Source organism: Orbicella faveolata, unplaced genomic scaffold (genome assembly GCF_042242905.1).
Source record: "Orbicella faveolata isolate gen_17 unplaced genomic scaffold, um_ofav_v1 contig_34, whole genome shotgun sequence".
NCBI lineage: Eukaryota > Metazoa > Cnidaria > Anthozoa > Scleractinia > Merulinidae > Orbicella > Orbicella faveolata.
Window position 1 is genome coordinate 8,850,001 of NW_028301563.1, and position 60,000 is coordinate 8,910,000.

The 60,000-nt window shown below is 39.2% G+C and overlaps 6 protein-coding genes, 2 non-coding genes and 1 pseudogene across 10 annotated transcripts in view; 6 read left to right on the top strand and 3 right to left on the bottom strand.

Annotated features, from left to right (window-relative positions):
* Nucleotides 1-5,779: 5,779 nt before the first annotated feature.
* On the top strand, nt 5,780-5,866 carry Trnal-uag (transfer RNA leucine (anticodon UAG)). Its single transcript has one exon. It is a non-coding gene; the product is annotated as a tRNA-Leu (tRNA).
* Nucleotides 5,867-7,448: 1,582 nt separating this feature from the next.
* On the top strand, nt 7,449-11,379 carry LOC149104619 (uncharacterized; annotated as a pseudogene).
* A 667-nt stretch (nt 11,380-12,046) lies between these two features.
* On the top strand, nt 12,047-14,889 carry LOC149104620 (uncharacterized). The gene is made up of 5 exons (XM_089270912.1): nt 12,047-12,272; nt 12,406-12,865; nt 13,461-13,587; nt 14,087-14,307; nt 14,743-14,889. The coding sequence occupies exons 1-5, from the start codon at nt 12,265-12,267 to the stop codon at nt 14,887-14,889; spliced, it is 963 nt and encodes a 320-aa protein (XP_089127038.1). The 5' UTR covers nt 12,047-12,264.
* LOC149104621 (uncharacterized) lies at nt 14,743-19,526 on the top strand. 3 transcript variants are annotated; one of them, XM_089270851.1, is made up of 10 exons: nt 14,743-14,792; nt 15,347-15,511; nt 15,822-15,863; nt 16,387-16,498; nt 16,626-16,709; nt 17,006-17,186; nt 17,492-17,581; nt 17,899-18,097; nt 18,435-18,622; nt 19,056-19,526. In XM_089270851.1, the coding sequence occupies exons 2-10, from the start codon at nt 15,450-15,452 to the stop codon at nt 19,244-19,246; spliced, it is 1,149 nt and encodes a 382-aa protein (XP_089126977.1). In that variant the 5' UTR covers nt 14,743-14,792; nt 15,347-15,449; the 3' UTR covers nt 19,247-19,526. The 3 variants fall into 3 exon arrangements, with proteins under 3 accessions (XP_089126977.1, XP_089126974.1, XP_089126976.1); XM_089270848.1 differs by lacking the exons at nt 14,743-14,792; nt 15,822-15,863 and adding exons at nt 14,898-15,005; nt 15,864-16,000; XM_089270850.1 differs by lacking the exons at nt 14,743-14,792; nt 15,822-15,863 and adding exons at nt 14,967-15,031; nt 15,864-16,000.
* Nucleotides 19,527-25,070: 5,544 nt separating this feature from the next.
* On the bottom strand, nt 25,071-28,448 carry LOC110069532 (uncharacterized). The gene is made up of 9 exons (XM_089271318.1): nt 27,549-28,448; nt 27,193-27,359; nt 26,960-27,110; nt 26,645-26,848; nt 26,264-26,462; nt 26,093-26,147; nt 25,760-25,885; nt 25,487-25,597; nt 25,071-25,209 (listed from the first exon to the last, which is right to left on the bottom strand). The coding sequence occupies exons 2-9, from the start codon at nt 27,343-27,345 to the stop codon at nt 25,078-25,080; spliced, it is 1,131 nt and encodes a 376-aa protein (XP_089127444.1). The 5' UTR covers nt 27,346-27,359; nt 27,549-28,448; the 3' UTR covers nt 25,071-25,077.
* A 6,092-nt stretch (nt 28,449-34,540) lies between these two features.
* On the bottom strand, nt 34,541-39,830 carry LOC149104622 (uncharacterized). Its single transcript, XM_089271319.1, has 3 exons — nt 39,760-39,830; nt 37,980-39,411; nt 34,541-34,642 (listed from the first exon to the last, which is right to left on the bottom strand). The coding sequence occupies exons 1-3, from the start codon at nt 39,828-39,830 to the stop codon at nt 34,541-34,543; spliced, it is 1,605 nt and encodes a 534-aa protein (XP_089127445.1).
* A 1,990-nt stretch (nt 39,831-41,820) lies between these two features.
* On the top strand, nt 41,821-41,902 carry Trnal-uag (transfer RNA leucine (anticodon UAG)). The gene has a single exon. It is a non-coding gene; the product is annotated as a tRNA-Leu (tRNA).
* Nucleotides 41,903-43,322: 1,420 nt separating this feature from the next.
* Nucleotides 43,323-44,644, top strand: LOC149104624 (uncharacterized). The gene has a single exon (XM_089270920.1). The coding sequence runs from the start codon at nt 43,564-43,566 to the stop codon at nt 44,521-44,523; it is 960 nt and encodes a 319-aa protein (XP_089127046.1). The 5' UTR covers nt 43,323-43,563; the 3' UTR covers nt 44,524-44,644.
* Nucleotides 44,645-58,893: 14,249 nt separating this feature from the next.
* LOC149104625 (uncharacterized) overlaps nt 58,894-60,000 on the bottom strand; it is a 26,460-nt gene continuing 25,353 nt past the window's right edge. Inside the window, exon 16 of the mRNA XM_089270810.1 lies at nt 58,894-60,000. This exon is cut by the window's right edge and continues 325 nt beyond it. Coding sequence (XP_089126936.1) covers nt 59,964-60,000 — 37 coding nt within the window. The 3' untranslated portion in view covers nt 58,894-59,963.

Below are 60,000 nucleotides of genomic sequence, written 5' to 3' on the forward strand. Positions count from 1 at the left end.
TATAAATTCGCAGACAGAGATAAAAATGATACCAGGTGTGCAACATTGAGCGCATGCACACTTTAAGCGATATTTGATGACAATTGATGACACCTAAATAAACTAATTATCTGTGTGAACGGTACTTAAATATTCCGTGACGCTTACACAACATATTTTTTATTTAAAAGCATGCCCGCTGAATACCCCCACACTCCGCCCGGGCGTTAATTTTTCCCGTTTGGCGTGTGCACGGTGAATGTCACGTGATGGTGCAATTCAACCTCAAACTCGAAACAAAAGGCCGGCCCTTTGAAGTTTGCCGGGTTTCACAACCAGTCCCCTCCACTAACTATGAGAAAACCTGCAAGATTTCGAAACTATGTCTTACTGGAGTATTTCAGTCACAGCTGAGTTCTTCAAAAGATCTCGGCAATACTTTCATCCTTTTCCAGGCTTCGTTGCTGCTAAATTTAGCTTAGTGCTTTATTCAACTCCTACGGACAACGTTTTGGAATTCATTGCTATGATCTCGAAAGGGGACATACACCGATTGCAAACATGGTGACGATAGCACCAAAGCGGAGCTTTTTGGTAGCAACCATTGCTAAGGGCTGGCCAGTTCTGTTTTCCTAGGAATTTTGTAGCTTTTGCACTTCGCAATCGGATGCAAAAATCGAAAGCTGGTTTAAGGAGATATGTCGTCGAAATATTCCTAAGTAGATATTTGGGGAGCTGTAAAGGTCAGTATTTTTACTAAATCAGCGTTTGCATTTTCATTGTTATGCATTGTTATGCAGATTTGAGCGTTGAAAACGCAACACAATGGCGACGTATTTTATTGAAATGCATTTTTAGCTTCTACTGTACGTTGTCTGTTTTCAACGTGAGCATGGACAGACCTGTGGAAAAGATGCATGTAAACGAACTTAAAGAACTTCTTCGCAGCAAGAATGTGAGCCTCAAAGAATTAACAGTGAAGGCACAACTAGACTGTTTAAGATTTCATGTAAGCTTTCGTTGAATAAATTTTGAAACCATTTTAATAAGCCTACGTTTAATAAGCCTACATTTTAATAAGCCGACTATTCCATGCCTGCAAAGAGTTTGGCTTGACTATCAGCATCAAAAAGACCAACATCATGGCCCAGGACACAGACTCCACTCCTGTCATCACCATCGACAGCACAACCCTTGAAGTGGTGGACTCTTTCACCTACCTGGGCTCCACAATGACAAGCTCCCTCTCCCTTGATACAGAAATCAGCACCAGGATTGCCAAGGCCGCTGCAGTTATGGCCAAGCTCGGCAAGCGCGTCTGGGAGAACAGTCAGTTGACGGTAAATACCAAGCTCCGTGTCTACCAAGCCTGTGTCCTCAGCACTCTTCTGTATAGCATCGAGTGCTGGACATCCCACGCCGGGCAAGAGAAGCGGCTCAACAGCTTCCATCTCCGCTGTCTCCGACGCCTCCTGCACATCAAGTGGCAGGACAGAGTAACCAATGCTGAGGTTCTTGAGCGAGCTGGCATTCCGAGCGTGTTCATGCTGCTCTTGCAAAGGCGTCTCCGCTGGCTCGGGCATGTGCGTCGCATGGACAACATGGCCGCACCCCAAAAGACATGCTCTATGGAGAGTTACGCGAGGGATCCCGCCCTGTTGGCCGGCCAAAGCTCCGCTTCAAGGATGTTTGCAAGCGAGACATGAGGAAAGCAGAGATTGATCCAAACACACGGGAAGAAGTAGCTGACGTCAGAGTGGCCTGGCGACATGCAGTATCTTCAGGAGTCGGGAGGGCTGAGAATACCAGAAATGGCCAGCAGGCCTTGAAAAGAACCAGAAAGAAGTCCAGGGCGGCCTCAATTGCAGCACCATCCTCCTTCGTCTGCGTTATTTGCAACAGAGACTGCCACTCCAGAGTGGGACTCTATAGCCACTCGAGACGATGCTCGGCATCGACATAGCGCTACACCATCGTCTCCCGAGACGAACGGCTGCCGACGACGACGTTCGTTTCATTATTTCCTTGTATTTGATGTATTGTTGTAAGTTAATATAATATTAGTATTAGAATTTTAGGTTTAGGATCTTAGACATTTTATTAGAATTATTGTACCTGATTTTTTTTACGGTGTATCAATAATGATTATTAAAGATCAAAAGAGAAAGAAAGATGACAATTTTAAGATAGGCGTCCTCTATTCCTAGAGCGAAAGAAGTATTTCCAAACACTTCACCCGCAGCGACGACAGGCGTTCAGCAAAATGAAAATGGCGATCAAGGGAAAGCAGCCTCTTCTGTTCAAACTAAAAAGAGTAATTCAGAAATTGTTAGAGAGAAAGAAGAAAAACTCCGGTTCTGTCCCCAAGAGATAGATATGGACAAAATTTTGGACGACTTTCACCTATGCACGTAGAATTCTATTGTGAAGTATGTTAGAAACTCTGTTAAAAACATTCAACATTCCCCTGACTACTTGGTGATGAAACCGTTTGACCGTGGTGTGAATTTTTTTTTTATTGAAGGATATATTCCTCCACAATGTTTTAGTCGAGCACCACAAGGGAAGCAAGACCTTTTGCTTCAGAGGCCTTTGCTATCGAAGTCTGCCGAAAAATGAATCCCCGCGTAACATTAGGTTAGCAATTTCCACTAAACAACCCTATATGTCCCTGCATCATCTTGCACCTGTGTACCTGGATCTCTAGGGTTTTTATAATCATGCTGTGGGCCTAATGTATCTTGTTTCTCATTACTACATGACAAAAACGAAATCTATTCCTGACTAGTAGAATTCTACTAATATACTAATGCAAATGCTGCAATCTGATTGGTTGAGCTACTCGTATACTATGGCCATTAGAGTGCGGTGGCTGTCGGTCGTCCACGAAATGCGACGTTTTTATCGTTTTTCCGAATTTTTGGCAGAAAGTTTAGATGTAAATGGATCATTAAATTCCTGAGAAGACTAAAAGAAGGATAATAAGAGTTTCTTGACCTTAAAATCATGAAATTATTGAGTTAACGGGTGCGCGCCCGTAAACACCTGCAAATTTACCAAGGACATTTCAACACCTGCGATTTTGTTATAGTGTGAAGTTCAATAATGCGTACAAAAATAATTGGAAACCGTTATTTGCGTTAACTTCAGTTAGAATTCTACTAAAACAATTAGATTATTCGCTCTCGGTTTCTATGAGGCGATAGTTGATGAGGCCTTCGGCCTCATCAACTATCACCTCTTTCGAGCTCATAATCTAATTATTAATTATTTGGTTTGCACCTCCCTTCCCCAGCAGTGGCACAAGCCTAGAGGAAGAAGCATCTCATCAGAACCATTGATGAACATGGTTTTTAAGAAACCCAAATTAGCACTTCAGTACAAACGTCACCTGGCATTTCTTGTTCATTGTATCGTGCAATTAAGACAGCCCCAAAGATTGAAAGTTTCAAAGCCAATTTGCAAAAGTTGAGCAAGAATTGTGGGCGCAGTTCGTACATGAATGCTGAGGGTGAAAAAGTACCCACCAGGGTTAGGCCTGCACCCTTGGGAGGATATTTCAGCTATCAAATGGCACCCACTGAAGGAAACTTCAAAGTTGCATGCAATGTTGACTTTTCCAAGCAACGTAACAGTGACAGTGTTCCCATAACAATTTATCCATCTTTACCAGTATCTTATTTTTCCCCCTGTTCATTGTCACATAGTGCCATTCAGAACATCAGTAATTTTATGCTTCCTTGAAAATAAGTGAACAGGAGGATGCTGTTACACTCGGTATGAAACACAAACACAACGCAACAATAGCCGATGGTGGAGTGAAAGCAGATCCAGATCGACAGTTTCAACATTTGGAGAAATTTTAAATCGAAAATCTATCAGTAATTCTTTTGTTAAGGGGCTTGTTAGGGACATGAATACCTCTGGAAACCTAAGAAATTTGCCAGAGCCCTTGTTAAACGGTATTGAACATGAATGTAAAGCCCACCTGATGAGACAAAGGACACCCAATAGGAAATTGCTGAAATTAAATGCCCCTGCAAACACCGAAATGTCATACCCAAGACAGCATGTGCTGGTGATAGTCAATTTAATCTGCAGCTGAATGATGGCTTCCCAGTTTTAAAGACAAACCACAAATTCTATAATCAGGTTTAACGGCAAATGGGAATAACAGAGGCAAGGTGGTGCGACTTTGTTACCTACACATTTCAAGGGATGGTCATTAAACGTATTCACTGTAATGCAGACTTTGTTACCACTATGTTGGTAAAATTAGAACAGTTTTTCTTTAAGCACTTTGCTAAATATTTCAAGGCACTACCAGTGCCAGTTGAAGTGTGTGCTGTCCCAACAACTGGCACAGTCACTGTTATGGCAACATTAGCAAGCGGTATCAGTGGATGACAAATTATTTCTGCTTACTAAAGTAAAGTTTTAAAAGGACACCTCCCTGATATTTAGTGATACAAACCACCTACTAATTATTACAAACAGTCCACATTTGAGTCAGACTACCAGCTAAAAACAGTGGAATAGCTTGATCAAAAATGTAGAAGTTTTTCACCTTGTTTATGGCACTTTCTACATGAATTCACTCTGATGCTATTTCTTGAGTGGTAATGACTTTTAAAAGGGTCTGTTGACTTCGCAAACCAAGAAACGAGGGGATGTTTAGGCCGCCAACACCAATAGGTTCAAAGAGGTCTTTACATATTTTATGGCTCTTGTACTGGGCAAAACTAAAGAGGATGGGCTCTAACACTTGATCTCTGTTCCATCAATAATGACCCTTGTTTTGGGGTATTCGTCCTTGAATGACTGGGGCATTGCCTTGTCTATTTTCTGTCTGTCCGACCAAATGTTGAGGTAGCCCAATTTTAAGTACGAAAAATTGACCCAGGAAATGCAGATCCTGTTTGTTGTGGAAACATGCACTCTGAATCTGTGGGCCAAATCAAGTTCAAATAACGCAAGCCTCATTCTGACAGGGACCATAAAGACGTCATCCAGGGTACTGAGTTTTCGATGCCCTGGCACCAATCCACATCACTCGATACTGAAAATTCTAAATCTTCTGTAGTGCTGTTAGCATAAACAATGTTCTCACCATTCTCACCTGGGTTTAAAACAACTTTTAGCAACTAGAAGGGTTTTACAATTTGGAAATCCCGTGTAAAAATTGATGTCCGAATCAGAGTCTTTAATCTTGTCATTCCAAACAGGCTGTTGAGAAGCTCGTCGACGTTCTTCAAAGGATGCTTAATTTCTAGCGGTAGAGACTTTATTTGTTTTTCTAGCTTTGCAATATATATATTAATGTGCGCGCAAATCGCTGATTTCGTCCGAAGCGGAGGATCGCTGTTTTCGCTCACGCTACGGAAGATTGGCATCTCAACTGCTGAAGAGGGATGTTGCGACCGCTTACGTGACGCCTTCCTTTTGGGAGATGCTGCATCATCTATTAAATATCGGCCACCTTTCAAACTTTTACAAGAAACAGTTGGCTTAAAATGTAACGAACAGATCTTAGTTCGTTCTGGGGAGATACATCCCGCCAAATTTTTATAAGCCAAGCCTAAAACGAAAATAGGATGAATGAACAACGACAGCAAGAAACAAAACAAAACAAAACAAAACAAAACAAAACAAAACAAAACAAAACAAAACAAAACAAAACAAAACAAAACAAAACAAAACAAAACAAAACAAAACAAAACAAAACAAAAACCAGTTAATTACTAGAAAACGAGGGCGAGTAGTATTATTATTAAATAATATCACAACTGTAAGAAGAGCTGGTAGCGTGGCCGAGTGGTCTAAGGCGCTGGTTTTAGGCACCAGTCATTTCGATGGCGTGGGTTCGAATCCCACCGCTGGCACACCATTATCTTTTGTGAAAAGTCACTAGCCAAACTTATCTCCAAAAATCTAATAAACCTGTAGAAATATTGTCGTAATATACACAATGGTGCCTTTAAAAACTTTAGCACTATAGAAGGAAATTTTTCTCCCTACTCATTGTCTCGTAATTATGCTGCAATACATTTTGCACCGAAAGCTACCCATTGAAACACCCCTTTAGATGCACACGTCTAGCAACGCTTTAGTTACAGGAAGCATTACATAAAGTCAAGAGAAAAAGTTCAAAAGTAAAACAAAAGTAAAAATACGAAGTGCAATCAAGGTTCACTCTATGGGTAAACAATTATTACTGCAACGAAAACCTTGGGAAATACTCAAAGAATTTTTCGAAGCCGTTTAAGGCAGCGTCTCGCGCAATTTGTCTTGCGATTGGGCAACAAACTTCCCTAGCGTATAACAAATCTTTATAAGATCTTTGTATTATTTTAATAAGCAAAAACCATTAAATCCTACTTTTGTATACAGGCATACAGTAAACTGCTGTTTATAAAGCCCTCCGGGTTTTGGCCCATCTACCAACAAAATGACCAAAAAATACATCCGGTTATAAGCCGCCACCCCCCCCCCCCCCCCCCCCTCCGGACATAACTCCCCTCTAGCTTTCCTTGTTTTGAATTTCTTTTTATTATGATGTTTTAAAGCTTAATTACCATTAAATGAAAAACATGTTTCCATCAACATGTACAGCTATAGCTCATTTCGAAACCGTTTTTTTTTTTTTTTTAAATTCGGTTGTAGCCCCCTCGGACATAAGCCCCTCCGTTTATCAGCTCATCTAAAAGCCCTTACGAAGTTGTAGAAGCCCTGGGCTTGTAAGCGGCAAGTGGTGGATCCAGATCTTGAGGTAAGGGGGGGGGGGGGGTGGGGAGGGGGGTTGCTTGCTCTGCCGACTTTTCTTCTCTCTGCGATTTTTTCTTTTTACATCCAAAGTAAAGAGGGGGGGGGGGAGGCCTCCCCTAGATCAGTTTACGGTACTTAAAGATGCAATAAAATAATAAATAATTCATGATTAAATGTATCAGAGGATAGAGTGAGAGAAAGTGTCTTGAAACTTTGAACGCGATGTTGCCAGTAAGTCTTCATGTGTTTGGTTTCTATCTTTCTATCCTTTGAAATGGCCATGGCTATAGAAACTACATTTTAAATTGTGGTGTTTGGTTTTACACTGGGTGAACTTGTAATCTCGCTAATTAGGCAACTGAAAAGTGGACAATTATTTCCGGCTAGATAGTCTCATTATACGGGGATAATCTTGTAAAACAAGCTAACACAGCGTCTAGATTATTCAGGGCACTACTTAGTTTGGAAATATGTTTCAATAATTTCAAACAGTGGCTCTGCTGCTTAACATACCAATCTTTATTTCATGGCAGGTGTTATTTTTATAGTATTGCTAACTCGTTAAATTTTGCGGTTTAATTTAATTGCGCGAAAAGTAAATACAGGAAAACAAAGCTCTTTCTTTGTTTGATTAGTAGTGACGGGAAGAGGATATAAAATGAAAATATGACGGAAATTCAGAACTTTTCTAGAACCTTGTGTTTGCTCCCATCCAAAGACGAACAACGATATTACACCGTGGTATTATTCTGTTTCAGTAACAAAAGATTCTCCTTCCTTTTAGCTTTGCAATGGAGAGAGTCTTTGAGAAATCACTGTGTCTTGGAACTGGAATACCTTTTGCGCTGCTGTCAATAGTCATTTCTGTTCCTAATGCAATTGTGTTGACCGCGTTGTACAGAAATCCTCTTCGCTGCTTCAGGAAAACGTTCTCGGTAGTTTTGGTGTTCATGCCAGCGGTTGATCTGTATGTTGGAATCGTGGTTTGCTCCTCAGAAGCAATAACTCGATTTTTGTGCGCTTTTGGTGATAAAAAAATCACACAAGAAGGCGACATTGCTAGAATATTGGGTTACATTAGAGTTAACAGTTCTATTCTGTTGGTGCATGACGGCGATGTCAGTGGATCGCTTCGTGGCTGTTGTGTTTCCTCATTTCTATCTTCTCAAAGCAAAACCAAGGAAACTTGCTTTATGCAACACAAGCATAGTGTTTTTTTCATCGATTTTTGCCTCAATCCAACTGACTGGAATTCCAATTGATGTTTACCTTCTAATAGATATACATTTGCACACGACATTTCCTCTTGTGACGACCATTTTAGCCTACATGGGGATATTCTTCGTTTTAAGAAAACGCTCCCGAGCTGATTTTCAAAGGCAAACATCCCTTACCAAACCAAACACTATTTTAAATGTATTTAAATACTATTTTTAAAAACTGTTTTTAACCTATTTTATGAAATAGATTAAAAACAGGGCGAAAAGTGTATTTTTAACGTAGTTTTCGACTGCTTTTAATGGTGTTTAAACCTGTTTAAAACACTATTGAAACAAAATTTGAAATGTATTTTGGAAAGCTTTTAAAAATATAGTTAAAATTCCAAAACTCGAAATCCTTTGCTAAGTTTAAAAATATAATTAAAATAGTCTGTAACTACTTTAAAAATCTCTCGAGGAACACAGCATTCGGAATAAAAACAGGACACAAATCGTTTTAAAAACAGCTTTTAATCTGCAAGACTATTTTTGAACTAGTTTAAATGACAATTTTAAAAGTATTTTGTACAAAATAGGTTTAAAATAGGTGCAAAATTATATTTTTAACATATTTTTCGACTGATTTTAAAGGTGTTAAAACCTGTTTAAAACACTATTGAAATCCACTGTCTCAAAATATATTTCAATAGTACTTTAAACAGTTTAAAAATTACAGTGGATCATATATGAAAAAATATGTCAAATACAATATAAATATATAAAAATAGCTTTAAAATAGTCCAGAAATGGCATTCAGTAATATAGTATAAAACAGCATAAAAATAGCACAAAACAGTATGAAAATACAGTAAAAATAGTATTAAAATAGTTCAAAAATAGTGTCAAAACAGCATAACAATAGTGCCAAAAAAACTTAAACTTACATGTAACTATGCTCTAGCTGTGAACAACACATGACATGCTAGAAGTCAGTGTAGGGCAAACTCAAGCTTGATGGGGGTGCTTGGCTCTTCTTCTTTCTTTACTTGTATAATCAATGTATGTAGCTCTACACTTACTGTATCTGTATATGAAAAGCTGTAATAACAGTTGAGCCTGCGATAATATTTTGTTTGTCTACTGCACATGTATAAAAGGCTAAAAGTTACTTAAGTTCTAAAAACTAAAACATTTTTGAGTGTACGGTCATCATCAGTGGTGCATATTTTCTTTGTTAAGAAGAATTGCAAACAATGTAAAGGAGTCAAAGGAACATGCATGTATCAATACCAATTGAGAACTTGAGGCTAAGGGTCCATTACTTAGTATAAAACATCTTCTACATTGTATATCACTCATTTTAAGGCTAAATACAGGTTATTTACTTGTACTGGTATGCTATGTCTGCAGGGCTGTCATTAAGGGTTGTAAGCCGTAACACCTGTTATGGCTGAGTATGCTTGATTTTCCCTTGATGCTGCAGGTGAAATTCCCTGTTGTTTAGAGAAATCACCCAAAGTAACAAATTTGCTATGGGTGTGGAGAATAAGGCTACAGGTGACTAAAAAATTAATGACAACCCTGGTCTGTACATGGGAACTATATACATTGTAAATGTACATGCAGTACATGCATCAATCACTTCTAATCAAGGGAACCCTTTGGCCAATTTAGAGGGTACAACTTATTGTGTGACTTTTGTAAATTTAGTAGGTGATGATCATGTTGTGCAAAGGTTTTGTTCATCTTTCATCACTGAGCAATGTCTGAGGCTGCAACTAAACCCTGCATCATTTATGTGGTCCATGTTACAGTTGCAAGCAAGTTGTAGGTTTGATTTTGAGTCATGGACTTGTTTTATGTACATGTACAAGTGCATGTAGCAATTAAAGCTGTACCATCTTATTGGGCCTACAGATATTCAGACTATGAGTAGTCCCGGCCTCTTTCGCTTAGTCTATTGTGTGTGATGCAAATGAAAACAGTGAGAAAAAAAAATGTTGATTTTCTTTTGTGTCATGCATGAAACATAGACTAAGGGCCTCTTTATATGAGCCCGGTAACTGGCCAAGTGCTGTGTTGCAAAAGCGAAGCTATTTTGCCTAAAAAGTTTCATCCTGGTTACCCGGGCTGGAGCATTCATATGGGAAAATTTTCATCCTGGTCACTGAGATCTCAGTAACCCGGCCAGCCTGGCTTCTCATACATATATGAACACATCAAAATTTTTACGAAGGAAAGAGTGGCGAGGTGAGATCTCAGAAAATGAGCCAGGCTGGTTGACCGGGCTCATATGAAGAGGCCCTAAGCCAAAGAGGGAATACTCGTAGTCTTAGCAAGCAGGGCAGGGAAAAACCCACATCCCATTGCCTGGGGCAAGTAAATTTTGCTCTTGGGCAAGTGAAAATGGAAGTTTGGAGGTCTGGTCAGGTGGGCAAGTGAAATTAGCCTCGGAACATATAATCTTGTGAATGATAATTTCCAATCAAAGCCTATTTCAAAACTTAAGACTGCAAGATGAGCAAAACAGTGCGTTGAAAGCATGGATTAATTTAAAATCCAAGCATACTTTGTATCTGACACAACAATTGTGTCACTGTTGGTAGTTTCTTTCACCTAGTTTCATAGTGCCAGTAAACTCATTTTGTTATAGTCTATCACTGAATATAGACAGCAACTAGTAAATGATGTAGTTGATAGGGCATGAACCCTACGTGCCCATTGGGCATTAGTAATATTTTAGTGGAACCAACTGAAAACTAAAATAAAATGGCCCACTGGGCAGCTAGATTTCATTTTTTTTTTCCTGCCCTGGCAAGATGAAGCTTAAAAAATGAAAACCACTTGCAGTAAGTTATAGGGAACCCAAGCTGTCACAAGTCAAGGTCATGTGCAATTTGAGGTAAAGTTTTACAAATACTAAAGTATTCCATCATGAAAGATATAATTAATGCATACCATATTCCCCTTGAAATAAACTTTGTAGCCGCAGTGTACATGTATGTAATATATGATCGATAATATTATTATTTACAAGTTAACAAAAATTATCTCATCAAGTTGTAAGGTTCATTCATTTCCAACAAGAAACAACTGTACTTTCACTGATGTGGCATGACTGTAGTAGCTACATATAGCTTCCTTTCTAACCCTAAATTTAGTTATTTCCTCCTTTACAAATTTACCAACGATTGCAGAATTGCAGCAATAACTTTGTAACCGGAAGGCAGTTGAAAGACCCCTATCAGACTCACAGAGACTTTGGCCCTAACAGGGTAGCACCACTCTCCATCTCCTGTTTCTCAAAGCTGAAAATAAAAACAAAATTAATTACTGCATTGTTTAGTTATTGCAGGGTTTAATATTTTTGCCTCCATGTATGTTTTGTTACCATGTTAAGTCTATAAAGTTGCCTTTCCACTTGAAGAAAAACAAACTGTTTGATTCAACTTCCACAGCTCGCACTCTAATTTCCCTACGAAAAGATCGATCAGTTTATGCCATGTCAAGATAGTAAAATGATCACAATGGATGAGTAATTTACGGCTGCACAAAAATGGCATACACAGTTGCAAACATGTAACTGCCATATAACTGATCATACATGTATATAAAACAGTACCTAATTATGTAGACTGGACAAAGAACAATTCAAAATTCAGATCTATGTTTCATAGGCAATCATCTTATTCGATAAAACAGCTGATGTGGTTACAGATATGTTACACGTATTTACATTTGCATGCATCTTTTCGAATGAAAGACACACCAAGACAGAAAATGGTCGGCTTACCTCCATTTCCTTGAGACATTACCAAGTTGAAGTCTATTAGAAAGACAAATCATGGTCGCTGCACCCACGAGTCATATGATTCGGTTCGGTCCCTTAACTTTTCGTCCAGTAAAAGGTAAAAAACAAACAAATGAACTGTTGCACTGGTTTTAAACGACTGGAACGAAACCTCCGATTTACAGAGCAATTTTGAAATGGAAACAAGTCACGTGGTCACTCATATGATCTTTCATGCAATCACAGCTGACCAAAATGCTCGCATCAGAGTATTGTTTCAACACCCGGTTCACTCGATACACACTGGGTATCACCCGTAAAAATGATACCCAAATTACCGGGCAGCAGCCGCTGTAGTACGTACTATAGTACGGTATATATGATATGAAGTCGAGCATAATGGCGGCTTGACCGGAGGTGCACATACAGGAGAAATTTGGACAGCTACAGAGCTTTTTTCAGTTAAAAAGAGCGTATTCGGGATTTATACTGGGAATTTTTCCTATTTACGTGAACACGAAAGCAAAGGTCATGGGCCGGTTAGTGTTTTTTTTTTTTGGTAAACTTAAATGTGATGTAGCGATTCGTTTTGTTTTGAAATTCAGCTAATCCTTTACCTGAGGTTTCTCTTTCTTATGCTTATGACTACCTTCCTTTATTTTAATTCCTCAGCCGAAGGAAACGTTTTAGGGCAGAAGTGAACGTGAGGTATCACCAAGAAGATGGTGTCCAAACTAACAGGTTGGAGCGGCTGAACGCTGTTGGCGAGACGAATGGTATAGGGTTTAGTGGTAATGCTGATGCCGATGAGCCGGGCCATGAAATTGATTTAAATGCTGCAGCACCGGACATGGAACAATCAGATGAAAGTGATGGAGCAGAGACGTCCACCACCAATCACTACCAGAGGCTGCAAAGAGCAGAGAATGCTTGGTCAAAGCTACGAGAGGGTGTTTTGGCAACAACATTTGAAAACCAAGCGTCTTTATTTGATGAGAGGTGCCACTTCTGTGAATCAGAAGCTGGTGTCTGTCGTTGTCTTGACTGTGGACCTTCAGTCAGCTTTTGCAAGTCTTGTGCTGTTTCAAGGCACACCAAATATAACATTTTTCATCACGTTGAAATTTTAACTGTAAGTCTTCTCTCCGGTTTATACTTTGTAGTTGTAAGTTTTGAAAAGTAGAAGTAAGCGTGATACAGTACGTTCAAACCTTGCCCTTAATTTTACAAAGACATTTGGTTACTCTTGCCTTTCTTCTATTTGTGTTTTCTTCGTTATGTAAAAGCTTGGTCTTTTAAGGCATCTGCAGTCCACCCTGTTTTATTGACTATCAGTGACTCAGCCTCAACCCACAAATATAGGTTCACCTAATTTTGTAGTTTGTGTGTAGTTCATTGTTTGTCATTCATGAGATTATTAGCATGTGTAAGACCCACCAAGTCAGCTTAGAGATCTTTCCAAGATATGAAGGCCAACTATTTAAAGTTGTGTTCCATAAACAAAGTGGGGTCTCCTGTTTTCGTAGGAGATCATGGCCTGCTGACAATTTTTATAAGCACATGCATTGAAATGGCTGATTTCTTTATTCAACACACCTGTTGCATTGTAGGCTGTTGATGTGTGGTGCAATCATATTAGTTTATTCAGTTGTATTACAGATTTATAGTTATGTTGAATGATCTAAATTGTATTTTTAATGTTTCAATTAAATATGTGTTTTGTTTAGGACTTAAAGATCTATGTCCCCTTAGCAATGGAGCGAATCTTGGTACTTGGCAACCATCATTGTTCTAGTACATCTACTACTGGTAGCTCTGTCCTTTTCCGTGAAGTAACTGTTGTAGACTCTCGAGGTTAGATATGTCAGCTAGCTTACTATGGTGCCGTGGAGTGTCTAATCTTATGTAGACAGCAATTTAATGTTACATGTCAGTCTTCATAAGTACATATAATTTTTATCTTGAAGTCCCAATTTATAAAAAAAAGAGAAAAGGATGTGTCTGCCACAGGGCATACAGTAATGTTAAGATCCTGATATATGCTTCTTCGTAAGTACATTTAATTTTGATCTTTCAGCCCCAGTTTGAGAAAATGAGGATGTGTGTACTAAAGAGCGAACAGTAATGTTAAGATTCTTCTAGAGGCAAATTGATATTAATAGTAGTTGTAAATCTTGTTTGTGGGAGAGGCAACAAACAGTGAGTTGGTATATTGTTAATTTTAGGATTCTGTTCTGTAAGAACATGCCTTGCTGGTGTGTATATTCATTGACAGTGCACATTTTCTGTAGACAGTTCTTCATATGTATACATGTATAAATCATGTAATCTATCCATATTTATATTTATGTAGGCTATCAAACAAAAGTGAAGGTGCAGTTTTGTAACTGTGAACCCGATTTTCTGCGGCTGTTACGTTTCAATCTTTGGGGTGCAACACCAACAAAGCCTGAGTTGGCATTCACTCTAGATTTGATGAAGCTACTACACACCCTGAATCTTGAGTGTCAAGTAGCTGTTAAAGACTTCTGTGCTGCCCTTGAGATCCTGACAGATGATGTTATCGTCTTTTCAGTGAGGACCACCTTTGATTCATATTCTTTCTTGTAATATTATTCTTTATTTTCTGCATCTATTTCTTTATGCTTCCATGTTTTAAGAGCAAAGTAGGCTGTTTGTGCCTTAAACAATCTTGCTTGTTTTTGAAGTACAACAGTGCTCGTTGCTTATTTCTCACAGTATATATAATGATGATACCACATCATTTGTAGGTATTTCTGTTATATTTTTGGAACCCTCCTGTATTTTGATATATCCCACCATTAGTTTTTACCTTAGGAATACTTACCTCAAAACACTATGGGTATGAAATTTAGGTTTAAGATATAACCAACAAGTTGCGGCTTGTACATTACTTTAGATATGCATGTGTGCCTTTTCAGACAATTTTTTTCCAAGGATTGCGATGGCTGTCTGTTTACATTGTACCTATAACTGGTTTGTTTTTAGAACCAAAGAAAGCTATATCCAGTGGTCATAGACAGTCTTGAAGAATTTAGGTTTGTTCTATTTTTATGTCTCCTTACACCTTACTTATTATTGAACTACATTTGTAGTACTAGTTACTATTTATTTGTATTAAGTGTTGAGCTCTGAACAGTACAATGTTGCTGTTTTTTTGCATGTTATATTGTCATAAACTATCCACTCTTAAGTTCACAGTTAGTGCTTGTAATGCTGTTGAAACTATAGTGTGTCCTGCATGTCCCAAGGTATGGAGAATGGTGAGGTCAATATTGTAAGTACAGTGAATGTCTTAAGTGACAATCTGACATCCTTTGATTGAAACAGAAGGAGATGGGAATGGCTGATATTGCCTGAGATTGTATGTTGATGACCTTTGAACACTATACCTTTAGTTCACTGTTGGGACTTCTAGTTAGCTTTGAATCTCTAGCCTGTTTGAAATTGTTTTGCTGAATGCTCATGAAGTATATCATTATGGGCCATGTTTGGAGACTTCCCTAGCTAGTTGTATAGACAATCTAGGTCTACCTAGAAAGAGATTGCTCAGTTGCCTAATCACTCTGTGTTAATTAATACACCTTTGCAGACTCAGGGTACCCTTCTTGAATCCATGGATGCCTTGTTTATTGGCCGAAAAAAGTCAGCAGGCAGAAGTGTGAGAAATCCTCTCTTTGGAACTGTTTTGTTTGATGATGACACAGAGGTGGAAGAGTTTGTTCAGCAACATCCAACAACCAGTAGAGCAAATGGGGTGTGTGGAAACCTGTTTTCTCCAGCAGAACTATTTGAGACATTAACTGACTGAAACTATGTTGATACAGGGCTGTTAAAATTACATTAGAAAAATGATCTGGTAGTGGGAAAGTGCAATGAAGGGTGGGGAAAGGCAGGTATTTACCTAAGATTATTACATTAATTGTATATTGTCTTAACTACAGCAGCGGGAATCGCCCAGCTGCATTGTGAATATCTCTTATTATTATTGCTATTAGTCAATTTAGATTGACTATTTAAACCTTAAAAATGACAATGATATTTTTTGTTGTTTCTCCTGTACTTAGACTCACAGAATTGGATCATTTTTTGTTTCATTTAATTATAAGGTGTGTGGTGACTTTCTTGCTGGTGATGCACTACGTTCAAAATCTCGATATTTTGCCCTCAGTGAAACTGCCATATTTGGGCGGGCCTGTCGTCATGAGTTTCCCAAAAAATTTGTCAATATGAAACATGGTGAAAGGTAACATTTGTTTATGGTGTACTCCTTTACTGAATTGTCACTGTCAGAATTGCTTTGATTAATTTATTGATAATTTCTTTATTTCCTACCTTCCTTCCTTCCTTTCTTTCTTTAATTCTTTCTCTCTTTCTCTCTCTCTCTTGTTATGTAATTTTGGTTAAAGGATATAACAACATCAACAACAACAACAACATCCTCTTTATTACCCTTTTTTCATTAATTAATTAATACAGAAATATATAAAATATTGCTAAAAATTAGGGTTCTGGCAACCCGAAATAACCACTAGGTTAAAAATGCCGGGTTGCCAGTTTACAAATTGGTTAGTCAATGCTTTAATTTTGTGTCTAATTTTTAATTCTATGTTTTAATTTTGTTTCTAATAGGCTTGCATACCCAGTTTGGATGTTGCAGAATCTGCTTGAGGAAATTGGTGATCAGTCCACAGATGTATGCATGCTTTATGATATTGCTTGTCACCTGGAAACTCATTTACAGGTTCTGTTATCATTTTTTCATTTACTGTTTTCATGAAAGGTCATGTAGATCTTATAACAAAGTCTTTTAAGCACCAGTTAAGCAATGAAGTTTTTAATTTTGCTTTGATGCAATATTACCACTGTAGGCCCAAGGACAGCATCACATCCTACAGTCTGTCAAGTTTGCCATTCCCATTTTCCATAGCTATGGACACAAAGCAAAATGTCAGGTTTGCTTAAATTATTCAGTTGACATCTGCTCATGTGTGTACATGCGTGTTTTTGTTTGTTTGCCACACTGTATATCATGTTTTCTGTCAGAAAATTTGTCACAAAATTTCTTGGTGATTATTATTGAAATGTCCACTTATTTGAAACTAACTGTATGTCAAAAAAGTAGTATTTTAAAAAAGATGAGCATGTATGGCCACCCTGTGTTATGGGGTCAATGTTTGTGTTACTGGGATTGAACAGCATTTGTACTGTGTATTTAGTTCTGTTTTGGTGAATTGTACTGATTTCCTAGATCAAATACAGTCCCAGGAGAGTTCCTGGCTTTGGTCTCACAGATGGTGAAGTCATGGACAGACTTTGGTCTTTTTTACAGAGATTTGGAAAAATGACCAAGGAAATGAGGCCAAACCACCGGGTGGATGTTCTATCTGATGCTCTTTTCTTTTATGCCAAAAAAAGATCAGCAAGTTTAGGTTAGCTGAATGAACTTTTCATTCGTGCAATGTCAGTAGCAGCTTAATTAAGAAATTGTTGTTTAGGAAGGATTTCTTTGCATGGTTCCTGTGAACTTCTTTTTTACAAAAATATATGCCTCTTTGTTGTATGCGTTACAAGCAAATTTTGCCCCCTCTAGTCTTCTCCTTTTCCTTTTGAAACCCTTGGATGGCAAGAAAATGCTGAAATTCTCATTTAAAGAATAGTTGTTTAAGAACCATCAGCTTTAACTAATATTTTATTTTTAAGGGAATTTTATTTTCATTCCATTTGTTTCCCCCAGGGAAACTTTTGTGTGTTCGCATGAAGAAAGCACATTTGGTAATTAAAGATGCAGAGGAAGAATTGTCAAAATTGCAGGATAGCCTTAAAGGTCAGATTGTTTTGCTTCCTCCTGATAATGTTGACTGCTGAATTCATCTGTGCCTGTTGCAGTTGGAGTCATGTACCTAACAGATTCATTTCAGTCTTTTGAGAATTATGTCACTTTTCCTTTCAGAAACAGGCGATTTTTTTTTTCTGTATTCCATTTCCTTTCCTTTTGCAATGTCCATGCAAATTAGACATATTTATATTATAACTACAGTATGTTCACAAGAAAATATCAACATGGTTTTATACATGTAAGCTGTCGAAAAGGTTTGAATTGCTTTACACTGGTACTAATATTATAAAATATTCATTTTGCAGTACCGGTTCGAAGGGAAGATGTTGCTGAATGGGCAAAGCAGGAAGCAGAATGGACAGGAGGATTACATAACCCAGTTGAAGAACCCTGTTGGAGACATGGCTATGTAATCTACCTTAAAATGTTCTATGAAATCCGCTCAAAATGGGAACAAGCATCTGACCCTGATAAACTTCAGCAACTTTATGGACAGTTGACCAAGTATGTATTTTTTGGGGGATTTAGCCTATAATTTTTAATGCTTGTTTGCTTGCTTTTAGTAGTAAATGCATTTTTTGGCTATATTTTGGTATGTAACATTGTTGCTGCATCATTTAATCAAAAGTGCTTTGTTAGGGTTGGGCCTCTTCAGAGTGTTTGATAGAGAAAAAGCCTATCATGCCACATACATTACGTGACTTTTTACCCTCGGGCACAGATTCTTTTTCAAATCTCCTCTATTCCTTTGTCGAAATCACTTTATACCGTGTAGCACAATTTTCAGCAGCATTGGATGAGAATAAATGTGTGTATAAAATATTTTGTTGGATTTTATTAGATTAGAAGGAGTTTTGTCAGATTTGGAGCACAGAAATGGCATTACTCAGCGTTGGACTACTGCTTGTGAAGAATATCGGATGGCTCGAGATGCTGCCTATGACCGAAGCAAAAGGGTTGCTTTAGTGAAACTGCATACAAAGGTTGTAGAACGGTGGTTCTTGTTGTGCTTGAAGGCGAAATATGCTGGCAAGTATTTTACCCAAATTTATGTATTTAAAAAGCCGGAGCGATTTGAGAGTCATGAAAACTGGTATCCGGTGTGATTGTTTGTGTGCAGGGAGATACGTGAAGTAAGAGCGGACCTGCCTCTTTTGCTAATCTCGAGAAGTTCCTGTGAAACGTATGTTAAACTCACAAACTTTAATTATCAACATGTATTTTCAGGGCCGTAATGAAAACCGCCGTTGGCGAGGGGGTTCCCTGGTTAAAAATTGCTGTTACTATTATTGTTATGATTGTTATCATTATTATCATTATTATTATTACTATTATTATTATTATTATTATTATTATTACTGTTATTGTTATTGTTATTGTTATTGTTGTTGTTGTTGTTGTTATTATTATTATTATTAAAGTCTTTAACTTTTAATTGTGCTACTCTGTTTACTTCTCTTAGATGGTCATGCTCTTGCCAAACGGCTCTCCAAACAAATTTCGCAAGCAACGAAGGCCATGGTAACTTCTCTCAATGAATTCAACAGACTTGAGTGCAGCAGTGATTGGCCACTGCCTCGCTCGTTCGTGGTCGATGAAGTTAAAAATCCGGAAACAGAAGGTTTTTTTTGGAACCGACAGACATCCCTTTAAAGAACAACTTTGAAACGGAAGAGGATGAACGAACTTTTCTTAGCCTTCCGGAAAGTGCTGATGGACAAGCCAGTGACAGTGACAGTGATGATGACACGGAATATGAAACTGAAGCCACTGATGATGCTGATAGTGGTTTCAACAGTTTGACCTAATTAATACAATTTGTAATGTTTGGATTTCTTGTACGAGGAATTTATCATGTTACAAATTTTGCGTTAAATTTATGATTCCACGATCACTGTACAATTAAAGTGCATTTTGTCCACCCTCCAAAGAAGTCTTTTATTGTGAAATGAACTATGCCGTTCCAGACGGTTGAGTGACATGGGAACGAATTAGTCAGAAATTAATATTCTGACGACACGTTGGAGAGATTGGCGCAGCATGATGGGTTAACCGGGAGTATTTAAGTGCCCATTAACCGATTTATGCGCGCGCTCGCGCGCGTTATTAAGGAGGGGAAATTTCACTTTCGGTTACTTACGTCAGCCTGAGCGCGGAAAATAAAAACAACTCAATAACTTGCAAATTCGCTTACATTTTGGATGTTTTCCTTTGTTTTTCACAAAATGCAAAGTAAAAAAAGTACAAGCAAAGACAAAATAAGAGAAAGACAGAAAAACAAGAGCAATAGAAAGAGAAAAACTAGCTCCGGTTGTCTTTGTTTGATCTTACCAAAGTGCACTAGTAATGTAAATAGCGCACGCGCTGATAGAGTAACTTCCAGTATATTTCGGGCGCACTTCCGGTTTCTTTAAGTGTTAAAGGAAACGCGGTTTTTCATTAAATCCAGCCTTTTTTGACGGATTTCGATTAAAGCCAACGGTGGAAACATAGCTATGTATTCCTTTTTCGAAATCATGCTATTTTCAGAAAATTGAGAATTTTTTAATATTTTGAAATTCTCTAAAAAATCTGACCTTCCAGAAATCAAACAAAATCTATGCATAACGATATGAGGATTTAAATTAAAATATTAAATCAACGACAAAAAAATCCCGATAAAGTAATTTGCCCTGGGAACCTTGGCGTTTTTCCAGTATTAGTCACATGACCATGGGCGTGGCCTGATGACGCCATCACTAGTGTTGCTGAGCATGAAAAACGTAACACACATAAACTAACTAAAAGTGATGAGGTTATACGAGAATAAATTTTTCTTAGCAACGGCTCGAAAAGATCGGTTAATGAACCCTTGAGGTCTCCGCGGGAAACTACTTTATTCTAGGTCGCTTAGTGCCTTGGTTAACCTTGTTAGTGAATTGTTTTTTCTGAGAATTTTCAACTTCGATTGAACTTCTCTAGCTGCATTGTGTTGTTAGCCTTTTATTGTATTTCGTTTTAACGGACTTTTGTGAAGTTTTGTCGCTTGATTAGTTGTACCCTTTCCTCGGGGTATTGTGCTGCTGCATTAGACGAGGAATACGTTTCCAATTTCCTTTTTGCCAAATCTGCAGGGTGGGTTTTTTAGTGGTTGTTCGTATCTGGCGTAGTATACACGTTACTCTTGCTGTATATACGTGAGGACGCTCTGTCGCTATCAGGACTTTCGTGCATCAGAAGACTGACTGACATGTCTGAAATAAACTTTTCACATTGAATGTCTCGTGTGAGTGTAGTCAGCATGAAACATTTTGGTGCTTAAGCAGGTGCTCACAGTTTCTTTTATTCCTTTCAAATGCCATGCTTGCCAAATGGTGGTGACGTGTTATCGTCATATTTATTTATTTATTTATTAAGCTTCGGCCTACTATTACACATAAAGAAAAAAAACAAAAAACAAAAAACAAAAAAACAAAAAACAAAATGGCCAGGGGAGCCGCTACAGCTTAGCCAATTACAGCGGCCCCCGGCGATTTTTTGGGAATTCGAGTAAGGAAGTTAAGGCGCTTATTTGTCTTTAATTTTATCTTTATCTTTTTTTCATTTAACATTATGTCAACCGGTTTTGTTCACTTCCCTGTTGGAACTTATAACGGAGATGTGAAAAGCTAAAATATTTGAAAAACAAATGTAGCTCGTAGATATCCTCTAGATGGGGGACATTAACCATTGACAGCTTTTAGTCTCTTTCCTCACCTCCCTCTCTTTCTTTCCTTTCCTATGTTTGTTATCACCTTGGAGAGTACACAGTGTTTCCCTTCCCGCCGCCTCAAGCCCCACCCCTTCCACACACATCCCCCGAAAAGTGGTAATTGCAAGATTGTTTATCGGGCCGGGTGTCCGTTTCTAAATTTGCGATTTTGAACGGGCAATCTATGACCGATTTCTTTGACATTTTAGAGTCTAACAGAAGAATACTTGAGAAACAAAACGGTCTAATCTTCATAGCAATCACACAATCGATTTAGCGTTTATCCTCGAACTAGCGCCCGGGGCGCTTATTTAGAAATTTAGGAGAAGGTGGAAGGCGCTTATTTAATTTTTCCTAAATCGTGGTCAGATATGATCAGGGTTTTTTCGTAATATATTTATATGTCAGTCCCTCAGAAGTCTCTCAGAAGGGTCTTGTCTCTCTTAGAGAACTACGTAATATAACCCCTTTGGTCGGTTTAAGCATGCTACACGCACAAGGTTGGCTGGGCTTTAGGCAGTGAATCATCAGATCTTCATTGCCGTCCGGTGCGACGGTCAATTTGCAGTGCTTGAATGAGTCAACGATCACTTGCTGTGGTGATTGGGCACGACCAACACGACCAAAACTATACATCCTGTGTTGTCTCAGTACTCTTGGATAAAACAAGGGGAGTAGAGGGCGCGCTTGTTCGAAGGGAGGCGCTTTTTTAAATTTTGGCCGATGGGAAGGGCGCTTATTCGAAGGGGGCGCTTATTTAAGAGGGGGAGGAGGAGGTCCTAGTTGGAGGATTTACGGTATCTATGTAGGAAAAGTTTTCCAAAGCCTTATATTTCAAGAAAATGCAATTAATTTATTTGTTAAACACCGCAAAGAAGCTGGTAAAAAGTGACAGTTTACTCAAAGCTAGTTCAACAAGAATCCGAATCGTAGAGTTCCGAAATCAGCGACTTTTTACCTTTGCTCTCAAGAAGATTCTACCTTCGCGTCTGAGTTAAATGTCCTGTAAACGTCGAACTCATGACGCAGCACAACATTTTCAGGTTGCGAGATCATTAGTATTTTTGAACTAGAAATTATTTCTCGAATCCGTCCCAGCGGTCGATGACCCAATCTCAGACTTTCAGGGTTTTAAAAACTGACTAAAACCAAGAATAATGACAATCTGTCAGGCAGACATTTTACCATAATGGGAAAATGTCGAATTTTGACTTCCTTTAAGGTAGCAGAAATGCAGACCTCCTTGAATTTAAGGTCTCTGTCAGAAAATAAATTCTGAATTTTTCATTGTAGGTTATATGGTCATTTTTCGCGTTATTTGAGATTGCATTGGTCGACCGCCAATCTTATTTATTCTCCCACATTAGTGTTCGCCCTGTTCGAGCGCGTGACATAATTTGCAAAGTGATTATAAGAAGGCTAACAAAGAAATGAAAGAATAAGATGGAAAAAGGAAAGAAAAAAGCGAATAGGTACGGTTCGCAAAACAAGGATAGCCCAAATTTCTAGCTGTAATTACTACATATCCAGCACAAAGACATCGATTTCTGATCCCAATTTCACGCCTGCACTTCCAAATGACTAGAAAAAGGGGATTGACTTTGGGAGTTTCTTGTAATTACCTATATACCCCGCACCAAGACATCGATGACCCCGATTTTCGTTTTCATACGTTATTTTCCAAATCTGCAGAAAAAGCGGAGTTGACTTCGCGAGTTTCTCAGTTGTGATTAGCTGCATATACCGCACTAAGACATCGATTTCTGACCCCAGTTTCGCGCATACACTTCCAAATGACTAGAAAAACGGAGTTGACTTTGCGAGTTTCTTGTAATTACCTACATACCCCGCACCAAGACATCGATTTCTGACCCCAATTTCGCGCATACTCTTCCAAATGACTAGAAAAACGGAGTTGACTTTGCGAGTTTCTTGTAATTACCTACATACCCCGCACCAAGACATTGATTTCTGACCCCGATTTTCGTTTTCACACATTATTTACCAAATCACCAAACAAAGCGGAGTTCCCTTTGCGAGTTTCTCAGTTGTAATTACCTACGGATCCCGCAGAGACATCGATGTCTGACCCCAATTTCACGCATGCACTTCCAAAAAACTAGAAAAACGGGATTGACTTTGCGAGTTTCTTGCAATCACCTATATACCCCGCACCAAGACATCGATTTGTGATTTCGAAAGATGGACATGTAGTCAAAATGCCCCGTTTCTGTGTGGTTAAAATTCAGGGATTTAAGGGTTGAATAATTGAGTGGAATCACCGTGAAAAAAAGTATCGACCTTCGGGATGGGGAGCGGTAGCAGAGGGGGGGTTTAGAGATAATTGTACGTAGCGAAAAGGGACAGTCTGAAGAAAAGGAAGCTTGGTATGCTTAGTTTTGCATTAGCCTCCCTCCCCACCCTCTGAATAATGACCGGTCTCCAAAGTATTGTAATGTACCTGTGAAATCCTAAAAATATACAGAACGCTAAAAATTTCCGTGTATCAAGCTATAACACTCAGACCGTCAAATCATTCTCACTCCTTTAAATCCACAAGGCGTTGCGAGGCAGTCGAATTTCCGCATACAAAACCGTCAACGGGAAAGAGAAGTTTCGTTCCTGTGTGTTTATGGTGATATCTTCAGGCAATATTGCTATGCTTATTATTTAAAACCAAGAAAAATTTCCCGCGATCCTTTCTGATAAAAAGGTTAAATACTGCGTGGTGCTCGTTGTGATTCCAATGTCCATAATAAGAATTCAACTGACTAGCCTAACCGGCCTAACAACGTAACTTGTTCTGATCCGTCGAAATGTTAGAAATTGGTCATGATCAGATCGACAAACCACGTTCTTTAAATAGCCAATGTGATCCGCCCGGAATAGGCTGACTACCCTCCGGGGGAAGGCACTCCCTCTAAACAGGGTATATAACTTTGTATTTAGCTTCTCGGACAATTGAACAGGGTGTGTTTCTGCACCGGAAGCCTGGATACCAACAATTTTTTTTAATACAATTCTGTGATGTCAGTTGTAAATAAAAACAGTTTCTGTACGTTAACTGAAAAGCAAATCCGGGTCACGAATAAAGGTCTCTTTTCTTAAACAGGATATCGAAATGAACGGATACTTTGTTAAAAAGTGTCAGGCTTTGAGGGCCTCGCCTAACTTGACCCCACCAAACTTTCCTTGAGTGTCCCTCTCCCTCCGAGCCAACCTATATGCACAGATAGGTTGGACCACTATAGTTGTTCAGATCAGTTAGGGTTATTGAGGTGTTTTTCAGTTTGTGCAAACTCAGACACAAGAAAAACTGAAAACATCAATTGCGTCGGTCTGCATAGTTATTAAAGCCCATGGAGGCATAGAAGGTATTTCATTTCTCTGACATCAATCTGTTTACAATGTCTTTCCCGCTAGCGTATTGCATCGTAGTTATTTTTCACCAATATAAAATTTCGGACAGGCAACGCACATGAAAGGGCGCATTACAGGATCTCCTTCTTCGGACTCAGATTATACTAGGGGTATATGCTCTACACCGTTATTCTTCGTGGAAGTAAGTCTAAGAAATAAATTTCAGAGTTCTGTGTTGGGGTATGGCTACCTTTATTTGCAAGTTTCCTCTTGAAAAACCAAAATCGTTTGCAAGTTAAAATAAGAAGAAAACGTGTACCGTTTAAAGTTACATTTTCATCTCTTTAATGTTCAATCATAACAGACAGCATTTCCTGACAGACATTTCCTGACATTATTCCGAATCAGTCTCCTCGCTTCGATTCTTGTCTTGTCCTGCATCTGCTGCATTTCGATTTACTGCAAATAACTTCTCCGCGGTTTGTCTTGAGCAACCTTCTTTAATCGTAACCACATAAATCAATGCCTATGGTAATCAAAAATAATATCAAAGAAAAATAGTGAAACTGCAATATGGTGTTCATAAGAATTACCGACGTTTGCCTTATTTAATATATCACAAACAAATAAACATTTCACAAAAGTACATCAGAGAATAGGTAGAGGGTAACTACAGAAAATCTCTAATAACGAAAACAGCTCTAGGTAGGTGAGACATTAGGCTGGTAAGGCGAGTAGGAGAGCAGGTATTGAAAAGTTGAGAGATAAGCAGCATCTGGTAAAGAAAGGAAGGACTAACTTACCTCAGGAACTAAGACGGACATGAGGTAGCTCATCATCCTGGTGTTGGTTGGCTTAAAGTCTGACCAAATGCTCGGCAAAAATGACTTTATTTCATTAGTAAATCCTCTGATCTGTCCGAGGAAAAAGAATTACAACACTTTTTAAGAAGTGCTTGAATTACAATCACAACTGTAATCATAATCATTAACACGATAATAAGCGAAACACTCTACGAATGAATAAATTAACTGATAACAAAAAAAGACAGCTACTATCAACAATTTTGCACATACCTTTGACCCGGTGAAATAACTGGTACAGTCACAACTGTGTATCAGAACTTCGTGTTCCTTTCTGGCGTTAAAAAGGCCATGCCTAGCGCTGGCGGTGTTCCCGTAAAGGATATTCTTAAGGTGGTCCTGTAAATAGATTTTAATATTATACAATTTTTAGAACCCCTTAAAAGCCATAACCGAGATAGAAAATAATTGATGCACAACTATTTCATGCATTCAATGAATTATAACTATTGACGATTTGGAAGGAATCAAGGCTTCTTTTTGTTTCTATTTGAAAAAGACAGGGGAAGTCTGCTAATATCACCCTAATTGGATTGTGGATACTACCTTCAAACCTGCGAGTTCCGGAGATTGAAAAAGTGACATTCCGGATGGATAATTCCTGATTGACGAGAAAAAGAAATACAAGTTGGTTACGAAAGCAGAGCTATCATCTGACAACTCGCAAAAGATGTGAAACGTTCAGTGGGCGATAAGAAAAAAGTATCACACACTCACGACGGGTTAAGTTCTTTCGTCTTGCAACCGCAGAAGTACGGTCCATCCGGAACTCTCTCTATTCCGACACATTCAAAATGAAACCATTTAAAGCAGTCCTCGCAGTAAACCCAATTTTGCTGGTTTTCAGCCCGTTCACCTCTCCTCTTTTTCCTTTCAGGAACCTGCTGGCAAAGAGCCGCTTCACAGTTTTCATCTTCTGAACGAATAAACGAATGAACGAAAGAAGTAAAGAAAGAAAGAGAGTAGGAAAGAAAAAAAAGAAACACCAACTTTCCATCCATAAATTTAAACAAATCTAACGCTAAAATTTTCTCATAATGTAAACGACTACGTGCCGATAACTTTTCCACGAAAAATATACGGAAACGTTTGTTTAACGTAAGACATTCTTCATCAAGTACAGCTCATCGTTGTACTTGATATTTATACTTGGGTTTGGTAACGATGGAACACATACCGAGCAGAGAGCTTTAAGGAAAAGTAACTTACTGTATTTCCTGTTGAAGAGGTCAATTACTTGGCGACGCAAGTCTTCCTTTTCCGATCGGGAGGACGTCGTTATCCTTTCTTCTCCGGATGCTCCTGACAAAACCGAAATAACAGGTGACAAAATTATGACTGTTAAACATTGCGACATTTCGTAGATTGATCAGAGATCTCAAATCACGTTGAAATGAACTGAACTGAACTGACCTTCGCCATTGACAAACGAGTAAAACTTTGGAGCCAGCCGGAAATTCTCTACGAATTGTATTGTCCTTGGATGGCCAAGAACGTCCATACTTCCGTTGCCAGTGTCGCAAATAAAAAGACACTTAACACCTAAATCCTTTAGGTTTTGACACTGAAAAATAAAAAGACAAGGAACAGAAGAAATTTTAACAAGTTTATTGGTGAATTTACGAAACATTTTAAAATTGCTTTACCTCCCGTTTAACTTTCTTGAGTGTCCTATTTACTTGCTCTTTATCAGAAACAACTTCATCTGAGAGTACTCTGCTATTGAAATCCTCCTTTTCGTCCTCTGGAAGCTCACGCCACCTCTCAGCAAGAAAAGAATTCCTCTCTTCAAAGGTCATGTCTTTTTTTTGTTCTGTAAAAAATCGTTCAAAGAAAAATTACAATTTTGTCCAAAAATCGCAAACCTCTTCTCAATAACGAATTCTCGCTACCAAACACGCCGTTTTTAACATCGTCGACTCGGGGCACGACAGAGTTGCTATTCATGTTTTATTATAAGTGACCAAGATTCCAGCATAAGAACGTAAGAAAACGAACCCACCGTCTACTCTAGCGATCTCTTTGCAGAAAAGGTTAAAACCGTTCAAGTGTGACTTGTTTTGTCTGAAAAAGGAAAAAAAAATGTATGTAAAATGTTTACCAAACGAAAACAAATAAATTCGTATGTAGATGTACGGATAACTGCATATCAACAACAATGGAAATAGGCTCGCTCAAGGGTGGCTGGAGGTTTAAGTTTAAAAATATATTAAAAGACCGGTAAGGAGCAAGTTGCACCCTTTGTGCTATAGAAAATTTTAGGTGCTCACCTGACACGTTTAGGCATGGTACAATAGAGAAATTGCAAGACTCAGAAACTTGGTTAGATGTGATATGGAGAGGAAGACAATAGCACTTTGATTGCAAAATCTTTGTTCGGTTATTAGCTATGTTACGCAACAAAGGTCAATGCGATTTCAATCATCACTTAGAAAAATGTCACGCAGTCAATACAGCAAAGTTGGACCAAGCTCTTATGCATGCTAAACTAGCATCGAATTAATAGCCCAAACATGGGATCTCATAGCACATGACAGGATTCCAAAATTATTACTGCACTTGTCGCTTTTGTCTGAACTGCGTGGCATTAAAAAAATCAAATAGTTAGCTGCTTTATTTCAGTCATGTTCAGTCAGGTCTACCCGCCATTACATCGCCCGGCCGTAGGATCCTACAGCCTCTACATGACGCGATCAGGAGCGCAATGTCATTCGTTTCATGGCTTGTTGTCCCCACTGTACGGTACAACAATCCTTATTGAGGTTTTTTTTATAGCAGAAGTTTAAATTAAATGCCAGTGGCCTTGATTTGGGACGGCTGTAAATTGTGAACTGAACTAACCCTCAGAGTTCCCTCACCCGGCCATACCCATACTATAGTACACAGCCAGGAGTCCAATTTCATTCCCAATCTCAGATCGGCGACACTCAGAGTTTTTCATCGGTTATTTCCATTGAAGCAACTTAGATGAAAGGAGAAATTTCCCTATTTGAGGCGACTTCAGAAGTTTACTTTTCACCGAGGGTTACCCATCATTAAATCGCCCGGCCCTTGGATCCTACAGATGCTTACACGACGCGGCCATGAGCGCAATTTCATTCCTTTCATGGCTTGTCGTGCCCATTGCACGGTATAACAAGCCCTATTTACTTTTATTTTTATAACAGAAGCTTAAATTAAAAGCCAATAATGGTCTTGATTTGAGACGGCTGTAGAATGGGACTTCAACAGTTAAAATTACCCGGCGGGAACTCACCCGATCGTAACCATACTATAGTACACAGCCCAGCTTTCTATCTCCGATTATCGGCGTTAGCGAATATTTTTTATTCAAGAAGAGTGGATGAAACGAAAAATGGCCTTACTTGAGGCGGCTTTAGAATTTATTTTTCACTGAGAGCTACCCATCATTAAATCGCCCGGCCGTAGGATCCTATAGTACGGCATCGGAGGAGCCCAAAATCATTCCATTTGCGGAATTTTACCGGCAAACAGCGACATAAAACATTGTTTCCCGTATTTCGCGCTTTTGTCTGAACTGCGTGGGACTAAAAAATCAAATGGTTAGCTGCTTTTTTCAGATCATGTTCAGTTAGGGCTACCCGGCATTAAATCGCCCGGCCGTAGGATCCTACAGACTCTACATGACGCGGCCAGGAGCGCAATTTAATTCGTTTTCTGACTTGTTGTCCCTAATGTTAGGTTTAACAATCCTTAATGACGTTTTTCTTTGCAGCAGAAGCTTAAATAAATGACAATGGTCTTGATTTGATACGGCTATAAATTGTCAAATAAATCACCCTCAGAGTTCCTGTGCTATAGTACACAGCCAGGAGTCCAATTTCATTCCTTTCATAGCTTTCTATCTCCGATCGGCGGCGCTCACAGTTTTTTTATCGGATATTTCCATCGTTCTGTCGAAGTAACTTAGATGAAAGGAGAAATTCCCTTATTTGAGGCGACTTCAGAAGTTTACTTTTCAGCAAGGGATACCCATCATTAAATCGCCCGGCCGTAGGATCCTATAGTACATGCCCGGAGTACATGACACCAGAGGAGCAAAAAATCATTCCATTTGCGGCATTTTTATCGGCAGGCAGCGACATGAGACGTTGTAACTGTATTTTGCACTTTTGTCTGAAATGTGTGGCATTAAAAAATCAAATGGTAAGCGGCTATATGTCAGATTAAGTTCAGTTAGGGCTGCCTGCCATTAAATCGCCCGGCCGTAGGATCCTACAGCCTCTACATGACGCGACCAGGAGCGCAATTTAATTCCTTTTAGGGTTTGGTGTCCCCAATGTACGGTACAACAATCCTTATTGAGGTTTTTTTTTTATAGCAGAAGCTTAAATTAAACGACAGTGGTCTTGATTTGGGACGGCTGTAAATTGTGAACTGAACTAACCCTTAGAGTTCCCTCACCCGGCCATACCCATACTATAGTACACAGCCAGGAGTCCAATTTCATTTCCTTCACAGCTTTCAATCTCAGATCGGCGACACTCAGAGTTTTTCATCGGTTATTTCCATTGAAGCAACTTAGATGAAAGGAGAAATTTCCCTATTTGAGGCGACTTCAGAAGTTTAATTTTCACCGAGGACTACCCATCATTAAATCACCCGGCCCCAGGATCCTACAGATGCTACACGACGCGGCCACGAGCGCAATTTCATTCCTTTCGTGACTTGCCGTGCCCAATGCACGGTATAACAAGCCCTATTTACTTTTATTTTTATAACAGAAGCTTAAATTAAAAGCCAATAATGGTCTTGATTTGAGACGGCTGTAGAATGGGACTTCAACAGTTAGAATTACCCGGCAGAAACTCACCCGATCGTAACCATATTATAGTACACAGCCCAGCTTTCTATCTCCGATTATCGGCGTTAGCGAATATTTTTCATTCAAGAAGAGTAAATGAAATGAGAAATGGCCTTTTCTGAGACGACTTTTGAATTTTAATTTTTCGCTGAGGGCTACCCATCATTAAATCGCCCGACCGTAGCATCCTATAGTACGAAACCGGAGGAGCCCAAAATCATTCCGTTTGCGGAATTTTATCGGCAAACAGTGACATAAAACATTATTACTGTATTTCGCGCTTTTGTCTGAACTGCGTGGGAGTAAAAAATCAAATGGTACGTTGTTAGAGTTCAGATCATGTTCAGTCAGGGCTACCCAGCTTTTAATCACCCGGCCGTAGGATCCTACAGACTCTACACGACGCGGTCAGGAGTGCAATATTACTCGATTCATGGTTTGTAGTCCCCAGTTTACAGTATAACAATCCTTAATGAAGCTAAATTGAATTAAATGACAATGGTCTCGATTTTAGACGGCTGTACTGTGACATGACCCTTAAAGTTCCCTCACCCGGCCATACCCATACTATAGTACACAGCCAGGAGTTCAATTTCATTCCCTTCGCAGCTTTCCATCTCCGATCTGCGAAGCTAACAGTTTTTCATCGGTTATTTCCATTGAAGTAGCTTAGATGAAAGGAGAAATTTCCTTATCAGAGGCGACTTCGGAAGTTTACTTTTCACCGAGAGCTACCCATAATTTTAAACACTCGGATGTAAGATCCTACAGACTCTGTGAGTCCACTCGCCAGTCGTTTTATAGCTTGTTGTCATCAATTCACGGTATAAACAGTCATTTTTCCAGCTTTTGTTATTTTTTCATAGCAGAAGTTTGAATAAAACGACAAATGGTTTTGATATGACGGGTTTGTAAAATGTGACTTCACCCTTAGAGTCAGCCGGCATAAAATCGCCCGGTTGTAGCATCCTACCGTACTAGGCTCGTACTATAGTACGTACTATGACGGGTGACGCCCGCGTAATTTGGTGCACTTTCAGCGGGCATCACCCACAGGAGTCATGTGAACCGGGTGAATGGAAAATAACGCCCGGGCGGAGTGTGAGGGTATTCAGCGGACACACTTTTATATAAAAATACGTTGTGTAAGTGATCCCGTAAAATTAAAGGACATTTCACATGCACATACATATACGTAGTAAGACATACATGTACTTTTCCCGCCTAAAATGTAAATATGGCGGACAAAGTGGACGAGGAATATCTCCGTCTGCATTTGCATGATTATAAAAAGGAAAATGGCTATGTCTTTGTTTTTTTCGAGGGTGATCTTAAAGAATATCTCGAAGAATATATGTCATCGTATTCAAGCTGCTTTGTTCTGTCAGATCGCCATAGTAAGGAATCTTACTTGCAGGAGGAACGCGGATTTATGCAAGATTTGCCAAGATGATGACGGAGAAGACTGGGTGGGCTGCGACGGGTGCGTCTAATATTTCCATGCGAACTGCCTCGGTTTCAGTTATTCCAAACTCCTCTCACAGCCATTCTTCTTGTGCCCTCATTGACAACCATTTTTATACTTGATTGCATTATAAACTAGCCCCAGATTATTTGTCTTAAACAAGATTTTTGTTTTGAAACGAGTCTTAATTCCATTTGTAAATTCTTGAGCCTCTTACCAGTTGTTTTGAACACGGCATAACATTATATCGATTCCATGTCAGTAAACCTAAGAGTGAAACTAAGAAAATACTCTTCTTTTTTTCTTTGCCGTTAAATTAATTAAACCTTAGTCAGCTGCCACAGTGATGGAACAACGTACCCCATTATGCCTCGGAAAAAGGCCACGTTTGTCCGCTTTATATCAATGCAGAACTCGGAATGCTCCCATGCGATTGTAATGAATTTTTGCCAGACGATCTACGCGCAATGGCGTAATTGTAACTAATGTACAGAAGAGGGGAAAAAAAATTGAGCATTATAAATTCGCAGACAGAGATAAAAATGATACCAGGTGTGCAACATTGAGCGCATGCACACTTTAAGCGATATTTGATGACAATTGATGACACCTAAATAAACTAATTATCTGTGTGAACGGTACTTAAATATTCCGTGACGCTTACACAACATATTTTTTATTTAAAAGCATGCCCGCTGAATACCCCCACACTCCGCCCGGACGCTAATTTTTCCCGTTTGGCGTGTGCACGGTGAATGTCACGTGATGGTGCAACTCAACCTCAAACTCGAAACAAAAGGCCGGCCCTTTGAAGTTTGCCGGGTTTCACAACCAGTCCCCTCCACTAACTATGAGAAAACCTGCAAGATTTCGAAACTATGTCTTACTGGAGTATTTCAGTGACAGCTGAGTTCTTCAAAAGATCTCGGCAATACTTTCATCCTTTTCCAGGCTTCGTTGCTGCTAAATTTAGCTTAGTGCTTTATTCAACTCCTACGGACAACGTTTTGGAATTCATTGCTATGATCTCGAAAGGGGACATACACCGATTGCAAACATGGCGACGATAGCACCAAAGCGGAGCTTTTTGGTAGCAACCATTGCTAAGGGCTGGCTAGTTCTGTTTTCCTAGGAATTTTGTAGCTTTTGCACTTCGCAATCGGATGCAAAAATCGAAAGCTGGTTTAAGGAGATATGTCGTCGAAATATTCCTAAGTAGATATTTGGGGAGCTGTAAAGGTCAGTATTTTTACTAAATCAGCGTTTGCATTTTCATTGTTATGCATTGTTATGCAGATTTGAGCGTTGAAAACGCAACACAATGGCGACGTATTTTATTGAAATGCATTTTTAGCTTCTACTGTACGTTGTCTGTTTTCAACGTGAGCATGGACAGACCTGTGGAAAAGATGCATGTAAACGAACTTAAAGAACTTCTTCGCAGCAAGAATGTGAGCCTCAAAGAATTAACAGTGAAGGCACAACTAGACTGTTTAAGATTTCATGTAAGCTTTCGTTGAATAAATTTTGAAACCATTTTAATGAGCCTACGTTTAATAAGCCTACATTTTAATAAGCCGACTATCCCATGCCTGCAAAGAGTTTGGTTTGACTATCAGCATCAAAAAGACCAACATCATGGCCCAGGACACAGACTCCACTCCTGTCATCACCATCGACAGCACAACCCTTGAAGTGGTGGACTCTTTCACCTACCTGGGCTCCACAATGACAAGCTCCCTCTCCCTTGATACAGAAATCAGCACCAGGATTGCCAAGGCCGCTGCAGTTATGGCCAAGATCGGCAAGTGCGTCTGGGAGAACAGCCAGTTGACGGTAAATACCAAGCCCCGTGTCTACCAAGCCTGTGTCCTCAGCACTCTTCTGTATAGCATCGAGTGCTGGACATCCCACGCCGGGCAAGAGAAGCGGCTCAACAGCTTCCATCTCCGCTGTCTCCGACGCCTCCTGCACATCAAGTGGCAGGACAGAGTAACCAATGCTGAGGTTCTTGAGCGAGCTGGCATTCCGAGCGTGTTCATGCTGCTCATGCAAAGGCGTCTCCGCTGGCTCGGGCATGTGCGTCGCATGGACGATGGCCGCATCCCAAAAGACATGCTCTATGGAGAGCTACGCGAGGGATCCCGACCTGTTGGCCGGCCAAAGCTCCGCTTCAAGGATGTTTGCAAGCGAGACATGAAGAAAGCAGAGATTGATCCAAACACACGGGAAGAAGTAGCTGACATCAGAGTGGCCTGGCGACATGCAGTATCTTCAGGAGTCGGGAGGGCTGAGAATACCAGAAATGACCAGCAGGCCTTGAAAAGAACCAGAAAGAAGACCAGGGCTGCCTCAATTGCAGCACCATCCTCCTTCGTCTGCGTTATTTGCAACAGAGTGCCACTCCAGAGTGGGACTCTATAGCCACTCGAGACGATGTTCCGCATCGACATAGCGCTACACCATCCTCTCCCGAGACGAACGGCTGCCGACGACGACGTTCGTTTCATTATTTCCTTGTATTTGATGTATTGTTGTAAGTTAATATAATATTAGTATTAGAATTTTAGGTTTAGGATCTTAGACATTTTATTGGAATTATTGTACCTGATGATTTTTTTTACGGTGTATCAATAATGATTATTAAAGATCAAAAGAGAAAGAAAGATGACAATTTTAAGATAGGCGTTCTCTATTCACTTTCCTAGAGCGAAAGAAGTATTTCCAAACACTTCACCCGCAGCGACGACAGGCGTTCAGCAAAATGAAAATGGCGATCAAGGGAAAGCAGCTTCTTCTGTTCAAACTAAAAAGAGTAATTCAGAAATTGTTAGAGAGAAAGAAGAAAAACTCCGGTTCTGTCCCCAAGAGATAGATATGGACAAAATTTTGGACGACTTTCGCCTATGCAAGTAGAATTCTACTGTGAGGTATGTTAGAAACTCTGTTAAAAACATTCAACATTCCCCTGACTACATGGTGATGAAACCGTTTGACCGTGGTGCGATTTTTTTTTTTTTATTGAAGGATATATACCTCCACAATGTTTTAGTCGAGCACCACAAGGGAAGCAAGACCTTTTGCTTCAGAGGCCTCTGCTATCGAAGTCTGCGGAGAAATGAATCCCCGCGTAACATTAGGTTAGCAATTTCCACTAAACAACCCTATATGTCCCTGCATCATCTTGCACCTGTGTACCTGGATCTCTAGGGTTTTTATAATCATGCTGTGGGCCTAATGTATCTTGTTTCTCATTACTACATGACAAAAACGAAATCTATTCCTGACTAGTAGAATTCTACTAGTATACTAATGCAAATGCTGCAATCTGATTGGTTGAGCTACTCGTATACCATGGCCATTCGAGTGCGGTGGCTGTCGGTCGTCCACGAAATGCGACGTTTTTATCGTTTTTCCGAATTTTTGGCAGAAAGTTTAGATGTAAATGGATCATTAAATTCCTGAGACGACTAAAAGAAGAATAATAAGAGTTTCTTCACCTTAAAATCATGAAATTATTGAGTTAACGGGTGCGCGCGCGTAAACACCTGCAAATTTACCAAGGACATTTCAATACCTGCGATTTTGTTATAGTGTGAAGTTCAATAATGCGTACAAAAATAATTGGAAACCGTTATTTGCGTTAATTTCAGTTAGAATTCTACTAAAACAATTAGATTATTCGCTCTCGATTTCTATGAGGCGATAGTTGATGAGGCCGAAGGCCGAATCAACTATCACCTCTCTCGAACTCATAATCTAATTGTTAATTATTTGGTTTGCACCTCCCTTCCCCAGCAGTGGCACAAGCCTAGAGGAAGAAGCATCTCATCAGAACCATTGATGAACATGGTTTTTAAGAAACCCAAATTAGCACTTCAGTACAAACGTCACCTGGCATTTCTTGTTCATTGTATCGTGCAATTAAGACAGTCCCAAAGATTGAAAGTTTCAAAGCCCATTTGCAAAAGTTGAGCAAGAATTGTGGGCGCAGTTCGTACATGAATGCTGAGGGTGAAAAAGTATCCACCAGAGTTAGGCCTGCACCCTTGGGAGGATATTTCAGCTATCAAATGGCACCCACTGAAGGAAACTTCAAAGTTGCATGCAATGTTGACTTTTCCAAGCAACGTAACAGTGACAGTGTTCCCATAACAATTTATCCATCTTTACCAGTATCTTATTTTCCCCCCTGTTTATTGTCACATGGTGCCCTTCACAACATCAGTAATTTTATGCTTCCTTGAAAATAAGTGAACAGGAGGATGCTGTTACATTCGGTATGAAACACAAACACAACGCAACAATAGCCGATGGTGGAGTGAAAGCAGATCCAGATCGACAGCTTCAACATTTGGAGACATTTTAAATCGAAAATCTATCAGTAATTCTTTTCTTAAGCGGCTTGTTAGGGACATGAATACCTCTGGAAACCTAAGAAATTTGCCAGAGCCCTTGTTAAACGGTATTGAACATGAATGTAAAGCCCACCTGATGAGACAAAGGACACCCAATAGGAAATTGCTGAAATTAAATAAATAAATAAATAAATAAATATACATTTATATAGCGCCATTTTCCACCAATTGTCCATGGCGCTTTACAATACTTTAACATTAAAATCCTAATTCTTTAAAGACCTAAAATCCCAAATCCTAAAAGTTAAAATACTAAGAATTAAATACGCTATATAATACAATTAGACTGCAAATAAAAAGTAAAAACTACAAATCAAATGCACGCTTAAAAAGATAAGTCTTAAGATTAGCCTTAAAAACTGCCTCTGATGATGAAAGTCTGATCTGGAGGGGTAGTTTATTCCAGAGCCTTGGTGCCGCCACGGAAAAAGCCCTTTCACCATACGTTTTAAGATTTGCTCTAGGCTCATCAAGTAACCTGTTGTTTGAAGATCTTAGTGTCCGACCAGAAATGTTAAATCGCAGTAGGTCTCTAATGTAATCAGGGGCCAGTCCATTCAGAGCTTTGTAAGTTAATAACAATATTTTGAAAATAATCCTAAAATGAACTGGCAACCAATGTTAGCTCCTTAGTATTGGTGTGATGTGTTCCTGCCGTCTAGTCAAGGTAACAAGGCGAGCTGCTGAGTTCTGTTCAAGCTGAAGTCTATTAATCAGATACTTTGGGAGACCATACAGTAGGGCGTTACAATAGTCCAAACGCGATGTTATGTAAGCGTGAACAATAGTCTCAGTAGTACTCTGGGATAGGTATCGCCTAATTTTAGCTATACTACGAATGCGGAAAAATGCGCTCTTGCAGGTTATTTTAACGTGTTCTTTGAAATCCAAACATTGATCGAATGCAACTCCTAAATTCCTGGCCTGTTTACTAGACTTGATTACTTCATCACCAACTCGTATATAGTCGAGGGGTGGTCGTGGACGATATTTAGAACTAATAACCAAAAGTTCAGTCTTATCCCGATTTAACTTAAGTTTGTTGCGCAGCATCCAGTCCCCAATGTCCTTAACACATAATTCTACGGCCATCTTTGAGCTTGATAGATGATTAGGACAGTTGGACGTAAACGACAAGTACAACTGTGTGTCATCTGCATAGAGATGAAACGGTATGCTATGCTTTCTGGCTATGTCACCCAGCGGACTTGTATCAAGGGAATACAACAAGGGTCCCAGTACAGAACCCTGTGGTACCCCGTAGGGTAAATTCTTCTTTGACGATTCAATTCCATTAACAGAAACAAACTGATCGCGTGAGTGAAGGTACGAATGAAACGAATTAAGAGCAGTGTTCTTAATACCAAAGCGATTCTGTAGTCTAGATAACAAAATCGAATGATCGACAGTATCAAACGCAGCCGATAAATCGAGCAATAGTAATATAACCGATCTGTTATTGTCAATAGCCTTCAAAATATCATTTTGAACTCTCACAAGCGCAGTCTCTGTACTGTGATGAGATTTATATGCCGACTGAAATTCTTCTAATAAGCCTTCATTATCATTAAGGTGGTCCATTAATTGTGCTGCAACTGCTTTCTCCGTAACTTTGGATAGAAAATATAAATTCGAGACAGGACGAAAGTTAGAAAATAGTTCATGATCAGCTCCACTCTTTTTCAACAACGGCTTCAACATGGCAACCTTGAATCTATCAGGTACTTGGCCACTTGTAAGAGACAAGTTAACTATACGAGTGATCATTGGAAGCAGATAATGACGGCACCCTTTGAACACTGAAGATAGAATTGGATCAAGTGTACAGGACTTTGAACACAGGCGATTCACGAAACCAGATACGACCTCCTCAGTGACCAGTTTAAATTCACTTAGCAGCTGACCAGCTCGACAGCTTTCAGACTCAGCATTGCATGAAGTAACTTGACCGTCATTCAGAGTTCCATCAACTTTGTCAAGATCATTGCGGATTTTAACAATTTTGTCACTAAAATATTCAACGAATGATTCGGACAGAGAACAGTTATTAGGCCCAGATGGATAACGCTGGACTGGATTGGAGTGCAGAAGCTTCTCTATTGTCTTAAAAAGACGTCCAGAGTTCCCTGAGTTTTCCTGGATCACTGATGAATAAAATGTGTGCTTCGCGGAGGCAATCATGTCATTAACAACACTGTTCTGAAACACATACCGTTCTCTATCTGCAGGTAATCTTGTACGTCGCCAGTTACGTTCGAGCTTCCTCCTTATGTTCTTTTGAACACTAATGTCAGTTGAATACCAAGGCGCACAAGGACGAAGAACTACCTTACGGGTCCTTTCGGGGGCATAAACATCAAGGGTGGACTTCAAGACCCGATGATAGGAATCAACTAACGAATCCAAATCACGCCGTGATTCATCAAACAAGGACGAATTCATGATAGTGTCATTGAATTCAGCATAATCAATCGAACGCAGCTTCCGGTGGCGAATAGTTTTTGTTGGAAATTGTGGTTTGTGCAATAATAAATGCATAAAAATAGCGTAATGATCAGAAATCAAAGGGTCATGAACCATAACATTGTCTATAAGTTTACACTGATTTCTAGTAATGATTAAATCCAAGATATGACCACTTGTGTGAGTCGGCGTAGTCACCCATTGTTTCAGATCGAAAGACGCTATTAGGTCACAAAAATGCAATGCGTTGACATCACGCGAAGAATCCACATATAGATTAAAATCACCGACAATTAAAAGCTCGCCTGATGCTGTGGCCAATTCCTCAAGCAGGAGAGAAAATTCACGATAAAATGTTGACAAAGGCACAGATGACGGTGGGCGGTAAATAATTATCATCCTGATCATCTTTGAGCTCTTGAAACGAACATCCAAGAATTCGAACGACTGGAAGGAAGTGTTCCACTCACTATTTTTGCATTTAATATCCATACTTTCTTTGAAAAGCAAGCCGACACCACCACCTCTCGATTCCCGTGGAATGTGGATAAAATCATAACCAGTGGGACATAAATCACCAATCTCAACACAATCAATATTTCCAGGTCTGAGCCACGTCTCCGTCAAAGCAAGAAGATCGATATCCTTGTCAACAGCAAAGTCTTTCAGTACGCTAGATTTATTCCTTATTGACCTGGAATTGAGCAAACAAAAGTTGATCGCGTGAGAAGTATCCTGGGTGTTAGCAACTTGTGAGATCTGCACCTTCACGAGATTGTCGCGATTAAGCAAAGATGCAAATTTCGAAAAACGATCATTTCGATTTGAAACAACCGTCCTTATGCTCCTCTGCCTCGTTCGTGACTTCGCCCATACACCTGCTCTACATCCTCTTGCCCGAAGCAAACTGAAATCCTTTAAGACCGAAACCAGATGAAAAGGCAAACGAGCCGGCGAAAAACGCCGCACTGATAACAACTCACTTCTTGGATATGTAATAAGCTGTGGCGACCGAAACGAATGATGATATAATCCAACCGACCTTGAGGTAGCTTCTTGGTTAGATTCAGGTCCTGGATTTGAAGATATATCAACATGCACTGTCAAATCCATGACAAAAGGTTTCGAGGGAAGAACTAAACAGGTAGACCCATGCTTAGCCTGTTTTGAGCATGGTTGGAACACTTCAAGACTACTGAGTTCTTGCCGTCTTATAACCACGTGAGATCCAACCAGGCTAAATTCACGTCTAAAATTGCCAGGAAGAAAACCATCGGAGAAACATCCATGGATATCTTCGAAGCAGAAGTGGTTAAAACCAGAGTGAGTCCATCCATAGGGCGAAAAATCATCCTGCAAACACCAAAAAATGCCCCTGCAAACACCGAAATGTCATACCCAAGACAGCATGTGCTGGTGATAGTCAATTTAATCTGCAGCTGAATGATGGCTTCCCAGTTTTAAAGACAAACCACAAATTCTATTATCAGGTTTAAGGGCAAATGGGAATAACAGAGGCAAGGTGGTGCCACTTTGTTACCTACACATTTCAAGGGATGGTCATTAAACGTATTTACTATAATGCAGACTTTGTTACCACTATGTTGGTAAAATTAGAACAGTTTTTCTTTAAGCACTTTGCTAAATATTTCAAGGCACTACCAGTGCCAGTTGAAGTGTGTGCTGTCCCAACAACTGGCACAGTCACTGTTATGGCAACATTAGCAAGCGGTATCAGTGGATGACAAATTACTTCTACTTACTAAAGTAAAGTTTTAAAAGGACACCTCCCTGATATTTAGAGATACAAACCACCTACTAATTATTACAAACAGTCCACATTTGAGTCAGACTACCAGCTAAAAACAGTGGAATAGCTTGATCAAAAACGTAGAAGTTTTTCACCTTGTTTATGGCACTTTCTACATGAATTCGCTCTGATGCTATTTCTTGAGTGGTAATGACTTTTAAAAGGGTCTGTTGACTTCGCAAACCAAGAAACGGGGGGATGTTTAGGCCGCCAACACCAATAGGTTCAAAGAGGTCTTTACATATTTTATGGCTCTTGTACTGTGCAAAAGTAAAGAGGATGGGCTCTAACACTTGATCTCTGTTCCATCAATAATGACCCTTGTTTTGGGGTATTTGTCCTTGAATGACTGGGGCATTGCCTTGTCTAATTTCTGTCTGTCCGACCAAATGTTGAGGTAGCCCAATTTTAAGTACGAAAAATTGACCCAGGAAATGCAGATCCTGTTTGCTGTGGAAACATGCACTCTGAATCTGTGGGCCAAATCAAGTTCAAATAACGCAAGCCTCATTCTGACAGGGACCATAAAGAAGTCATCCAGGGTACTGAGTTTTCGATGCCCTGGCACCAATCCACATCACTTGATACTGAAAATTCTAAATCTTCTGTAGTGCTGTTAGCATAAACAATGTTCTCACCATTCTCACCTGGGTTTAAAACAACTTTTAGCAACTAGAAGGGTTTTACAATTTGGAAATCCCGTGTAAAAATTGATGTCCGAATCAGAGTCTTTAATCTTGTCATTCCAAACAGGCTGTTGAGAAGCTCGTCGACGTTCTTCAAAGGATGCTTAATTTCTAGCGGTAGAGACTTTATTTGTTTTTCTAGCTTTGCAATATATATATTAATGTGCGCGCAAATCGCTGATTTCGTCCGAAGCGGAGGATCGCTGTTTTCGCTCACGCTACGGAAGATTGGCATCTCAACTGCTGAAGAGGGATGTTGCGACCGCTTACGTGACGCCTTCCTTTTGGGAGATGCTGCATCATCTATTAAATATCGGCCACCTGTCAAACTTTTACAAGAAACAGTTGGCTTAAAATGTAACGAACAGATCTTAGTTCGTTCTGGGGAGATACGTCCCGCCAAATTTTTATAAGCCAAGCCTAAAACGAAAATAGGATGAATGAACAACGACAGCAAGAAACAAAACAAAACAAAACAAAACAAAACAAAACAAAACAAAGCAAAGCAAAGCAAAACAAAACAAAAAAAAACAAAAACCAGTTAATTACTAGAAAACGAGGGCGAGTAGTCTTATTATTAAATAATATCAAAACTGTAAGAAGAGCTGGTAGCGTGGCCGAGTGGTCTAAGGCGCTGGTTTTAGGCACCAGTCATTTCGATGGCGTGGGTTCGAATCCCACCGCTGCCACACCATTATCTTTTGTGAAAAGTCACTAGCCAAACGTATCTCCAAAAATCTAATAAACCTGTAGAAATATTGTCGTAATATACACAATGATGCCTTTAAAAACTTTAGCACTATAGAAGGAAATTTTTCTTCCTACTCATTGTCTCGTAATTATGCTGCAATACATTTTGCACCGAAAGCTACCCATTGAAACACCCCTTTAGATGAACACGTCTAGCAACGCTTTAGTTACAGGAGGCATTACATAAAGTCAAGAGAAAAAGTTCAAAAGTAAAAAAAAAGTAAAAATACGAAGTGCAATCAAGGTTCACTCTATGGGTAAACAATTATTACTGCAACGAAAACCTTGGGAAATACTCAAAGAATTTTTCGAAGCCGTTTAAGGCAGCGTCTCGCGCAATTTGTCTTGCGATTGGGGAACAAACTTCCCTAGCGTATAACAAATCTTTATAAGATCTTTGTATTATTTTAATAAGCAAAAACCATCAAATCCTACTTTTGTATACAGGCATACCGTAAACTGCTGCTTATAAAGCCCTCCGGGTATAGGCCCATCTACCGACAAAATGACCAAAAAATACATCCGGTTATAAGCCGCCACCCCCTCCCCCCGGACATAACTCCCCTCTAGCTTTCCTTGTTTTGAATTTCTTTTTATTATGATGTTTTAATTCTTAATTACCATTAAATGAAAAACATGTTTCCATCAACATGTACAGCTATAGCTCATTTCGAAACCTTTTGTTTTTTAAATTCCGGTAGTAGCCCCCTCGGACATAAGCCCCTCCGTTTATCAGCTCATCTAAAAGCCCTTACGAAGTTGTAGAAGCCCTGGGCTTGTAAGCGGCCAGTGGTGGATCCAGATCTTGAGCTAAGGGGGGGGGGGGGGGGTGGGGAGGGGGGTTGCTTGCTCTGCTGGCTTTTCTTCTCTCTGCGATTTTTTCTTTTTATACCCAAAGTAAAGAGGGCTGAGGGGGAGGCCTCCCCTAGATCAGTTTACGGTACTTAAAGATGCAATAAAATAATAAATAATGCATGATTAAATGTGTCAGAGGATAGAGTGAGAGAAAGTGTCTTGAAACTTTGAACGCGATGTTGGCAGTAAGTCTTCATGTGTTTGGTTTCTATCTTTCTCTCCTTTAAAATGGCCATGGCTATAGAAACTACATTTTAAATTGTGGTGTTTGGTTTTACACTGGGTGAACTTGTAATCTCGCTAATTAGGCAACTGAAAAGTGGACAATTACTTCCGGCTAGATAGTCTCATTATATGGGGATAATCTTGTAAAACAAGCTAACACAGCGTCTAGATTATTCAGGGCACTACTTAGTTTGGAAATATGTTTCAATAATTTCAAACAGTGGCTCTGCTGCTTAACATACCAATCTTTATTTCATAGCAGGTGTTATTTTAATAGTATTGCTAACTCGTTAAATTTTGCGGTTTAATTTAATTGCACGAAAAGTAAATACAGGAAAACAAAGCTCTTTCTTTGTTTGATTAGTAGTGACGGGAAGAGGATATAAAATGAAAATATGACGGAAATCCAGACCTTTTATAGAACCTTGTGTTTGCTCCGATCCAAAGACGAACAACGATATTACACCATCGTATTCTTCTGTTTCAGTAACAAAAGATTCTCCTTAATTTTAGCTTTGCAATGGAGAGAGTCTTTGAGAAATCACTGTGTCTTGGAACTGGAATACCTTTTGCGCTGCTGTCAATAGTCATTTCTGTTCCTAATGCAATTGTGTTGACCGCGTTGTACAGGAATCCTCTTCGCTGCTTCAGGAAAACGTTCTCGGTAGTTTTGGTGTTCATGTCAGCGGTTGATCTGTATGTTGGAATCGTGGTTTGCTCCTCAGAAGCAATAACTCGATTTTTGTGCGCTTTTGGTGATAAACAAATCACACAAGAAGGCGACATTGCTAGAATATTGGGTTACATTGGAGTTAACAGTTCTATTCTGTTGGTGACGGCGATGTCAGTAGATCGCTTCGTGGCTGTTGTGTTTCCTCATTTCTATCTTCACAAAGTAAAACCAAGGAAACTTGCTTTATGCAACACAAGCATAATGGTTTTTTCATCGATTTTTGCCTCAATCCAACTGACTGGAATTCCAATTGATGTTTACCTTCTAATAGATATACATTTGCACACGACATTTCCTCTTGTGACCATTTTAGCCTACATGGGGATATTCTTCGTTTTAAGAAAACGCTCTCGAGTTGACTTTCAAAGGCAAACATCCATGCCCAGCAACCCAACACTTTTCGATAGGAGACGATTAAAAACTGCCCAAATGGAACGAAAAATTGCTACAACTTCGTTTCTCATTTTATTTTCCCTAATTATCTCAATCATCCCATATTTTGTAGCAATTCTTTTGCAAGCAAACTGTGATGTTTGCCGTGGTGAAAAGTGGTTGTTGGCTCTCAGAGAGTCACTATCAGTATTTCTTTTTCTTAATTCGGTGGTCAATCCTTTCTTAACTGCGTTTCGTATCAATGAATTGATGCATTCCGTAAAGATTGTCCTTGGTCTAAGAAAACAGCATGGGTTAAGTAGGTCAGGTACTTTTCTGCCGCCAACCTCAGTAGGCAATGTTGTTACTTTGTGAACAATATATTAATCAAGGATTTACCGAAAAATTTCCGTCAGCTGCGTGGCCTTGGGGAAAGACTTCCATGTAAGTGTTCAGTAAGAATAATCATGAATAAAAGTGCCATATTTCGGGTAAAGTTTCCAGACGTTTCGGGTTTGGCCCTCCATCAGTGGAAAACCATGTGCAACACTTGTATACGCCAGGGATCTGAAATTGAAATTAAAAAAGTACAGTGCGCGCGCGGGGCTTATATAAAGGAAACGGAAGTCGCAATTTAGGCCGCGCGAATGACTGGTGTCGAGTTTGAAAATCAGGCGCATCTCCAGTTGCTTCCCTTGGGAGGTCACGCCGCAGAGGAGCCTGCTTAGCTTGGGGTTTTTAAGCAATTTGAGCGCGCTAAGAAAGCGGCGAAGCCGCAAGGAGCCTGGGAGAGAGACAACTGGGAAACCGCCTGCACGGATGACCGGCATTTTTTGTTAGTCCAGTACGCTGGCGTAGTGGCCATTGCCATTGGATCAGAAGGCTAACCCATCAATTAAAACTTTCTCCCAAGGGACACCTTCAAGGAACAACACTGATTACAACGCAGATCTTTAACGTGTAAACAGAAAATAATCGAGAGAGCGTTGTCGAAAGCGCCTGAATATTCTTCGCGAAAATCGCGAAATCCGAAACTGTTAACTGCCAAACACGAGCAAGGAACAACCGTAAATAATTTGCCTCATGGGAGAGATGTGATGCCTGTTCTTGGCCAAAGCATGATTTTTACCGTGTTTCACTGTTTGCGCTCACCAGACAGGAATTGTTGTCTACGAGAACAAGTATCGTCGTTATTTCGCTGTTAAAGAGCATCATCGACGACCAATTTCAGAAATATTATTGCTGAACTTCACAGCAATGGAATTGTCGTCTGATGTTTTCAGTCCTTTTGTTGTTTGAGGACTTCGATCGCGGCTTGCTTCACTTTCTGCGGGATCGAGTAGATGAAATTATGAAGTTCAAAAGCGTTTCTTATTTTACGGCTTAGACATGGCGCACACGATCAGATGATGTGTCTGATCTTTCTATTTCTAGACCAATTTCAGATTTCCGACGAAGTGCCAATTTGAAATCCTTCACGCTTAGAGACCTTGAAAAGGTTTTGAATCGAAATGTTTAAATTCCCCGAATTTGATCTTGAGCGGACAACAACAAAGTCCACAATTATCCTCTCGATTCCTCCCTTGACAGGCTTTGCCCTTTGCCGCCACCGAGCAAACACCGCATCGCCATAGCATCGGAAAGCATCAGATAGTTTTGTTTTGATAGACTCTGCAGCATCGCAGTGACCTTTCCCTGCCAAGTTAGCTGGAAGTTTCTTATTTAATACGGTCTATGCTCTGATCATCAGTGTTAATATGACTCACAAGGCCTGTCATCGAGTTGTCAAAAATGTAATAGGGGGCGGCAACAAAAAATGCGGGTAATCCAGGCAGGCGGTTCCTCCCGGCTTCGCCGCTTTGTGCGCTCGCGCTCAAATTGCTTAAAAGAAATTGCTTAAACCGCCAAGCTACGCAGGCTAGCCGCAGAGCAAAATTCCACGAACAAGGAAATCGTCAATAGAATGTCGAGCTGCGTTAAAATGCTCAGCGCGGGAAAACCAGGCAGGTTTTTCTCGATGTTCCGAATGTGGCATACGACAAATGTGAACGACAAACGGGTATTAAAAGCTCTAACTGCATAAAATACGAAGCTAAGTGGACCACTCTCTATATTTGCGATGGGTAAATAGTTGAGTTTTTTCCTTTTGTACTTTTTGCACAAATGTTACAATGCCTGTTCTAATATTCCCAATAATGAAAGCGGCCGTGGTGCCATGTTTGTTATTTCTTTGAATTTCTGTAATTCATGTTGTAATTATATTTTGTCCTTCTGTGTAATGTAGCCTAAAAGCTTTAGCGATGTAATGTAATATACGTTAGTTTTTAGTGCTAGTTGTTTGTGTGCGTTATTTTTAGTATCACGTAACATTAGTGGTCTACTTGTAAATTATTTTTTTGGTTTGTGCTTTAAAAAGGTGATAAAAAAAAACTTTGTAAGCCGTGTTTTATTAAGAATTTATTGCATTAGCATTAGTTTTTGTAAGCAAGCAGGTTAAAAATTGTAAGTAATGAAATCAAATTGTCCTTTAGTTTGTAGTAGTTGGTATTGTAAGTAGTTTCAGTATATAATTTACACGTTGTTACCGTAAGATGGGTGTGTGCTGGTATATAGATTCGTGGGTATGCAGGCCACGTTATTATGCTAAGCCGAATATTTAAGGAGTTTGTCCGTTAGGAGTTGCCACTCGAAGGCATCCCCCTTTTTGATCACTAGCTTCATTCTAGAAGTTTTGTTTTAGTAATGTTTCTGTGTTTTTTGAGTACATTTGTTGTATTAATAGCTACAATATTGTAGTTTATGATGTTTATGTTTGCTGTAATGAACTATGATAGGGCTGTTTATGTCTGATCAATAAACGACTTGCCCCCTCCTATACTACTGGTGTTTTCTTACTTGTACTAAGTTAGAAATTATTTTGTTTTCGTTTCACTGCAGACTGATTAGATAACAAAGTGTTTTGTTGTGTGTTAATAAATAAATTAAAAAAAAAAAAAAAAAAAAAAAACTTTCTGGGAAAATGCGCGAATACTCTTTGTATTGAGAAAACGATCCCGAATCGATTTACAGAGGCAAGCCACCATACTTAGGAACCAACCAAGCAAGAGTTTCGTCGCAAATGGAGCGAAAACTTGTAATAAATTTGTTCAAAGATAAGATAATTTACTTTGTGTGTAAACTTGCCACTGATTTGACCCATTCAGACTGATCTATGCACCCACTTAACTTAACCTCTGATCAGTCTCTCTTGTTTTCGGATCTTTTTGCGCAATCATTGTTGCAAGAGCCCTGTTGCAAGTGCCTTGTTTCAGCCGCGGAGTATCTCACGAGAGCGGCCAAGCCGCAGTTTAGATTTCAGTGGGAATTCTTCCTCGTGACCGCGCTGACAAAACAGGGTACCCTCGAGCGAAATCCAGCCAATCGCGTTGGATGTTAGAAATTGTTAAACAGTTATACGGATTTACTGTGCGCATGGAAGATTTAAACTTTATTGGTTACCTCAACGAACAGAAGCCTGCCTTTAAAAACGGAAGTCTTTCTTATCAGCGCTGATTTCTTGGGGGTGAGAACTCCGAGATAAAGGCGACCAAGGTGATCATCCTTACAGTTATCCGGGTACCTTTTAGGAAAAACTTGTCAGAGAGCAGGAAATTCGAAGCTATCGTCTGTAATGCTATCTAAAGTTTAGAACATTCTAGTAAACGGTAAATAATTAGTAAATAAATAAAATATTAAAGGGTAAGCTGACTCTGAACCACGCCCTCAAAAACAAATGTTTTTACTTGGTGTTTATTGCAGCAATTAAGATTTGTTGATCAAAGTTCGTTACGATTATCCTCGTCATTTTCACTTCTCCCTGAGTTCTCTCCTTGTAGATTGTCGGCTTATCCATCATCTTGGACTGGATATCTGTTTTGATAAATACAATTACCATATTCCCTGCAGGCGCTTCTCTTAGAGGGAATTGGCCCGGCATGGAGAATTTCTCTCATTATTCCGAACTTCAATTTCATATGTTTCCTCGACTGAATTTAACCTACAACTTACAAATAAGTTTTGATCTATCGCTATTTCAGTTCAAATACACTATTACTGCATGACTGAACGTCAACTTTCGTCGCTGCGCCGTCATCACTTCGATTTGCCCGTGACGGGTTTCTTGACAGGTTTCCATTGTTTACTGCTAAAAAAATCGTTTCTGAAGCGATCCGTGATCTACAGTTAAACTAAAATAGTTAAGTCAGCTGTTAGCATTTTTACGATAACTGCAGAGATTCTCGCGCGCTCATTGGCTAATTATCATTCTCAATAAGCGGACAGACACATGAATTTATAATTTATGCCGTGCGTCAAGAGCGAGAGCGGACAATTTGACAATTTGTTATCGCAAAAGACAAATTGACGTCGGTTTTTCCTGGGTCTGTCCCGTTATTGAGAATGAATGTCGTCATAACATTGTCAAAGTAGTCTGCGGAACCACATCTTCTTTGACAATATTATGACGGAATTCATGATCAATAATATGACAGACGCATTAAAAACTGACTTCAATTTGTTAAGTTTATGTAGTTTATATGAAATACATGGGAAATAATTTTTCTTTTTCTTTTGTATTTCTTTCGTATACGTTCCCTCTTATTAATAAAATTCATATATTCTAACAACCGTATAATTTTTTTTTTCTTATTATGTAAACAAACTGACTGTTTGCACAACCAACCTTGAAAAAGTGGAAAATGACGTCATCAATATCCTCACAAGCGAGGATATGGAAAATACGCCACTTGGGTCCCGAATGTAGTTTGAGCGAGTGGTTTATTTTCCAGTAAAACACTCGTATCTATATAATAAATCGTAATTATAGCTAAACTGAATAACGAAGACGTCTTCTCATTCCGTATATCCTACTGTAGTTTCATTGCTTTTCAAAGCTCATCCTGATAGACTTCCTCAAAGCCGGTAACCGACCCACATTGAATGAACTATTAGCAATAATCACCTTGCGCCATTACGTAAGCCTATTATTAGCAGGCGCACGAGTAACAATGGGAAACGAGTTCGAGCTGACGCGCGTCAGTGTAGTAATAATAATAATAATAATAATAATAATAATAATAATAATAATAATAAAATATTTATATAGCGCCAATCCACTATTTGTCCATGGCGCTTTGTATTAAATAAAAAAATATATATTTAAAAAGCTAAAAAAGGGGAGGGGAAAAAATAAAAAAAAAATCATCTAAAAATTAAAAGAGTTAAAAAGCTTGTTTAAAAAGATATGTTTTTAAATGCCGTTTAAAAATGTCAATCGAACTACTGGATCTTAGTTCAAGTGGGATCGAGTTCCATAGTCTCGGTGCCGCCACAGCAAATGCTCTCTCTCCATATGTTTTCAGTCTACCTTTCGGGGTCGCCAGAAGGTGTTGAGAGGACGATCTTAATTTCCGTTGAGAGGTGTTGCACTTAAGTAATTCACTGATGTAGTAAGGCGCTGTTCCATTGAGAGCTTTGTAGACCAGTAGGAGAATTTTAAAAATTATACGGTAGCAAACAGGTAACCAGTGGAGCTGTTTTAGGACAGGGGTGATATGATCAAATTTCCTAGTACGTGTAACAACTCGAGCTGCTGTATTTTGAATAGAATGTAATCTTGAAATTAGATGTTTTGGAAGACCATATAGTAGTCGAACGAATCGGACGCACGAGAAGTCCACAACAATTATTCTTGGTTCCGTTATCAGCATGAAAATTTCCCACTGGCTTAAAGCGACCGAAGGAAATAATTCGAAAGTTCAATATGTCAGGCTAGTCGCGTAGGCAGCACAATTTGTAATCAAAAAACCGCTTTGTTCAAAACTCTTTCATATCTAATATTGCGTGTAATTTCGGTGGATTAAATAGAATTTTAGCGGAAGGGTACTGGGGCGACATAAATACTTGCCGAGTGTTTTACGCACGAAGAAAATTGAAAAGAGTTATGCTGCTAAGGCGAATGCTGCTTCCGCTGAAAAAAACAAACAAAAAACAAAGAAAAACAAAGAAAACAAACATATAACCTAGTTCGGGATGCCCCAATTACGCAGCTCAGCACTAAACTAACTTTTCACCGTGACATCTTTGACTGTTATTTGATAAAAAAAGGAACTTTCTGGAAAACTGTAAAAGCTTAATTTAAGTCTTATTTCAGAACAAGACAAAGTGTTGTTACAATTTACGACAGTTCGGATTATCAGGAGACATTGAGACAACATGTAACGTAATATTGCAATTTATGATAGCTGCGTTAAAATAAAACAGCAAAACTACAACTAACAATAAGTAAGAAACCTTTTCGCAGACAGTTTTTTTTTGGCCCATTACTCCTAGGTGAAGGTAAAGTCTGTATACTAGCCAAGTGGCCCATCAAGCCGGAGCTTATCCCCCTCTCTGTAACCTGAAGCCACTATAGGAGAATTTCTGCTCTCCCTGGATGAGATGCTAGTCCATCACAGTGTTATCCCCAGCATTAAGTTCAACGGTACCGTTTTATCCACCTGGATGTAGAGAGGTACTGCGAGTGTAAAGGGTCTTGTCCACGAACACAACACAGTGTCCCCGGCCAAGGATCGGACCCAGACTGCTCGATACGGAAATGAGCGAACTAACCATGAGGCCATCGCGCCTCCCTGGCCAGGCAGACGACTAATTAACCTGAGGGTAGTAAAGAAGGGGGGAGGGGGGGGGGGGGGTCAAGATCATGTCTCACGGAAAATAAATAGGTCCTTTCACAATTCACGGGAAATAAAATCGCCATTTCCCGTTTCACAAAAAAAAAAAATAAATAAAAATAAAAATAAAATAAAATAAAATAAAATAAAATAAAATAAAATAAAATAAAATAAAATAAAGTAAAATAAAATAAAATAAAATGGCATTTTTGTATAACTCCCAAGGACTCAACCTTGTTATTTAGATTTATCATATGACCCGTACGGCCCCGCGCGCAATTTCCATGGAAAACCATAAGAAAAAAGGTCCCGTATGAGGGTCGTACGCGTCGAAGTCATAGGGCCGGAAAAACACGTACGGCCCTACTAGAAATGCGTACGGCCCGACTAGAAACGCGTAAAGCAAAATCGATGCGAGTTAATGACAAAAACAGTTTTTTGCTGTAAAATTTTGTTTTCTTCAAAACGAGTGATGAAAGTGAACATTCTGAGAGCGAATTTTACTATCCAGGCGAACTGTCTGATGCAGAACTACTTCAGTCGCCAACTCACTCCGAAAGCACAGAAAGAAAGTCAACACTCCTCACAAATGAAAAAGTTCACAACTTTCTCAGAAGCCAACAAGCAAGCAGGCGGTCAAGAAAACAACTTTTCCGGATGAACTGTCCGATAATTAACCTTTGGAATAAGCAAACAGTCTTGAGGCGAAACTTCTTTCTTTCAGTGGAAAGCATCAAAGAATTCATCGTGGGTCAAAAGCAAGAAAACCGCAACGTGAAGAAAACAAAGTACGATATAAGTTCTTCGAGTTTCCAGCGTTTCTGGGAGAAGTTGGTTAAACCAGAGAAATCACAAACATACTTTGTGCACATTAGGATAAATTGCTCTGCAGTTTCTACAACAGTGTTGTTTGAAGAGACAAAACTGAGTACGAACACAAGTTCATTACCGTAGAGTTCATCCAGATAATAAAACTCGCTTGTGTTTATAGTGTAATTTCCACTATACAGCAAAGCCAGCAAAGTCAGCAAACCCAGACACTGTTTGCGGGAGCCAACATCGGTGTCATCAATATTCAGCTGCTGGTTCTCCCTTGTTCAAGAGAATCCAAGAGGTCGACAAATAGCTTGAAACGACGCCGACATTTTCTTGAGTCTTCAGAAGAAGAAGAAGATTTGTGAACAATTTCAGTGAAGCGTGAAACGAACTTTTGTCACTCGCTAAGTTTTTGATGGTTTTGACATATTTTTGACACCTTTACGTCAACTTTCTGTTGGGGTTTTAGCATGAATTTACATTGAAAAACAAATATGAGAAAATGAGTCGTGTTTTTCGATGAATTGTACGTTTCGTGTTCGACGCGAAGAAATAAATGACAAGTTTTTATTGTAGAATCTTTTCTTTGGTTGTTCCGCGCGCGGCCGTCTGATGTTATATAATCGCGTCCTATTTAGGTTCAAACAGAATTTTCAAAGTTTTCAACAGTTAAGTGGTCATATGATAAAATGATTATTGACTGACTAAGGTCGGGCCAGACGGGAAAATATTTGTCTCTCGGTCAGGACGTACGGACCGAGCGCAGCTCGGTCCGTACGTCCTGGCCTCGAGCCAAATATTTTCCCGTCCGGCCCTCCCATTATGGCAAGCCGTTTGTGGCAAAATTCAATCCTTGCAATATATGTTTAATCCTTTAAATAATGGTTTTATTTAAACATATAAAAAGGCATTCAATCCAATGGCAAATAAAATTTTTGGTTCAATTCAATCTTTTAATTTTCATGATTCAATCCAATACCTGGAATATTGATTCAATCCAATACCTGAAATATTGATTCAATCCAATACCTCGAATATTGATGCAATCCAATACCTCGAATATTGATTCAATCCAATACCTCGAATAATGATTCAATCCAATACCTCGAATATTGATGCAATCCACCTCGAATATTGATGCAATCTTCCTGGGCCGAGGGCGGCCAACAGGAACGAGAGTAGCTGAGCACTAGAGAGCACTGAAAACATGGCGGGCGAAGGAGAACTAGATTTAGAATTCAAGTCTCCTAAGTTTCTTGCAGACGTCTTGGATAAAACGGAAATAATTTTTGAGAATTTTGACTCAGAAGTTGCAGAAGCGCACGCCGAAGTTCTTGATCAAACCATTAGTCTGCTTAGGTAAATGAGGCATTGCTACAACCGAGACACAAGGGACACGGAGAATTTAGATTCCATTACTGTCGCTTTTGTAGATGTGCTCAGTGTGTTGCGTCGCAGAGCTATTACTCCGTCAATTTTTTACTGCGGAATCCATTACGATAGAAAGCGAAAAAAGCGGAAATCATGGAAGACCATTTCTAATAATTTCTAGTAATTTGTACTTAAAATTCCTGTTGAGGTGCTTGAGAAACTTTGAGGACTAGGATTCATCTGGACAACGATAACAGAGATGATTGGAGTTTCGAGATGGACAATTCACAGAAGAGTAATAGACGGTATGGCTTAGAAGATATGAGGGGTTTCGACAGCTTACCCGATAAGGAACCGAAATCAGTCAAGAGTACATTTCTAACCACGGGAGTGCTACTGGATATAACTTCATTGCAGGTTTCTTTAAGTCCATTGGGTTACGGGCTCAACGGAGAAGAATAAGAGAAAAGTTAACAAAATTAGATCCCCAAATTACTGTCTTGAGATGGGGTGCGTAAATTCGCTTTGGCATCTGGATGGACATCACTCTCTGATCCGATGGAAAATACTAATTCACGGCTGTATAGACGGATTTCCTCGGAGAATAACATTTTTGAAATGTAGTGCCAACAATAAAGCAGAAACAGTTCTTGAATTGTTTCTGGATGCCGTTAAGAGAGACGGCTAATTTTGGCCTTTGAGAGTACGAGTATATCATGGTGTTGAAAACGTTGGTGTGTGCGATACAATGGTGCAGGTTAGAAGAGAGGAGAGGGGCAGCTTCACTGCAGGGCCATCAACACAACCAACGAACTGAAAGATTGTGGAGGGATGTTTTCCGTTGTGCTTTCCACTTGTACTTTTACACTTTTTATAGTATGGAATTGTCAGGCATCCTGGACACTGATAATTCAGTGCATCTTTTCACCTTAAACTTAGTTTTTCAACCAAGGATAAACCAAGCTCTTTGCCAGTTCACTGAAGCTTTCAACCACCAAAATGTAAGAACAGAAAAAAAACTGGTTGCCATACCAAATGTGGCTTATCATATGATGCAGCCTGAAAACCCCCTTTAAAATGGAAAGTCATATGATTTTGAATACTATGGTGATGATCCTGATGGTCCAACTCCATTGGACAGTGATAACAATGTTGTAGTTGAAGAAATTGGTCTGGGACAACATGATTCAGTACAGTCATTTGTATTGGAAAGGGTAGATCCCTTAAGAGAATCAAGTCAAATGGGAGTAGACATCTTCCAAGAGGCTCTAGAACTTGTGACAGTTAAACTTGGGCAACTGATAGTTGCATAATACTACATGTGTGTGGGCTGGGTAAAGGAGATTATGGTCCCACTAAAGTATTTTTGCAACTCAATTCACAACAGAAAACTTCACCCTGTATCAAGTAAATTATTTTCTCATCTTTCTGTTCATTGATATACAAAACTCAGAAACTGCTTGAATTACAGAATGCCTAACGTCTAGCTAGCAACACAACTAAACTGAAGAGAAATCAGGGCATTTTATAACTGCCATGTGCACTACTCTGCCTTGTAGATTTTTCAGGTGCTTATCAAAACAGATGTTAAAATGTTGCAACGTTAATTTGTTGTCTTATTTTCAAAAGTACCCAAGACACAAGACTAAATTCTTGGTGCAATGGCGTAATGGCTACTAACAGGTCTCATGTCACTAGCCAAAACTAACTTTGCACCAGCCAGCCTTTTTAATACACAGTTTCACTGACTTTTTTATAAGAGTGGTCAATCTTGGACATTTCTTGTTGCATCTAAAATGTTAATAATAATCACTAAGAAAATTTCACTCCCACAAACACGAATCCTGCTTTTCTTGAATATGCTTACCGGTATGTTCAATCTCTGATGTACTTCTATCAGTGTTACCATTTTCTTTTATCTCCGTCTAATAGTTAAATATTTATATGCTTATTGAGGCAATTATTTCCGTGAAATCCACTCATAGTTTCCCTGTTTTCATTAGTTTCTATCCTCTTCAGTTTTACTTTCTCAGGATAATTCTCAATTTTGTTTTCATCCAGTAGCCCAGTACTCCATTCCATCATGATTGTCACAATGGCTAGTGAAAGTGCAAAATCTACTCTTCAAAACTGAAATGTGTGGCTAGTGGGCAGTAGTGTTAGCCTTGAGCCCTGGGTACCCGATAATATCTACAACAAATTGGTGCAATGTTTGTCACAGAATATCAAGAAAAACATCGTTTTTAGGAAAAAAGTACCACAGGTGGGTTAACTAATGCAAAACATGAGACAACAACATTGAAAAGCTTAAAACACGTCCCAATGTTCAATGATTGCTGTCTTGTAAAATGTAAAGGTTCTTATTTCAAAAATAACATAAAGCCAGGTTTACACAAGCAGTTTTTGTGAGAAAAATGTTTGACTGTCTACATAGCACAGCAAAAAATTTGTTTACAGTTCAAAGTTTAGTGTGCCAGTAATGATTGGACAGCACAAATATGCACAATACTAAAGACCAATGTGGTAGCACAATTTGCCACAGTTTATGTTTTTCCCACAAAAAGCTAGCACACACAGCTTTTAATAAACAAATATGTTTGTCACATAAAAATTGGTTAACTTACATCTACAAAAGCGACAGTAACGGAATCTAAATTCTCCGTGTCCCTTGTGTCTCGGTTGTAGCAATGCCTCATTTACCTAAGCAGACTAATGGTTTGATTAAGAACGTCGGCGTGCGCTTCTGCAACTTCTGAGTCAAAATTCTCAAAAATTATTTCCGTTTTATCCAAGACGTCTGCAAGAAGCTTAGGAGACTTGAATTCTAAATCTAGTTCTCCTTCGCCCGCCATGTTTTCAGTGCTTTCTAGTGCTCAGCTACTCTCGTTCCTGTTGGCCGCCCTCGGCCCAGGAAGATTGCATCAATATTCGAGGTGGATTGCATCAATATTCGAGGTATTGGATTGAATCATTATTCGAGGTATTGGATTGAATCAATATTCGAGGTATTGGATTGCATCAATATTCGAGGTATTGGATTGAATCAATATTTCAGGTATTGGATTGAATCAATATTCCAGGTATTGGATTGAATCAATATTCCAGGTATTGGATTGAATCAATATTTCAGGTATTGGATTGAATCAATATTTTAGGTATTGGATTGAATCATGAAAATTAAAAGATTGAATTGAACCAAAAATTTTATTTCCCATTGGATTGAATGCCTTTTTATATGTTTAAATAAAACCATTATTTAAAGGATTAAACCTATATTGCAAGGATTGAATTTTGCTACAAACGGCTTGCCATATCCTACTCAGTCAATAAGTAGATAGTCTTTATCATTGGTCCACTTCTTGTTCTGCGCGGAGCAAAAAAGAAATCCGAGCAAGAATACGAAGAGGGATGATTGTCCTGTCACGACCACGCAATATACGTAATTGCTAATTACGGTCGAAAATAATAGAAGACACAACCAGAATTAATCACGGTTCACGACAAATTAAATACTTCTTTCTCATTTCACGGAGAATTATTTTGGAAAACACGGTTCACGGCTTCTAATGAAATCACGATTCACTGCCTTACACTTCCTTTTATAAGCAATATAAACTATACCTTTTAAATACTCAATATTACTCTTCAGCATTATGATTTATTCATTTAACTTGTTTATTTCGAATACTTTTGTTATTCACATTTTACTTCCTTTATTGCATTGTTTCAGGAGCCATAATCGGGGACGGAGACCGTAAGTCTTGGGATCCGCGCGCACCTATGATATGGGACAATTTTTCTATTTTTAGAACAAATTGCGCCATCCTGACGTCATATATGCGCGCGAATCCACGCACATGTCGGGGGTTCTCGCGTGGATGTTGTCACGTTGCATGATCAAATGGTGAAAGTTGAGAGATTCTCTTGCGTATTTTTCACAGCGATGGCAGGGAATAAGGCAGGGACTAAGAACCAGGGCGCTTATATGTAGTTGTATGCTCTGAGCCAACGGAAAAGGTGGGTTTTTCAGGGTCGAAAACAAGACTTCAATCTCGCGCTGGGAATGAATAATAAGATCTGCTCGCGCTAGTTGTAAGCTTACGCATGCATATGTTTTTGCATTTGTTCTGACTTAAGAATATAGCAAGAAAACTCTCTACTCTGGTATCGAGTTAATTTGTGAGTTTCTCGGACAATGGTTAATCATAACCAAAACCTGTTTTGATGGTTTCTTATTGTTTCTGCTTGTTTGGTGAGTTTGCAAAAGTTTTTGAAAGGAAAGTCTGACGCGTACAATTAGCTTATTTGCGTAGTGCAGTTCGTGCACTTTCAAGTCCGAGTCGGTGTTTTCAATTGTCAACAAATCTTGACAAAGACTTCTTTCGTTATCTTTTGTGCTGAGATGCTGCAACAAATTTCACGAACGCAAAAAAGGCTACTAACATCATGTCTGTTTCTTCAACATAAGCATAGTGAAATTTTAAACTGCGAAAATAAGTAGTAGGCTTTTGATATTTTTTAAACTCGATCAACAAAATCGAAATCGTTATTCGAAGTTGATTAAAGAAAGCGTCACCGTAACTTTGCTGATTATTTCTGCTTTATTCGCATATTTCAGCTTAGCTTTTAATATATTCTCAAACATTTATCAATCTTAAACATATTTAAAAACTATAGAGTTACTGTTTGAGTTCGATGTCACGCGGCTTCACACGAAAGTGCGGCTGAAGTACAATTTGACATGTTTACTGACTATACAAAACACGCATCGGCGGGCGCTCTCATTCATCGACAACAGAGAATTTACTGTATTTTTACACGAATAAAACTGAGCAGTATCTACGGACGTAAAGTTATTGGGCCTTGATGAAACATCAAGCGTTGCTTACAATTCAGGCGAAACTCAAACTAGCAATTATTTTGTTTTAGTTTTCGGTCGCGATAGACTGGCAAATTCCTCGCAAGTGTGTGGCAAGAGGAGCTAGGAAACTATGAAGTCCTGAAGCTCTGCTATATCTAAATATATCCAGCTAGTTTTTTCCTGTGCAATGGAAAAGCTGTTAATCTTCAACATATGTGAAATTTAAAGTGGAGTAATGTACAGCTCATGTAAAAGAACTGAAAGAAGCATCTGTCAGAACACAACTTGGTCAGCGATATAAATAAGCTTACAGCGAAACATACCTAGATTCGACACTGTCTTACTTCACTCAAACTAGAGCGGCTTACGACGAAAATACTTTAGCAAAATTCCAACAGACGTAAACGCGTTGAGTTGTGGGCCTAAAGCATGAAAAATTTCGGGAATTTCGGGCGCCATTGGCCCCCGCCCGACATCCGCAAAAATCCTCGCAGCATGTACGCGCGTGTGCCGCAGGTGATGGCGCAATTTGTTCTAAAAATAGAATTATTGTCCCATATCATGGGGACAACCCCAATACTAGAAATGGCGCGCGCTTACGGTCTCCGTCCCCGATTATGGCTCCTGATTGTTTCTATTAATTGATGTGTCTTGTCTTTTATTTTTGAACGTGTCAGTGACCAACACGATAGCATATGCTTCTTTGGTCACTGAGCACATTTTGTTTTGGTTTTATTATTATTATATTTTCCTTATTTTAATTAATGAATTTTTTGTAATAGTGTGCGATAGTGAAATATGTCTGTAAATAGTGTCAATTAATAAAAATCTGAATCTGAATCTGAATCACGAGAAAAGAACAAGCCATTTCACATTTCACGGGAAAAAAATTAGGACATTCGCGAATCACGAAAATACCCTTTACCACCTTTCAATCTGTAGTCTGTTTTCACCATCACTAGCAAAAAAAAAAAAAAGAAGACAAACTGACAGTTTTCTGCATATCTTCTTTATTTAGGTTTCTCAATCTAGTTTTCAATACCACTATGAATCTTACAGCAAATTCGTCTTTAATTTCTAGCGAAATTATCAAGTTTTGTTCTTTAACGTTCTCTACAGTAGTAAGCCTAATCGCTCTTTTCATCAGCTACGGTTTAAATCACATGAACCTATTTAAATTTCATGATTGTGGAGCGCGGACTCAATCTGGGCACACCGACTAAAGAAAAGCGGCGGGAACATGCATATGACCAGTGTAGTATGGTATTGTGTCACAGTAAAAGTAAAGCAATACTGAATCTCACCTGAGGTCTCTTCGATACAGAATACGGAAGGAGCACTGACTCGTCCCATTTCGCTTCTTGTGTCGTAGAGGGCGATGGTCGAGAAACATGCAGTCCGAGTGATACTTCGCGTGATCGTTCAATGGAAGCAGTCAAGTCAGTAGGTAACATTAGCGTTGTGGCTTGCGACTCTTAATCAATTTTCTATGGTGCTCGAAATGTCTAGCTCTACCTATATTTTAACTTGTGAATCATCACCACGAGGAAAAAACGCAAAAATGTATAAGAAATATGGTGCCCTTTAGACTAATGATTAAACTACCTTCTATTTCTTTGTTTGTCTGTTTGTTTTGTTTTGTTTTGTTTTGTTTTGTTTTTTTGACTCAAGTAACTACTTCTGAACCGTGTACTTATTACAAAACTGATTATATGCCATCAGTAAACCTCAAAAAACCATGTCATGGATTGACTATATTCCATATTCCTTATTAAGAAAAACTGAAAATTATAAAAATGTATATTTGTTAGCTGTATAACATGTAATTTACTAGTATTTACTCTAGTACAGGTATAATCAATGTAGGATAGCGATTGATAAGCAATGTGTACCACGTTAAACTAGCTAAAGATAGAGAAACTGTTTCTTTTTTTTCAGTGCAGAGGTGGACAGAATTGAAGTATCGACGTTTCTGAGTCACTTCTAATCGTCTTTCTTTTTTTTGGTAAAATTTAAGGTTTACTTACTACGTTCATGTAATAACTCTATTTTTTGACTTAGTCAGTGCCACAATAGCGGAGAGAACAGGTCGGT

Bases quoted from the DNA above. Each gene is read 5' to 3' on its own strand.
- LOC149104620 (XM_089270912.1), top strand. The intron at 13,588-14,086 runs GTTAGATATGTC...ATATTTATGTAG, and splicing joins AACTGTTGTAGACTCTCGAG to GCTATCAAACAAAAGTGAAG. The intron at 14,308-14,742 runs GTGAGGACCACC...GTTTGTTTTTAG, and splicing joins ATGATGTTATCGTCTTTTCA to AACCAAAGAAAGCTATATCC.
- LOC149104621 (XM_089270848.1), top strand. From the start codon at position 14,898: ATGTTGCTGTTTTTTTGCATGTTATATTGTCATAAACTATCCACTCTT. The intron at 17,187-17,491 runs GTTAGCTGAATG...TGTTTCCCCCAG, and splicing joins AAAAAGATCAGCAAGTTTAG to GGAAACTTTTGTGTGTTCGC. The intron at 17,582-17,898 runs GTCAGATTGTTT...TTCATTTTGCAG, and splicing joins ATTGCAGGATAGCCTTAAAG to TACCGGTTCGAAGGGAAGAT.
- LOC110069532 (XM_089271318.1), bottom strand. From the start codon at position 27,345: ATGACCTTTGAAGAGAGGAATTCTTTTCTTGCTGAGAGGTGGCGTGAG. The intron at 25,886-26,092 runs GTAGTATCCACA...ATCTATTTACAG, and splicing joins CGGAACTCGCAGGTTTGAAG to GACCACCTTAAGAATATCCT. The intron at 25,210-25,486 runs GTAAGTTAGTCC...TGATTACCATAG, and splicing joins TGTCCGTCTTAGTTCCTGAG to GCATTGATTTATGTGGTTAC.
- LOC149104622 (XM_089271319.1), bottom strand. From the start codon at position 39,830: ATGGATTTGACAGTGCATGTTGATATATCTTCAAATCCAGGACCTGAA. The intron at 39,412-39,759 runs GTCGGTTGGATT...GCTCAATTCCAG, and splicing joins AACCAAGAAGCTACCTCAAG to GTCAATAAGGAATAAATCTA. The intron at 34,643-37,979 runs GTACCTGATAGA...TACTCTTTTTAG, and splicing joins TGTCTCTTACAAGTGGCCAA to TTTGAACAGAAGAAGCTGCT.
- LOC149104624 (XM_089270920.1), top strand. From the start codon at position 43,564: ATGGAGAGAGTCTTTGAGAAATCACTGTGTCTTGGAACTGGAATACCT.